At 47.8% G+C, this 72,089-nt stretch overlaps 1 protein-coding gene across 1 annotated transcript; it reads right to left on the bottom strand.

Annotated features, from left to right (window-relative positions):
- Positions 1-23,652: 23,652 nt before the first annotated feature.
- Positions 23,653-71,612, bottom strand: TESK2 (testis associated actin remodelling kinase 2). The gene is made up of 11 exons (XM_075320497.1): positions 71,478-71,612; positions 63,873-64,171; positions 52,272-52,393; positions 47,567-47,615; positions 39,676-39,822; positions 33,451-33,533; positions 30,374-30,458; positions 29,006-29,089; positions 27,698-27,784; positions 27,461-27,602; positions 23,653-25,974 (listed from the first exon to the last, which is right to left on the bottom strand). Exons 2-11 carry the CDS (start codon positions 64,083-64,085, stop codon positions 25,046-25,048), a joined length of 1,941 nt encoding a protein of 646 aa, XP_075176612.1. The 5' UTR covers positions 64,086-64,171; positions 71,478-71,612; the 3' UTR covers positions 23,653-25,045.
- Positions 71,613-72,089: the final 477 nt, after the last annotated feature.

Raw genomic sequence — 72,089 nt, 5'->3', positions numbered from 1 at the left:
TTCAATAGCTATGTGTAAGAATGAAATGTGAAAAATGGAACCTGCATTACTGCCATGAATATATGAATAAAGAGTTTTTCATGTCAGTATTCACACAGCAGTTTCTGCTATTACATGTATTCCCCTTGCATAGTCACTGGTGTGCATACCTTATCTCCATATAGTGATGTTTTTTTAGGTTTTTTGCACCCAGTTCAGACATAGAATGTTTTTCCTTATTTGTTAGTTGTTTTTCGTTTGAGAACCCACCCCACTCACACCTATTGCCAATCCACATAATACGTATATATAGCCTGGGTCTCAGCTTCCCATACACGGTAAGTTTTTTAACTGCATGAGAGGACACACACAAGCTAGGGACCCCAACGTAGAGAAATACTTTGGCGTAGTGTTGGGGCTCTTCTGCATTGATCAATTCAGTAGCTAAATTTCTCTTTATTCATATATTCATGGCAGTAATGCAGGTTCCATTTTTCACATTTCATTCTTACACATAGCTATTGAATTTTTCATGTCAGTATTCACACAGCAGTTTCTGCTATTACATGTATTCCCCTTGCATAGTCACTGGTGTGCATACCTTATCTCCATATATTATCTGGAGACAGACTGTTTGGTGAGCAATTGGCGGAAATCATTAAACAGTCCAAAGGTAAGGACTCTTCCTTACCCCAGCCCAGATCAAGCAAACCTCAACAGAGGAAGTGGCAGTCTAAGTTTCGGTCCTTTCGAGGCTCGGGCAAGCCCCAATTCTCCTCGTCCAAAGGGACTCAGAAGGAGCAAAGGAGCTCAGATTCCTGGCGGGCTCACTCACGCCCCAAGAAAGCAACCGGAGGTGCCGCTTCCAAGGCGGCTGCCTCATGACTTTCGGCCGCCTCCCTCCGCATCCTCGGTCGGTGGCAGGCTCTCCCGCTTTTGCGACATTTGGCTGCCACAGGTCAAAGACCGGTGGGTAACAGACATTTTGTCTCACGGGTACAGGATAGAGTTCAGTTCTCGTCCTCCGCCTCGGTTCTTCAGAACTTCCCCACATCCCGACCGAGCAGATGCCCTTCTGCAGGCGGTGCATTCTCTAAGAGCAGAAGGAGTGGTGGTCCCTGTTCCTCTTCGGGAACAAGGACAAGGTTTTTACTCCAATCTTTTTGTGGTGCCAAAAAAGGACGGCTCATTCCGTCCTGTTCTGGACCTAAAACTGCTCAACAAGCATGTGAACGCCAGGAAGTTCCGGATGGAATCCCTCCGCTCAGTCATTGCCTCAATGTCTCAAGGAGATTTCCTAGCATCAATAGACATCAAGGATGCTTATCTCCACGTGCCGATTGCTACGGAGCACCAACGCTTTCTACGCTTCGTGATAGGAGACGAACACTTTCAGTTCGTAGCCCTGCCATTTGGTCTGGCGACAGCCCCACGGGTGTTCACCAAGGTCATGGCGGCAGTGGTAGCAGTCTTGCACTCTCAGGGACACTCTGTGATCCCTTACTTGGACGATCTACTTGTCAAGGCACCCTCTCAAGAGGCATGCCAACTCAGCCTGAATGTTGCACTGGAGACTCTCCAGACGTTCGGGTGGATCATCAACTTCTCAAAGTCAAATCTGTCTCCGACCCAATCACTAACGTATCTTGGCATGGAGTTTCATACTCTCTCAGCGATAGTGAAGCTTCCGCTGGACAAGCAGCGGTCATTACAGACAGGGGTGCAGTCTCTCCTTCAGGGTCAGTCGCACCCCTTAAGGCGCCTCATGCACTTCCTAGGGAAGATGGTGGCAGCAATGGAGGCAGTCCCGTTCGCGCAGTTTCATCTGCGCCCACTTCAATGGGACATTCTCCGCCAGTGGGACGGCAAGACAACTTCCCTGGCCAGGAAAGTTTCCCTTTCTCAGACGGCCAAGGACTCTCTGCAATGGTGGCTTCTTCCCACCTCGTTATCACAGGGAAGATCCTTCCTACCCCCATCCTGGGCAGTGGTCACGACAGACGCGAGTCTGTCAGGGTGGGGAGCAGTTTTTCTCCACCACAGGGCTCAGGGTACGTGGACTCAGCAGGAGTCCACCCTTCAGATCAATGTTCTGGAAATCAGGGCAGTATATCTGGCCCTACTAGCCTTCCGGCAGTGGCTGGAAGGGAAGCAGATCCGAATTCAGTCGGACAACTCCACAGCGGTGGCATACATCAACCACCAAGGAGGGACACGCAGTCGGCAAGCCTTCCAGGAAGTCCGGCGGATTCTGATGTGGGTGGAAGCCACGGCGTCCACCATATCCGCAGTTCACATCCCCGGCGTAGAAAACTGGGAAGCAGACTTCCTCAGTCGCCAGGGCATGGATGCAGGGGAATGGTCCCTTCACCCGGACGTGTTTCAGGAAATCTGTCGCCGCTGGGGAAGGCCGGACGTCGACCTAATGGCGTCCCGGCACAACAACAAGGTCCCAACCTTTATGGCACGGTCTCGCGATCACAGAGCTCTGGCGGCAGACGCCTTAGTGCAAGATTGGTCGCAGTTCCGGCTCCCTTATGTGTTTCCACCTCTGGCACTCTTGCCCAGAGTGCTCCGCAAGATCAGATCCGACTGCAGCCGCGTCATACTCGTCGCCCCAGACTGGCCAAGGAGGGCGTGGTATCCGGATCTGTGGCATCGCACGGTCGGCCAACCGTGGACACTACCAAACCGACCAGACTTACTGTCCCAAGGGCCGTTTTTCCATCGGAATTCTGCGGCCCTGAACCTGACTGTGTGGCCATTGAGTCCTGGATCCTAGCGTCTTCAGGATTATCCCAAGAGGTCGTTGCCACCATGAGACAGGCTAGGAAGCCCACGTCCGCTAAGATCTACCACAGAACGTGGAGGATATTCTTATCCTGGTGCTCTGCTCAGGGAGTGTCTCCCTGGCCATTTGCATTGCCTACCTTTCTTTCTTTCCTGCAATCTGGGTTAGAAAAAGGTTTGTCGCTCGGCTCCCTTAAAGGGCAAGTCTCGGCGCTATCCGTCTTTTTTCAGAAGCGGCTAGCACGACTTTCTAAGATACGCACGTTCCTGCAGGGGGTTTGTCATATCGTACCCCCGTACAAGCGGCCGTTAGATCCATGGGATCTGAACAGGGTACTAGTTGCCCTACAGAAGCCGCCATTCGAGCCTCTGAGGGAGGTTTCACTTTCTCGACTATCACAGAAAGTGGCTTTTCTGGTAGCGATCACATCTCTTCGGAGAGTGTCTGAGCTAGCAGCGCTGTCATCCAAGGTTCCCTTCCTGGTCTTCCACCAGGACAAGGTAGTGCTGCGTCCCATTCAGGAGTTTCTCCCGAAGGTGGTATCCTCTTTTCTTTGTCGCTCCATTGGGAGACCCAGACAATTGGTGTATAGATATTGCCTCTGGAGGCCACACAAAGTATTACACTTAAAAGTGTAAGGCCCCTCCCCTTCTGGCTATACACCCCCAGTGGGATCACTGGCTCACCAGTTTTGTGCTTTGTGCGAAGGAGGCAACACATCCACGCATAGCTCCACTTTTTAGTCAGCAGCAGCTGCTGACTATGTCGGATGGAAGAAAAGAGGACACATATAGTGTCCCCAGCATGCTCCCTTCTCACCCCACTGTATGTCGGAGGTGTTTGTAAGGTTGAGGTACCCATTGCGGGTACGGCGGCAGGAGCCCACATGCTGATTCCTTCCCCATCCCTTTTTACAGGGCTCTGGGTGAAGTGGGATTTACCGGTCTCCAGGCACTGAGACCGTGCTCCATCTACAGCCCCTGGAGAAGATGCTGGATGGAGCGGAGTACATCAGGGACATGGCCCTGCTTCCTCAAGGTACTCTGTGTCCCCGTGCATTTGGCGCTCACACCGCAGCATGCTGGGTGTTGTAGTGCGCCGGGGGACATCAGCGCTGCGGCGCCTGTGCCATGGCCTCATTCAGCTTTGCTGAAGCAGGCTCACTTATGGGAATTGGTCGCGCCGGCCGCTGGGACTGCGGCGCGGCTGGCACTTGTAGTGCGCCGGGGACTTCAGCGCGGCCTGCGCTTTTACGGCGGCCGCGCTGATAACTAGAGTCCCCGGCTTTTGCGGCCTGCTTCCGTTCGTTCCCGCCCCCAGACCTGCCAGTCAGGAGAGGGGCGGGACGCTGGCCACTTCCAGGAGTCGGTCGCGCCGGCCGCTGACAGCGGCGCGGCTGGCACTTGTGGTGCGCCGGGGACTTCAGCGCGGCCCGCGCTTTTACGGCGGCCGCGCTGATAACTAGAGTCCCCGGCTTTTGCGGCCTGCTTCCGTTCGTTCCCGCCCCCAGACCTGCCAGTCAGGAGAGGGGCGGGACGCTGGCCACTTCTATGAATCGGTCGCGCCTGCCGCTGGAACTGCGGCGCGGCTGGCACTTGTGGTGCGCCGGGGACTTCAGCGCGGCCCGCGCTTTTACGGCGGCCGCGCTGTTAACTCGAGTCCCCGGCTTCTGGGCCTAGTCTCCCTTCGTTACCGCCCACAGCCCTGACAGTCAGGGTAGGGGCGTGACGCTGCATAGCACAGCAGAGCTGAGAGCTGGAGTATGTTTTGCATACTCCACCCCTCTCACTGTGTGCACTGTGAATCCGGATTCCCGCACTTTCTCAGGCACGCCCACGGCTTCCTTCTCTACAAGGACACCGGCAGCCATTAGTGTCAGTTTCTGTACGATACAGAGACAAGTGTGGAAGACCCTGGCATTCTGATAGTCACACAATCGCTGTAACAGGCGTTAAGCAGCACCTGTGGTGCTAACCCCACTAGTGCAGAAGTGCACTTATAGATATGCTTGTACTATATACATTGCACTGTTTGGTCGCACGTTGTATATACCCTCCTGGATTATGCGGAGGAGTTATCAGCATATTCTCTGTGTAAAACAAAGGTGCAGAACCACATGTTTTTCTATACAGCTGGTACAGCATGTACGGCTATACGGCCGGCAGGTTACATAGACTCCCATTGTATGCACTAATGGGCAGGGGATGAGGACGGTGTCTGCAGTATTTACTGACAGTTTTTCTGAGACTATGGCTATGATACTAGAAGCCTAGCAGTCCGGACATGTCTCTCACAATATGGGCACTGTTGAATCACTGATCCATGGCCCCCCTCAGTGTGAATAACTAACAGCTCCGGGAATGTCACACGCATCCCAGAGTCACGGCTCTGCACGGACGTCAGTCCCAGACAGCCTAAGTGGGCTCGCTATGAGCGGCCTCGGTTTCATCAGGGTCCTAACAGAAGGACTCGCTGTGTAATGAGGCGGAAGTAGCGGCTCAGGATTCTGATCCTGAGACCGCTCTCAATCTGGATACACCTGATTGTGACGCCATAGTAAATAATCTTATAGCGTCCATCTATAGAATGTGGGTTATTTCTCACAGCTCCTCCAGTGGAGGAGTCAGCTTCACAACGGCTTAGGATATCCCTGTCCCCTGACTTGGTCAAGGACTGGACCCAATGTCCCGAGCGGCATCCTCCAATCTCCAGGCTTGTAGCTAGATCCATAGTTGCAGTGGGAGATGGAACTGCAAACTCAAAGATGCCACTGACAGACAGATGGATCTCTGGTCGAAAGCCATCTATGAGGCTGTCGGCGCACCGTTGGCTCCGGCATTCTCTCCCTTGGGGCACTCCAAGCTATTTCAGCTTGTCTTACACAGATTGACACGGTTACACGTACATCTGTGCCGCAGGTGGCATCCTTAACCTCTCAAATGTCTGCATTTGTTTCTTACGCGATTCAGGTTGTCCTGGACTCTGCGAACCGTGCGGCGGTAGCCTCCGCTACTCCGTGTTTTTAAGCAGAGCCTGGTCTGCTCGTTAAGTGAATGGAAGGCAGATTCTGCTTCCAAAAAAGGTTGCCTAACCAGTTGCCTTTTTCTGCTGACCGACTGTTTGGTGAGCGTTGGATGTAACCATCAAACAGTCCAGGGGTAAGGATTCATCCTTTCCTCAGCCCGGACACAACAAACCCCAACAGAGCAAGAGGCAGTCGGGGTTTTCGGCCTTTTCGAGGCTCGGGCAGGTCCCATTTTTCCTCGTCCAATGGGGACTCAAAAGGATCAGAGGAGCTAAGATTCTTAGCGGGCTCAGTCTCGCCCAAAAAAGCGACAGTCTGAAAACCCGCTTCCAAGGCGGCTTCCTCATGACTTGCGGCCTCGGTCGGTAGCAGGCTCTCCCGCCTTGGCGATATTTAGCTGCCATAGGTCAATGACCATTGAGTGTGAGACATTCTGTCTCACGGGTACAGGATAGAGCTCACTTCTCGTCCTCCAACTCGATTCTTCAGAATTTCTCCACCTCCCGGCCGGGCCGCTGCTCTTCTGCAAACAGGGTGCACTCTATAGGCAGAAAGAGTGATGACCCCCGTTCCTCTTCAGGAACAAGGTCACGGTTTTTACCCCAAATTCTTTGCGGTACCTATAACAACGGGCCGTTCCGTCCCGTTCTGGATCTAAAAATGCTCAGCAAGCTCGTGGACACCAGGCGGTTCCGGATGGAATCCCTCCGCCATGTCATCGCCTCAAGGTCCCAAGGATATTTCCTAGCATCATTAGGCATCAAGGATGCTTATCTACACGTGCCGATTGATCCAGAGCACTAGCGTTTCTACGCTTCGTTATAGGAGACGAACACCCTCTGTTCGTAGCTCTACCTTCCGGCTAGCGACAGTCCAACTGGTCTTCGCCAAGGTCAGGGCAGCAGTAGTCACAGTCCTGCACTCTCAGGGTCACTCTGTGGTCCCGTATTTAGACGATCTACTTGTCAAGGCACTCTCTTAGGAAACATGCCAACACTGCCCGAACGTTGCGCTGGAGACTCTCTAGAGTTTTGGGTGGATCATCAACTTTTTAAAGTCAGATCCGACCCCGACCCTATCGATAACATATCTAGGCATAGAGTTTCTTACTCTCTCAGCGATAGTGAAGCTGCCGCTAGACAAACAGCATTCACTACGGGCTGCAAGCTCTTCTTTAAGAACCAGTCGCACACATTGAGACGCCTCATGCACTTCCTACGTAAGATGGTAGCAATGGAGGCAGTTCCTTTCGCGCAGTTTTACTGCGTCCACTACAATGGGACATTCTCCGCCAATGGGACGAGGAGTCGACGTCCCTCAACAGAGTCGTCGTTCTTTCTCAGGCGGCCAAGGAATCTCTACGGTGGTGGCTTCTTCTCACCTCTTGGTCAAAAAGAAGGTCCTTCCTATCCCCGTCCTGGGCGATAGTTACGACAGACGCGAGTCTATCAGGGTGGGGAGCAGTTTTTCTCCACTACAGCGCTCAGGGTACGTGGACTCAGCAAGAGTCCACTCTTCAGATCAATGTTCTTGAACACAGAGCAGTGTATCTTGCCCTACAATCCTTCCAACAGCGGCTGGAAAGCAAGCATATCCGACTTCAGTCGGACAGTTCCACAGCGGTGGCATACATCAACCACCAAGGAAGAACGCGCAACCGGCAAGCCTTCCAGGAAGTCCGGCAGGTTCTGATGTGGGTGGAAGACACGGCATCCACCATATCCACAATTCACATCCCAAGTGTGGAAACTAGGAAGCTGACTTCCTAAGTCGCTGAGGTGTGGTCGAAAGAGTATGGTCTCCTCACCCGGACGGGTTTCAGGAGATCTGGCGCCGCTGACAGAGGCCGGACGTCGATCTAATGGCGTCACGGCACAACAACAATGTGCCAGCTTCATGGCACGGTTTCACAATCATCGAGCTCTGGCGGCAAGCGCCTTAGTTCAGCATTGGTCGCAGTTCCAGCTACCTTAGGTGCCACCTCTGGCATTGTTGCCCAGAGTACTGCGCTAGATCAAGACCGACTGCGGCCGCGCCATCCTCGTCGCTACAAATTGGCCGAGGATGTTGTGGTACTCGGTTCTGTGGTGCCTCACGGTAGGCTAACCGGGGGCACTACCAGACCAATCAGACTGGCTGTCTCAAGGGCCATTCTTCCATTTGAATTCTACGGCCCTCAACCGGATGGTGTGGCATTGAGTCCTGGAACCTAGTGTCGTCAGGATTACCTCAGGACGTGGTTGCCACCATGAGACAGGCTAGCATACCAACGTCCGCCAAGATTGACCACAGGACGTGGAAGATGTTCTTATCTCGGTGCTCGGCGCAGGGTGTTTCTCCCTGGCCGGTTGCATCGTCTATGTTTCCTTCCTTCCTGCAATCTAGGTAGGAAAATGGGTTGTCGCTCAGTTCCCTTTAGGGACAAGTCTCAGCGCTATCTGTATTTTTTCAGAAACGACGACTTCCTCAGGTACGCACGTTCCTACGGGGAGTTTGTCTTCTCAGCACTCCGTACAAGCGGCCGTTAGAGCCCTGAGATCTGAACAAGGTTCTAATTGCTCTCCAGATGCCGCCTTTCGAGCCTTTGAAGGATGTCTCCCTTCCCGTTTTTCACGGGAAGTGGCCTTCTAGTAACGGTCTCGTCTCTTAGGAGAGTTTCCGAGCTAGCAACGCTCTCATACAAACTCCCTTCCTGGTCCTTCACCAGGACAGGGTAGTTCTGCGTCCGGTTCCGGAATTTCTCCCTAAGGTGGTATCCCATTTTCATATCAATCAGGATATCACCTCACCTTCTTGGTGTCCTCGTCCAGTCCATCAATTTCAGAAAGATTTGCATCTGTTGGTTCTGGTGAGAGCACTCAGGTTCTACTTCCCGCATGGCGCTCCTGCGCCACCCGGATGCACTCTTTGTCCTTGTCGCTGGTCGGCGTAAACAGTCACAAGCTTCCAGATCCACCCTTGCTCGGGGGCTCGAGGAACCAATTCTTGAAACCTACAGTTCTACTGGGCTTCTGGTTCTCTCAAGGCCGAAGGCCCATTCTACCAGAGCCGTGGGTGCATCCTGGGCATTACGGCACCAGGCTACGGCTCAGCAGGTGTGTCAGGCACCCACCTGGTCGAGTCTACTTACTTTTACCAAGCATTATCAGATGCATACCTACGCTTCGGCAGACGCCAGCCTAGGTAGATAAGTCATTCAGGCGGCGGTTGGCCACCTGTAGGAGAGAGCCGTTTGACGGCCCTATCATGAGGTATTCTTTTACCCACCCAGGGATTGCTTTTGGACATCCCAATTGTCTGGGTCTCCCAATGGAGCGACAAAGAAGAAGGGAATTTTGTTTACTTACCGTAAATTCCTTTTCTTCTAGCTCCAATTGGGAGACCCAGCACCCGCCCTGTTTTCTCGGGGTTTTTCTGTCTTTTCGGGTACACATGTTGTTCATGTGGTATGGTTCAGTTCTCCGATGTTTCCTCGGATTGAATTGGTCTTTAAACCAGTTATTGGCTTTCCTCCTTCTTGCTTTGGCACTAAAACTGGTGAGCCAGTGATCCCACTGGGGGTGTATAGCCAGAAGGGGAGGGGCCTTACACTTTTAAGTGTAATACTTTGTGTGGCCTCCAGAGGCAATATCTATACACCAATTGTCTGGGTCTCCCAATTGGAGCTAGAAGAAAAGGAATTTACGGTAAGTAAACAAAATTCCCTTCTTCATCTTAATCAGGATATCTCTTTGCCTTCGTTTTGTCCTCATGCAGTTCATCGGTATGAGAAGGATTTACATTTGTTAGATCTGGTGAGAGCACTCAGAATCTACATTTCCCGCACGGCGCCCCTGCGCCGTTCGGATGCACTCTTTGTCCTTGTCGCTGGTAAGCGCAAAGGGTCGCAGGCTTCTAAAGCCACCCTGGCTCGATGGATCAAAGAACCAATTCTTGAAGCCTACCGTTCTGCTGGGCTTCCGGTTCCATCAGGGCTGAAGGCCCATTCTACCAGAGCCGTGGGTGCGTCCTGGGCATTGCGACACCAGGCTACGGCTCAACAGGTGTGCCAGGCAGCTACCTGGTCAAGTCTGCACACTTTCACCAAACATTATCAGGTGCATACCTATGCTTCGGCGGACGCCAGCCTAGGTAGAAGAGTCCTGCAGGCGGCAGTTGCCTCCCCATAGGGGAGGGCTGTCTAGCAGCTCTAACATGAGGTATTCTTTACCCACCCAGGGACAGCTTTTGGACGTCCCAATCGTCTGGGTCTCCCAATGGAGCGCCGAAGAAGGGAATTTTGTTACTTACCGTAAATTCCTTTTCTTCTAGCTCCTATTGGGAGACCCAGCACCCGCCCTGTTGTCCTTCGGGATTTTTGGTTGTTTTTCGGGTACACATGTTGTTCATGTTGAACGGTTTTCAGTTCTCCGACGTTACTTCGGAGTGAATTTGTTTAAACCAATTATTGGCTTTCCTCCTTCTTGCTTTTGCACTAAAACTGGTGAGCCAGTGATCCCACTGGGGGTGTATAGCCAGAAGGGGAGGGGCCTTACACTTTTTAGTGTAATTGCTTTGTGTGGCCTCCGGAGGCAGTGCTATACACCCAATCGTCTGGGTCTCCCAATAGGAGCTAGAAGAAAAGGAATTTACGGTAAGTAACAAAATTCCCTTCTTTCCGGCGGGTTCTCTAGCTTTTGCCTGAGAACCGCGCCGATGGTGCCTGCTTGTCGGCCTCGCCGCTTAAATTTAGGCCCTGGCTTCGCCGGAGGCCTAGTTTCATTTTCCTGCCCTCGCATGTCACTCATGCAGAGGGACAGGTTCGGCTCCTCCCGGCGGCCGATCTACACAGGGGAGGGACACTCCCCACTGCTGGGGCGTCCCTCCTTCCCTGCAGGTCTCTATAGCCCTCCAGTTCCCGCTCTTTTATAGGAACGCCCCATTTCTCAGGCAGAGTTCACTCTGCTCTGGGACATCCTGCATTCTGCATCTCTGCTGAGGTGCTGCGACTGGGGGACCGGGCTTCGGGATCTGGAGGGCACACAACACCGCGCTCAGCGGTCTGGTAAGCCACAGCCGGTCTCCGGTTGTGGACCTGTGTATATTCTCCCTGGGGTTCATTCTCTGCAAAGCCCCCACTCCAGCAGCATGTCTCACACAAGGAGCAAGGCTCCAAAGCTTTATTCTGCATGCACTGCATGTAAGCTCCTGCTGCCTGAGCCGAGCATTTATCCACATTGTGATGGTTGCTCTAACTTGGCGGTGCCACAGCCTGGAGTTTCACCCCCAGTGGTCTCTCAGGCTGCTGCTGCACCTGTGATTGAACCCCCGGCCTGGGTAGAGTCCTTTTCTAGGTCCATATCCCAGTCATTTGCTGAGTCCATGGGGCTTTTGTCCAGGACTTTGATGAATATGCATCAGCCCCCCTCTCAGGGTGCCTCTAATACTCTTGACAGAGGACTCCTATCCTCTGACCTCCGTCCATCGGAGCTCACGGAGGATTCATCATCTGATCCCAGACCCCGTCCTTCTAAGAGAAGGCGCAGGGTTTCCTCCCCCTCCCCATCCCACGGCTCTGTCTCAAGAGCTGACTCTCAAGATGAGGAGGATGCCCTCACTGGGGGCTCGGAGGCTATGTATCCCATCGATTTCTCCGAGGGTGACTCAGATCTTAGTGATTTGATTGCTTCTATTAATTCTGTGCTGGATCTCAATCCGCCAGTGTCAGAGGAGCAACTCTCTTTGGCAGAAAAGCATCAGTTTACCTCGCCTAAGAGAGTGAAGAGTGTGTTCTTTAACCACTCCCGTTTTCAGACCGCTGTGACCACACCCAGGGCCTGTCCTGACAAACGCTTTCCAAAGCGTGGTTCTGATGACCGGTTTCCATTTCCACCTGAGGTGGTCAAGGAGTGGTCTCACTCCCCAAAGGTAGACCCCCCGGTGTCTAGACTCTCAGCCCGGACCGTTGTGTCGGTGGCTGACGGCACCTCACTTAAGGATTCCACTGACCGTCAGATTGACCTTCTGGCCAAATCTGTGTATGAAGCTGCGGGGGCCGCGGTTTCCACGACTTTTGCAGCAGTGTGGGCTCTCAAAGCCATCTCTGCTTCTCTGGAGGAGATGCATTCCCTCACCAAGGAATCTATGCCTGAGATGGTTACCTTAACTGCTCAGGCTTCAGCTTTTTCATCTTATGCCATGTCTACCATGCTAGAGGCTGCTCACCGCACTGCGGTGGCTTCAGCTAATTCTCTTGTTATCCGCAGGATTTTGTGGCTTCGAGAGTGGAAGGCAGACGCTTCTTCCAAGGAGTTTCTTGCTGGGCTCCCTGTTGCTGGTTCACGGCTGTTTGGTGAACAGCTGGATGAAATCACTAAAGAAGCTACTGGCGGGAAGAGTACTTCCATGCCACAAACCAAGACCAGGAAACCCGCCCAGGGTAGGAATCAATCGAGGTTTCGTTCCTTTCGTTCCTCCAACTGGTCATCCTCTAAGCCCTCAGCCTCGTCCACTAACTCAGCTAAGGATCAGAAATCCAACTGGCGCCCAAAAGCGCGTCCGCAGAAGACCGCAGGAGGTTCTGCCACTAAGGCAGCTTCCTCATGACTCTCGGCCCGCTCCAGCCACGTCCTTAGTCGGTGGCAGGCTCTCCCACTTTGGCGACGCTTGGTTAAAGCAAATCTCCGATCAGTGGGTGAGAGACATCATATCTCACGGCTACAGGATAGAATTCTCTTCCAGCCCTCCAAACAGATTTTTTTCTCAACTCCCCCCTGCTTCAAGGCCGCCGCCTTCTCACAACAAGCATGTCCGGGTGCGGCATTTTCGCATGGAGTCTCTGCGATCAGTCATTGCCTCTATGACCCAAGGGGAGTTCCTGGCGTCCATCGACATCAGAGATGCCTATCTACATGTGCCAATCGCAGTGTCACATCAGCGTTGGTTACGTTTTGCGATAGGAGAGGATCATTTCCAATTCGTGGCTCTCCCCTTCGGGTTAGCCACGGCCCCTCGGGTATTCACCAAGGTCATGGCGGCAGTGATTGCGTTCCTGCACCTCCAGGGGTTAGCAGTGCTTCCTTATCTGGACGACCTTCTGGTCAAGGGTACATCCAGCGCAGACTGTCAGCGGAGTGTCTCGCTCACTCTCGCCACCCTAGCCCAATTCGGGTGGCTTGTCAATCTTCCCAAATCCACTCTGACTCCGACCCAGAGTCTCACGTACCTAGGGATGCAGTTCGAGACTTTGCCGGCACTTGTGAAGTTGCCCTTAATCAAACAGCAGTCACTCCAGCTAGCGGTGTGCTCTCTCCTGAGGCCCCGCCGTTATACTCTCAGGCGTCTGATGCAGGTGCTGGGTCAAATGGTGGCCTCCGTGGAGGCGGTTCCCTTTGCCCAGTTCCATCTGCGTCCTCTGCAGCTGGACATTCTCCGCTGTTGGGACAAGCGGACTTCCTCCTTACAGAGGTTGGTGGCTCTGTCGCCACGGACCAGGAGCTCTCTTCAGTGGTGGCTTCGGCCTCTCTCCCTGTCCCAAGGGCGCTCCTTCCTGACTCCGTCCTGGGTGATTCTCACCACGGATGCCAGCCTATCCGGCTGGGGAGCGGTATGTCTCCACCACAGAGCACAGGGCACTTGGACTCCGTCCGAGTCAGCCCTTTCAATCAATGTGCTGGAAACCAGAGCTGTGCTTCTAGCTCTCCTAGCCTTTCACCACCTGTTGGCGGGCAGGCACATTCGAGTCCAGTCAGACAACGCGACAGCGGTTGCCTACATCAATCACCAAGGCGGGACACGCAGCCGCCTGGCAATGTTGGAGGTCCAACGCATTCTTCAATGGGCGGAGGACTCCCAAGTCCACCATATCAGCAGTCCACATCCCTGGCGTAGAAAACTGGGAAGCAGATTATCTCAGCCGTCAATCCGTGGACGGTGGCGAGTGGTCCCTGCACCCGGCAGTGTTTCAGTCAATCTGCCGCAAGTTGGGCACTCCGGACGTGTACCTAATGGCATCCCGTCACAACAACAAGGTTCCGGTTTACATGGCTCGCTCCCACGATCCTCAGGCCTTCGCCGCGGACGCTCTGGTTCAAGACTGGTCCCAGTTTCGTCTGTCCTACGTGTTTCCCGCTCTAGCGCTCTTGCCCAGAGTCCTGCGCAAGATCAGAATGGAGGGCCGTCGGGTCATCCTCATTGCTCCGGACTGGCCCAGGCGAGCTTGGTATCCGGACCTGCTCCAACTGTCCGTGGAGATGCCGTGGCATCTTCCGGACCGTCCAGACCTGCTCTCGCAAGGTCCGTTTTTCCGCCCGAATTCTGCGGCACTCAAATTGACGGCGTGGCTCTTGAGTCCTGGATTTTGACGGCTTCTGGTATTCCTCCTGAAGTCATCTCCACTATGACTCGGGCCCGTAAGTCTTCCTCCGTCAAGATCTATCACAGGAGTTGGAAAATTTTCCTGTCCTGGTGTCGCTCTTCCGGCCATTCTCCTTGGCCATTCTCCTTGCCGACCCTTCTGTCTTTTCTACAGTCCGGTCTGCAGCTAGGACTGTCCCTCAACTCTCTCAAGGCACAAGTCTCAGCTCTGTCAGTTCTGTTCCAGCGGCGTCTCGCTCAGCTGGCTCAGGTCCGCACCTTCATGCAAGGCGCGTCTCACATCATTCTGCCTTACCGGCGGCCTCTGGATCCCTGGGACCTTAACTTGGTCCTCACGGTATTGCAGAAACCCCCTTTCGAGACCCTTAGGGAGGTTTCTTTGTATCGTCTTTCTCAAAAGGTGGCCTTTCTAGTTGCCATAACTTCTCTCAGGAGAGCCTCTGATTTGGCTGCGCTCTCCTCGGAGTCACCTTTTTTGGTTTTTCACCAAGACAAGGTGGTTCTCCGTCCGACCCCGGACTTTCTTCCTAAGGTGGTCTCTCCCTTCCACCTTAACCAGGACATTTCCTTACCTTCCTTCTGTCCGGCCCCTGTTCATCGCTTTGAAAGAAAGCGCTGCATACTCTAGATCTGGTGCGTGCTCTCCGGATCTATGTGTCTCGCACCGCTGCGCTTAGGCGGTGCACCTCTCTTTTTGTGCTAACCACAGGGCGGCGCAAGGGTCTCTCTGCTTCTAAGCCGACCTTGGCCTGTTGGATTAGATCGACCATTTCGGACGCCTACCAGAGTACTCAGGTGCCTCCCCCGCCGGGGATCAAAGCACACTCGACCAGAGCTGTCGGTGCCTCTTGGGCTTTCAGGCACCAGGCTACGGCTCAGCAGGTCTGTCAGGCTGCCACTTGGACTAGCCTGCATACCTTTTCAAAGCACTACCAAGTGCATGCTCATGCTTCGGCAGATGCGAGCTTGGGCAGACGCATCCTGCAGGCGGCTGTCGCCCACTTGTGAAATTAGGCTCCGCCTACTTCTTAGTTTTTTCTGTTTATTCCCACCCAGGGACAGCTTTGGAACGTCCCATGGTCTGGGTCTCCCAAAGGAACGTTAATGAAAAAGAGAATTTTGTTACTTACCGTAAATTCTTTTTCTTATAGTTCCGTATTGGGAGACCCAGCACCCTCCCTGTTGCCTGTTGGCAATTTTCTTGTTCCGTGTGTTATCACCGGCTGTTGTCGTGGACAGAGTCTCCGGTTGTTCCAGTTCTTACTCGGTTCTACTTGTGGGTGGCTATTCTCCTTCAGCTTTTGCACTAAACTGGCTAGGACTGGCTACCAGGGGGTGTATAAGCTCAGAGGGAGGAGCTACACTTTTAAGTGTAGTACTTTGTGTGTCCTCCAGAGGCAGAAGCTATACACCCCATGGTCTGGGTCTCCCATGTCGGAACTATAAGAAAAAGAATTTACGGTAAGTAACAAAATTCTCTTTTTTCACTAGCAGGATCTGTGCTGAGGTCATACCCATGTGACCAGAAGGGGCGGGGCCTCAGCCAACAGAAAAATGTTGCTCCCTGGTAGCTTTGCTGGCTGAGGTCCCGCCCCTTCTGGTCACATGGGTATGACCTCAGCACAGGTCCTGCTAGTGAAAAGATAAATGGATTGTATAATACTTATCCCCTCCCTGTTAGAATTAGTAAATTGATTGTATAATACTTATACATTTTCACTAGCAGGACCTGTGTGAGGTCATATCCATGTGACCAGAAGGGGCAGGGCCTCAGCCAACAAAGCTGATACCAGTGCGTAACATTCTCTTGGCTGAGGCCCCGCCCCTTCTGGTTACATGGGTATGACATCAGCACAGGTCCTGCTAGTGAAAAGGTAAATTGATTGTATAATGCTTATGCTAATTCTAACAGGGGGAGGGGATAACTATGAATACGCCCCCCCCCCCCGATATTATCTGCTCCTCAGCTGCTGCCACTCAAGAAGCTGCTGATTTTATAAACTTTACTTTCTTGGATTTCAAAACCTAAACATCCGAGCTGACCACTAAAGGTCTGTATAGACTCAGCCTGATGGTGCCACTATAGCACTGTATGTATAGACTCAGCCTGATAGTGCCAGTATAGCACTGTATGTATAGAATCAGCCTGATAGTGCCAGTATAGCACTGTATGTATAGAATCAGCCTGATAGTGCCAGTATAGCACTGTATGTATAGAATCAGCCTGATAGCGCCAGTATAGCACTGTATGTATAGACTCAGCCTGATAGTGCCAGTATAGCACTGTATGTATAGAATCAGCCTGATAGCGCCAGTATAGCACTGTATGTATAGAATCAGCCTGATAGCGCCTCATAGCACTGTATGTATAGAATCAGCCTGATAGCGCCAGTATAGTACTGTATGTATAGAATCAGCCTGATAGTGCCAGTATAGCACTGTATGTATAGACTCAGCCTGATAGTGCCAGTATAGCACTGTATGTATAGAATCAGCCTGATAGTGCCAGTATAGCACTGTATGTATAGAATCAGCCTGATAGCGCCAGTATAGCACTGTATGTATAGAATCAGCCTGATAGCGCCAGTATAGCACTGTATGTATAGAATCAGCCTGATAGCGCCAGTATAGCACTGTATGTATAGAATCAGCCTGATAGCGCCAGTATAGCACTGTATGTATAGAATCAGCCTGATAGCGCCAGTATAGCACTGTATGTATAGAATCAGCCTGATAGCGCCAGTATAGCACTGTATGTATAGACTCAGCCTGATAGTGCCAGTATAGCACTGTATGTATAGAATCAGCCTGATAGCGCCAGTATAGCACTGTATGTATAGAATCAGCCTGATAGCGCCTCATAGCACTGTATGTATAGAATCAGCCTGATAGCGCCAGTATAGTACTGTATGTATAGAATCAGCCTGATAGTGCCAGTATAGCACTGTATGTATAGAATCAGCCTGATAGCGCCAGTATAGCACTGTATGTATAGAATCAGCCTGATAGCGCCAGTATAGCATTGGCTGCAGGTTATATAGGAAAATCCTGGTGATTGGTTCCCTTTAAATTTTTAACTTAACCCCTTCCCGACAGGGTGATTTTTAGTTTTTTTGCACTTTTATTTTTTCTTCCCTTTATTCCAAGAGTCCTAATGTCTCTATCCTTTATGAGCTCCTCTCAGCTCAAAATGAGCGAAAACAAATTGCAACTTTTTTTTTCCTTTTATGAAATTCCATTGTAAAAATAATTTTTAGCTAAGAACCTGCTTTTAAACAGTCCCTAAAGTAGAGGGCACAATCTATTTAAAGCTACAGTGCACTTCCTAGCACTGAATGAGGCGGCACAGACTCGCACACGGCTGCTACAGACGGTTTAATCTGAAAGTTTGAGAAAATTACATCTACAAAAAAATAAAATGTAAATGGATTAACGTCATTTCCTCTTTGGTTCCTGATTACAGACTTCATATATACAGAGATCACCGACAGGCAGAACCACAGCCTATAATACACAGGGAGGAAGCCTCGCCGGCGGCAGGGCACAGGCGCGGACCTAAGACTTTCATAAAACACCTTCATAAATAGGAATAGAAACCGGAGCAGGGAAAATGATTGCATAGAAATGTATCGACAGCAAAATATCATCAGAAGTGCAAAAACAATAAAAAAACAAACAAACAAAAAAAGGATTCAAGTGTCTATAAAATCATCTTGTGCGAGAGTCTCCTCCGCCGCGGACGTCCCCACCAGACGTCCGGCCATATAGCTTATGCCGAAAGTCAACTGCCGCATCGGCGGCCATAGACAAGAGTCAGTCTAAAGCAGTGAGATCCGGAGGCTGCAGGGCATGCTGGGAGTTGTAGTTTTGCAGCAGCTGCAAGTCATAGTGTTTAATGAGGCGAAAAACATTCTATGATTCAAAGGAGGAAATGTACAAAAAGCTCTTTACAATTCATCATTCAAGTTTATTTTTTTTTTTTTACCACTTTTTCAATCAGTTTGTGCCGCGTCCGATGAGAGAATACAAGGAGGCCATCAGATGAACCATTTATGATGTAGCTTCAGCAAATAATCAGCTACAGATCAGACAACTGGGGGAAAGATGAGGACACTATAGAGAGGATGAATCTCCATATACAGCAGAGGTACTGTGTACATACAGGATAAGTAATGTATTATACTCCAGAGCTACACTCACTATTCTGCTGGTCGAGTCACTGTGTACATACATACATAACATTACTGATCCTGAGTTACATCCTGTATTATACTCCAGAGCTACACTCACTATTCTGCTGGTCGAGTCACTGTGTACATACATACATAACATTACTGATCCTGAGTTACCGCCTGTATTATACGCCAGAGCTGCGCTCACTCTTCTGCTGGTGGAGTCACTGAGTACATACATTACTTATTCTGTACTGATCCTGAGTTACCTCCTGTATTATACTCCAGAGCTGCACTCAATATTCTGCTGGTACAGTCACTGTGTACATACATTATGTATTCTGTACTGCATACTGTATTATACTGCAGAGCTGCACGCAATTTGCTGCTGATGAGGTCACTACATAATGAGTGCAGCTCTAAATATAATATTTACATACTGACCATGAAAAATACTGAGTGCAGCTCTGGAGTATAATACAGTATATATCTCAGGATCAGAACAAGATAAGTAATTATGTACACAGTGACTGCACCAGCAGAATAGTGAGTGCAGCTCTGGAGCATAATACAGGAGGTAACTCAGGATCAGTACAGGATAAGTAATGTAATGTATGTACACAGTGACTGCACCAGCAGAATAGTGAGCGCAGCTCTGGAGTATAATACAGGAGGTAACTCAGGATCAGTAATGTAATGTATGTACACAGTGACTGCACCAGCAGAATAGTGAGTGCAGCTCTGGAGTATAATACAGGAGGTAACTCAGAAGTCAGGTATTGCATGTAAAACGTAGGAGAAACGAAAAAGTCCAGCATGACATCCAAACTATAAAACTTGTTCTTCTTTATTAATACATGTTAAAAAGGTTAAAATCCTGTCGCGCTGGACTTTTTCATTTTTCCTAGTGTTATGGCCAAGATTTTTTCCGTGCACCATTTGACCAGACTTCCATGTAACTGGTGAGCTGGAATTGAGAGTTCACTCTCCTTTGTTTTGTGATTGCCTGTAAACATGTATCCTGCTGTTTTAGGAGATTCGCGATGGCATGGAAGGAGGAGTAAAAAAAAAAAAAAAAACACATAAAAGATTCATGTGATTAAAAAGAATACACCACCAGCTTTTTTACAATACAAACTGTGTACATTAAACGGACCTGATGATGCTGGTGAACTTGTTTTGAAAATTCCTATCAGAACAGCGGAATAGTTTTTGACCATTTCCTTGCACAATATTAAATGAGCATTTTATGACACCAGCTTTAGCCAAATCATTCAAATGCTTATGTTTAGTTCAGGATTAGAAAACTTCTGATGTGGGTTTTTGTAGAGCGTACATCGGTCTCATTAGGTTCAATACGTTTAGTAATACATGAAGTTTATATTAAGCAATCTGGTGACGGATCGTTCTTTTTAAAAAAAAACAAACAAACAAAAAAAACGTCAGCACAGAATGGCGAAGTACAGACGCTCGGTGCACCAGGGCGGGGCCAATCATTTAAGTGCACCTCCCCACCTGCTTGTTTTCCCTCTATCTCCGCCCTTCTTTGACTCTCTAAAGCCTGATCTGTCAATCAAAGAGTCAAAGAGAGACTGATATAGAGGGAACACAAGCAGGTGGGAAGATGCGGGTAAATGTTTGGCTGCACCCTGATGCACCGAGCACCTGTACGTGTGATTGATCAGTCATTCTGTGCAGACAGAGGCCCTTTAAGGTGCACGATGCGTTCTGCTGTGACAAATACTCTGCAGCGATTTGTCACTCCATGTGTATTTCAAAACGCAGCCAAAATGCTGCATTTTGGATGTATTTTGAATGCAGAATTCCTGCGTTCTGGATGCGTGCTCTACCATAGACAGTGGGAAAAGCATCCAAAACACACAAAAGAAGTGACATGTTGCTTTTTGAACGCAGCGATTTTGTAAAAGCTTTGGCATCCAAAACGCAACGTGCGCATTGAATTTGCTAAATTCTCATAGACTTTGCTGGGGACGCAGAATGCATGTGTTTACGCTGCAGTATAAAACGCATGAAAAAACGCAACGTGCGCTGCGCACATAGCCTAAGTTTCTTTTTCTGTAATCAGGATTTGGAGATAGAAAAAAAAGGTTCTTAGGTCAGTAACAGTTCAGGTCCACACGTGCGTCTGTCACGCTCCATAGGCTGACCTGTTTGCGTGGTCTGACCGTGGCTCTCTCGACCTGAGCTTGCAGCCATATCATAGATGGGTTCAGTCACCCACGGTCAGACAGGATGAATTACACTAGTGTGAACTCTGCCTTAACAGGAAGCCTCAGATCTCAGGTGTGGAACATATTCGCCCCAATTCATTAAGCAGTTTGCCCCTAGAACTATGGTGTAAAACTCCTTAAAATATTTCCGAGGGTGCACAACAAATTTAGAACTTAGGCTACAAAAGTTGGTGTAAATTAGGACAGAAATGGCGCCCGGCCGTTGATTCATTAAGAGGTGGACGACTCTCAATGACTTCTGCGCGTTTCTCCAGCGCTCCGGGGTAGAATACGCCCCAGTCTTATTGAATCCGGGACAATTTCTATTGACATTGCGGTAACACTTTTCTCACTTCATATAATCCGCCGCTCGTGACGTCATTTCCCCCTTAATTGTTTACATCTTACTTTAAACTTAAAAAAAAAATGCTGTCTGACGTCACGTCCCGGGCAGATGATTGGTGCAATTGGGTCAGGTGCTAGAACGAGGGACAAACTTCCTCCAATAAATATGTGACATTTCCCTCGGAGGAGCAGAGTTCAGCACGGGGAGAGCCGAGCTGCCAGGTTGGGATTTTGCATTGTGTGTTTTGGGGGAAGACTTAAGACAATAGCTCTGAATTCCAGATGTTCTATAACAATAACAAAGTGTCGGACATTTCTGGTAGACTTTGCAGTCCGATGTTATTATAGATCAAACTCATTGCTGTGTGACTGAGTTATCACCCGGGGGCGCTGTTGAGCTTTCTTGTACTATTGGTGAGGGACTGGTACAGCCTGCAACAAAAATTGCCCCTACTCCCTACAATAACAGAATGATCATTATACCCAACACAAACTAACAGAAAAGGTGTTGTGAGCTCAGTTCACCACTAGGGGGCAGCCGTGTGCATCCCATGTCCTTAAAGGGAACCTGTCACCACTTTTTTTGCCCTATAAGCTGCGGCCACCACCACTGGGCTCTTATATACAGCATTCTAACATGCTGTATATAAGGGCGTTGGCCGGGGGTGTAACATAAAGAACACTTTATAATACTTACCTAACGGTCGCTTGGTTGGCCGGATGGGCGTGTCCGGTGCCAGCGCCGCCTCTTTCGGCCATCTTCGTCCTGCTTTTCTAGCCGCGGTGCATAACGGGTCCGATGTCATACACAGTCGCCGGCATTCAGGTCCTGAGCAGGGCAGATCGAAGTATTGTAGTGCGCCTGCGCAGGACCGGCGAGTGTGTATGACGTAGCCGCGTCATGCACCGCTGCTAGAGAAGGAGATCAAAGATGGCCAAAAGATGCGGCGCCAGGAACCGGACAACAGAGACGCCCATTAGGCCCACAGTGCGACCGTTAGGTGAGTATTATAAAGTGTTTTTTATGTTATACCCCCGGCCTGGGCTCTTCTATACAGCGTGTCAGAATCCTGTATATAAGAGCCCGGTGGTGGTGGCAGCAGATTATAGGCCAAAAACGTGGTGACAGGTTCCCTTTAAAGAGAAGGTGTCAGCAGGATTCAGCACTATAAAGTAAACACATGGCCATGATGGCGCTGTGATGCTGATTAAATGGAAACCTGCAGTGAACAAATCCGATCTTTGGTTGCTGAATAATCTTCCTCTAATATTTTCATCATGAGGTCCTCCGTGCATCGGGGCAGGACTTGGAGGGGTCGTGTCGTCGTCTTCTTCTTCCTCGCCCCCCTTTCTTTTACAGGTCACTGATTATTTAAAGGTTCTGCTTCCTTTTGGAAATTCCACACCGCCGCCATGATTGCGGTGGGCAGCGCATGCACAGTGTGATTCTGTGGGCGGTCTGCAGGTCTTCAATAAAATGGCGCCAGATGCAGAGCATGTGCAGACTGAGATTTCACCTCAATGACCTCCTTGTTAAGCCAAAATCTCTATTTGCACATGCGCCATCGCTGGTGCCATTTTAATGAAGACTGTACGCCGCGTGATTCTACAGATAGTAAAATGGTGCCGGCGCATGTGCAGCTCAAAATCTCAGCTTAATGATGGAGGTCTTTGAGCTGAAATCTCGATCTGCGCCATTTTATTGAAGACCTGCAGAATCACACTGTGCACACGCCGCCCACCGCAATCATAGCGGCTGCAAAGGAACGGAATTTTAAATAGGAAGAAGATCACTGAATAATCAGTGAACCATAGAAGAAACAGAGGAGGCAGGTAGAGGGGCAGCGAAGAAGACCACCCTACCCCAGACGTCCCACCCCGATACACCCAAGACGTCACCATGAAAACTTATTCAGCAATGAAAGATCAGATTCCTTCACTGCAGATAGCCACTTAATCATCATCACAGCGCCATTATGGCCAATTTAGGCTAAATCCTGCCGACAACTTCTCTTTAATTCTAAATCACCCCAATATTTAGCGCTACAATTAATGGAGGTCACAGGGGTGACGCTGGCATCAGTCAGGGTTATTAATACAGTCTAATCCGCGGGAGGTAGATGAAGCAGCCCCCACCACCTGAAAAACAACACTGGGTATAAACACTAAGTAAGTTTAGAAAAGGGGAAATAAAAAAAAAAAGTATCAATAATCCGAATTCTTGGTTTCCGGCATTGTACATTTAAAGGGAACCTGTCACCACTTTTTTGCCCTATAAGCTGCGGCCACCACCACCAGGCTCTTATATTTATACTGTATATATGTTATAATATAACATAAAAAAACCACTTTATAATACTTACCTAACGGTCGCGCGGTGGGCCTAATGGGCGTCTCCATTGTCCGGTTCCCGGCGCCGCATTTTTTGGCCACTTTTTATCTCCTTTTCTAGCCGCGGTGCATGACGGGTCCGACGTCATCCATACTCGCCAGCATTCAGGTCCTGAGCAGGGCAGATCAAAGTATTGTAGTGCGCCTGCACAGGACCGGCGAGTGTGTATGACGTCGGACGCTTCATGCACCCCAGCTTCAGAAAGGGGACGAAGATGGCCGAAAGAGGCGGCGCCGGCACCGGGCAACGGAGATGCCCATAAGGCCCACCGCGCGACTGTTCGGTAAGTATTATAAAGTGATTTTTCTTATACCCCCGGCCTGGGCTCTTATATACAGCATGTCAGAATCCTGTATATAAGAGCCCGGTGGTGGTGGCCGCAGCTTATAGGGCAAAAAAGTGGTGACAGGTTCCCTTTAAAGGCCGCAGTTACATTTTGTTTCATAAATGCAGTATTTCGCTTGCACTTGACCCAACAGTGCACATGGATAATGGGTGTTTTTTTCCCGCTTCCCTTTCCTGGAAATAATAAAAATTGTTCAACTCATATTTGAGTATAAATAAAAAAAAAAAAAAAAAAGAAGATGTTAAAAACGCAACAACTCCTCGAATGAGACCCTACAATCACGCTCACAATGGCTGGAGGCAACACACAGGCGACCATCACATCTGGGGCTGGGACAAAAAAACAAACAACCAGGAACCTGATCTGGAGCTAAAAGATACATTAAAACTTGCATATGGCCCCCGGGGGCGCACACGGCAGCCGCAGGGCGGGGGAGGGGGTCATGTGAACCTGGATATATAGAGCAAACTAGTAGCGCCTGATGATCTGATGCCGCACAAGGTATAAAAGCTAGTGGCACTGAGGGGGTTAAGGCATCACCGATTGACACAAATCTCCCAAATGTGCTATCACCTATAGTAACGAGTTGTTGTCAGAGTATGACTGGTGAAGGGGTTAATACAAGGTTACTCCAGGTCACGTGCTACTAAAACAAGGTGAAATCGCCTGTGGAACGCTCCGGAACACGAACGCTTGTCTGCATTGTCAATTTTCTTTATTTTTTCATTGATGCGAGTTACAGCACTTCCCTCCCCAAGATGACACTTTCCTATGTGATTTATCAGGGCACAGGTAGCCTGTGCTGCACTTCCCTCCCCAAGATGACACTTTCCTATGTGATTTATCAGGGCACAGGTAGCCGGTGCTGCACTTCCCTCTCCCAGATGACACTTTCTTATGTGATTTATCAGGGCACAGGTAGCCGGTGCTGCACTTCCCTCTCCCAGATGACACTTTCCTATGTGATTTATCAGGGCACAGGTAGCCGGTGCTGCACTTCCCTCTCCCAGATGACACTTTCCTATGTGATTTATCAGGGCACAGGTAGCCGGTGCTGCACTTCCCTCCCCCAGATGACACTTTCCTATGTGATTTATCAGGGCACAGGTAGCCGGTGCTGCACTTCCCTCCTCCCCCAGATGACACTTTTCTATGTGATTTATCAGGGCACAGGTAGCCGATGCTGCTCTTCCCTCCCCCAGATGACACTTTTCTATGTGATTTATCAGGGCAGGTAGCCGGCGCTGCGCTTACAGGTTGATCCATGGTCACCGGTGAACAGCCCAGCAAGGTCTGATCGCTCACGGAAGAAGCAGTGGGGTAATCCAGCTGGTTAAGACTCTTCCGGGGGGAGCAGAGAATCCGCCGCTCCCATCCTAGGATCTGAGGTCATGTAAACCCTACACATATCACATTTTCACGACTCCCTGGCGGATCCGGCAGCCGGACACAGAGTCACACAGGCAGTCCCTGCTCTCCGTATTGTCCACTGGCAGTAAGGACAGCCCTCCAAAATGCGCCGGGGGAATGCAGTTCAGCTGGTTGTCGTTCATTTCGTCCTCTATTTCCATGGCTTCGGAGCTGGAGTTGAAGCCCAGGGAGAGCTCGTCTTCTGGGGGGCCGTGGGTGGGGGGCTGGGGACACTGAGCGGGTTTCCTATTGCTGACCTGCAGCCGGTTACAGTACTCATCCCGGCTCTCCCGGCTTCCTTCCATCTCTCCAATCCCGTCGGTACAGTCCATGTCCTCGGCCTGTGCGCCGTCAGGGAACACGGACCGGAGTTTATAGGGTGGGATTTCGGATACGCCGTATTTGACATTACATAGGAGCTTCGCCCTTACCTCATTGCTGAGCTGCGCGGGGTCACACCTGCCCACAGTGGAGGAGAGGGCCGGCGAAGGGGAGCAGTCTTTTTTCACAAGCTCAGGAGAGACGGGCAGAGACCTGCAGCGCCTCTTGGGTATGTAGCAATAGTCCACAGTGTCCTGGCTGTACGGCTGCCGCACCAGCCCCGGTGTCTGACTACCATCCATTTTGGGGGAGTGCAGGTCGAAGACGTGGGAGATTACGGACTTGCTGGGCATGTCGAAGAATTTAATTTTCCCTCCCTTTAAGTCCTCCCTGGCGTTGAAGGGGTTAACCTTGCGCAGCAGCCCCTTGCTGGGGGTATAAAAAGGGTCCTGAACATTTATCTTGCGTTGCGGTTTCCGGGCAAAAACATCGGACTGACTCCGGGAGAGCGTGATGTTCCGTCGGGGACGTGGGGACTTCTGTGGGATTTTGTCGTCTTGTGGGATTGTGATGAGACGCTTCACCCCTTGACTTTTCTCACTGGAAGCTGCGGAGCGAAGGAAACACAAAAAGTTCTCAACTGCAATGCTACACTTCCAATCAGCAATTACACGCCAAAGGAAATAGATTCACGTATGACGCACTCAAGCCGTGGTGGGGAGGCGAGAGGGAGGGCGCGACGGCCGGCGGAGGGAGAGAGGGAGGGCGCGACGGCCGGCGGAGGGAGAGCGCGACGGCCGGCGGAGGGAGAGAGCGAGGGCGCGACGGCCGGCGGAGGGAGAGAGCGAGGGCGCGACGGCCGGCGGAGGGAGAGAGCGAGGGAGCGACGGCCGGCGGAGGGAGAGAGGGAGGGAGCGACGGCCAGCGGAGGGAGAGAGGGAGGGAGCGACGGCCGGCGGAGGGAGAGAGGGAGGGAGCGACGGCCGGCGGAGGGAGAGAGGGAGGGAGCGACGGCCGGCGGAGGGAGAGAGGGAGGGAGCGACGGCCGGCGGAGGGAGAGAGGGAGGGAGCGACGGCCGGCGGAGGGAGAGAGGGAGGGAGCGACGGCCGGCGGAGGGAGAGAGGGAGGGAGCGACGGCCGGCGGAGGGAGAGAGGGAGGGAGCGACGGCCGGCGGAGGGAGAGAGGGAGGGAGCGACGGCCGGCGGAGGAAGAGAGGGAGGGAGCGACGGCCGGCGGAGGAAGAGAGGGAGGGAGCGACGGCTGGCGGAGGGAGCGACGGCCGGCGGAGGGAGAGAGGGAGGGTGCGAGGGCCGGCGGAGGGAGAGAGGGAGGGAGCGAGGGACGACGGAGGGAGGGAGGGAGCGACGGCCGGCGGAGGGAGGGAGGGTGCGACGGCCGGCGGAGGGAGGGAGGGTGCGACGGCCGGCGGAGGGAGGGAGGGTGCGACGGCCGGCGGAGGGAGGGAGGGTGCGACGGCCGGCGGAGGGAGGGAGGGTGCGACGGCCGGCGGAGGGAGGGAGGGTGCGACGGCCGGCGGAGGGAGGAAGGGTGCGACGGCCGGCGGAGGGAGGAAGGGTGCGACGGCCAGCGGAGGGAGGGAGGGTGCGACGGCCGGCGGAGGGAGGGAGGGTGCGACGGCCGGCGGAGGGAGGAAGGGTGTGACGGCCGGCGGAGGGAGGGAGGGTGCGACGGCCGGCGGAGGGAGGGAGGGTGCGACGGCCGGCGGAGGGAGGGAGGGTGCGACGGCCGGTGGTGGTGGTGAGGTGGGGGGGGGGGGTTGAAAAGCAATGGCATCAAGCTGCTTTCTCTAAGCTCTGTGGTATTCTCACAGATTTGGCGTTTCTTGACCACTTGGCAGATCTCTGCTTGCTGTCAGCCTGCGGTTCAGTAGAGGTGCAGCACTGTATCAATGTATCAGACCTGGAGAGGGATTTCTACAACAGGACTGGCTGGATGTAACAAGCATGTCTTCATTCATAGACAGCAAGCAGAGATCATAAAAACGAGGAGGCATTGACAAAGTAGTAGAACTTCTCATTATACAAAAACTGAATGCTGAGGACGATGGCGGCGTAGACACAAGAATCTTACGCTTAGTGAGGGGCTTGGTCTCGTTGATCTCGGGCTTGCTGGACAGTCGCTCGTTCTCAGCCTCTTCTTTTTTTAAACGATGTGTTATTTCCTCCAACTGCTTCACGATGTCCGTGAAGGAAGGACGGAGCTTCGGATCCATCTGCCAAGAAGTCAAAAACAAAAGCTCAGGCATTCTGGCAGGACATTGTGCTGGCGCTGCTCAGTGGTGGTCCGGCTGTGATCGGGGGCACTCACGTTGCAGCAGTTGAAGGTCAGCTGGAGGAAGTCCTGGGGGCAGTCACCCACCATGTGCTGGAAACCATCATAGTCCAGACCAAAGTTCTAAACAGGAGAAAGAAACAGGAGGAGTTCACCTGGCGTCATGTGATCTCACAGTGATAAGCAACACCGGCCCACCAGGACCCAACCAGTCAGGTCTAATAACAAAAGCTCTTTGCTCCAAATCCGGGTCTATAGGGACTATAGGCATGTTACCAGATATTGCACTATCCCCTAATATTTGTCTATTACATTGATCCAGGTGCATGCAGGAATTATTTGGGCAATAGCGGCGGTTTCTGGTCGCTCGCATGCGGTGGACGGCAGAAATCAGAACAGAAATTCTACCTTAAATAAGTGGGGTGAAGGGAGGACGATGTCGCAATATTAATTCCTTGTGGCCACTGTTACTATTTTAGGTGAAAACAACTTATCACATCCCAGATGCAGTTGTTCCACTTGCGGCCTGCAGGTGGCGCTCTTGTATAAACCATTGCTCTGACACTTGCTGTATTTTTGTTATCCGCCGCGGTGCAGGTATTTATTGGCTTTTCTTCAGTCTTTGCACTGGTGATAATTTCTGAACGTCCCTATTGATTGGTATTTTGTTACCATGGATATAATGATAACGATTAGGAACAGTCAGCACATTTATTGGATGGCTATAAAAATAAATTAGTCACGCTGTGAACCGGGCTGGAGCAGAGTGACCCTTCTATTTGCGAGGACGCTGCCTTTTAGAATTTGGGGGCGTCTGCTACTGATACACTGGGGGGCTATGGATCTAAACTAAAATTTACAGATTTGTTCTCAGCACAAACCATTAACATCCGGTGTAATGAGACGACACAACTGTAAGGCCTTTCACATTGTGATCCTCTCCCCGTTCAGTGGTCTCGTCTGGGCTTCGGTCTGAAACCCCCACAAAATAGGTTTTTGACATATGCGCGGATGGGACCACTGACTATAATGGTGCATATGGAGTCACTGTGTGCTCTGCTGTGCATCATTTTCGGGAGTATACGCTTACTGGAGGCAGACACCTAAATGCAGTCTGCTATGTCCGGGTGTCGCCTCCAGTAAGTGTATACTCCCAAAAATGGTGCACAACAGCACTCGGTGACTCCATCTGCTCCATTATAGTCAATGGCCCCGATGGTGCATACGTCTAAAATCCATTTTGCAGGGGCTTTGGACAGAAGCCCCGACGGGACCAATGAACGGGGAGAGGATCGTAGTGTGATAGCAGCCTAACTGATCCAGAGTGTCAAAGGGCATAGTTACCTCTGTGCGGGGCAGGTAATCAGGGTCCGCCTGTATCCGGGCGATGATCTCACACAAGATGATGCCGTAGGAGAAGACGTCAGCCTGGCAGAAAAAAAAAAAAAAGACATTCATTTACAGTGTAACTCAACATATCATAAAGACCAATCATTTTATTGATGGGTGGGGGTCTGGATGCTGAGACCCCCAACAATCACTAAGGAATGACTGAAGACACCAAAAAAAATCTAAGCATTATCAAAGACTGGAGTTTACTTCTCTTCCTTTAATCTTAGAGAACGGGAGGGGGGGGGGGGGGGTCTCCAGCACCGGGACCCCCCGTAGATCGACACATGTATACGGTTAAAGTGCCAACAGTCATAATAAAACAAAACACCCCCCTTAATAATGGCAACAAGACGTGACTTCTACTGAAAGCTGGAAAGAGAATTACCATGGTGTATGGTTTGTTACAATGTGTCAGTATCTACTGTAACATGACATGACCGGGGAGGCTGTATTCACACATGATGCTTTTCGGTGCAGATTTTTGAAAACCCCCGGAATCCATTACAAAGCATGCACAGAAGATCTGCATTTCCATTTGATTTTTTGGTCACAGTTTAGGACAAGCTGTGGATCCCACGCTGCATCCATTATGCAGCAGCTGCTCGTTTTCATTCACTTGCAGCAAGCAGAGAACACAGTTTATCACACATTTGCTGGATTGGGAATCATTTCATGTATTCTAATGCTATTCTCTGTGTTATATGGTCACCATCTGTAACCCTGACATGCCCAGCGGTGCCGCCTCTTGTAATCACTGGTATTGCTCTGGGATCAGATTGTGTAGGGGGGATCTCGGACCCGATACGGGGCGCACAGCGGGCGATATTTGCTCAGTGGAGTCGCTCCTCTTTGTACAAATATCAGGAGATAAGAGTCTGGTTAATCTTCTACCGCAGCGTCTGGCGCAGGGTGCGGGATTATTCTACCCCGGAGGAATTCCACGTATGTCTCTGACAGCTCAGCGGAATATTGACACTTCAGATCAATGCCGGTTACTATGGCGACTGCTGTGTACGTTTCCACTGGTCGCACCTTCCACCTGTAGGTGAGAGGTAGGTAACCGCCTCGTCCCGATGACCAGAAAACTAGGCGGGCGCGGGTGACCCCAAAACGTGTCCTCGCCCATCAGCTTACAACTACATGTCATACTACAGCTACTCAGCTCACAGAGGATGGTCTTCACTGATACATTGTTACAAACCCTCAGCTGTGAGAAATTCCTTACACTGACAGAACACAGACATTATGTTATTTTATAGCAGTTATACACGGATCAATGGACATGAAGATCTCCGGCCCCCGGGACACTGCCACGCTCACCTTTTCATTGTACGGTTCATCACGCAGAACCTCCGGAGCCATCCAATATGGAGACCCCACAACCGCCAGCTTCTCACTACCCCCGCTACAAGGAAACAGAGATAAGGGGGACGACAGTGAACAATTCATCTATTCCTTGTATTTAAAAGAATGAGAAGGTCAAAATCCCCAAAACTGAGCGTGAGACTGGCACTATGCGGGCAGAAGTGACATGCAAGATGGACAATACTGCGGATAGATTGTTGCTTATTATTGGAAACCGTCAGCAAGTTTGTGCTCAGCTTATAGTATAGGTGGGCATATAACTTTGTCAGAGTTCTCCAAAAACTGTGAAAAAGCAGAAAATACTGTGAGAGGTCAGCTATAAAAGGTGCAGAATACTGAGTGCAGCTCTGAAGAACAATACAGGATGTAACTCAGGATGAGTACAAAATAAGTAATGTAATGTATGTACACATTAACTGCACCAATAGCAGAATAGTGAGTGCAGCTCTGGAGTATAATACAGGATGCAACTCAGGATCAGTACAGGATAAGTAATGTAATGTATGTACACAGTGACTGTACCAGCAGAATAGTGAGTGCAGCTCTGGAGTATAATATTGGATAAGTAATGTAATTATGTACCCAGTGACTGCACCAATAGCAGAATAGTGAGTGCAGCTCTGGAGTATAATACAAGATGTAACTCAGGATCAGTTCAGGATAAGTAATGTAATGTATGTACACAGTGACTGCACCAGCAGAATAGTGAGCGCAGCTCTGGAGTATAATACAGGAGGTAACTCAGGATCAGTAATGTAATGTATGTACACAGTGACTGCACCAGCAGAATAGTAAGTGCAGCTCTGGAGGATAATACAGGATGTAACTCAGGATCGGCATAAGATCAGTAATGTATGTACAGAGACATACATTGGGCAACCAGTCTGTTCAGTGAGCCCGGACCTCACGACTCTTGTGGACTAACGTCTACTGTAAACTCCGGATATCCCCAGTTGTGTTGCTCAATCCCCCACAGCTTCCTCCCAACCACAATCTGTCAATTAAAACGTATAATGCTGCATTAAAAGGGACATTACCCCTAAAGTCTAGCTATCCCCCATTTACTTTACAAGTGAATAATCTATTGTTCCCAGTTATCTGCCATTTCATTGTTCATTTTCACTCTCGTTTCGCCGTTCTATGCTGGTCGGTTTCCTGACATTGCAGCAGGTCAGGGATTGGATCCCTGTGTGGGGGGCTATCGCTATACTGAGGATCACTGGGGTCTCCTGTCAGGTCTCGTTACACTGCAGCCCACTCCTCCTGCTTTATGGTTTTATTGCTCTTACGCGGCTGGAATAAATGTTATTGATCCTCCGGCTCTCAGGAAACATTGTGCAGGTACGACCCTCCCCAGGCCGCCACATCTGGACCTGATGTGGTCATATATCCTGACTGGCTGCTCTTTGTGCCAAGTCATTGGTAATGTGTTTACTGAGGTGCAACCCTAATACCTCACTATCCGCGGCCCCGACATTCAATAAGGAAAGGATATAAAGCTTGGAAAAAGTTTTAACTTTCCCACTAAAGGTGACGCACGGAGCATATCACTGACATACAATGTGTCCACCCATATCCTGTCCACCGCCATTAACTTGAGAACGGCGGCAGCTATAGGCATAGAAGTGGTGTGTAGGCGTTGATTTGTATTGTATTGATGATGCCCTACAACTTTGTAATTCACTTTTTTTCTCTATCTCGTTCCGTTTTCGAGATAAAAATGCTAACTCCGTTGTTTTCCACCAGGTGGCGCTATAGGTGATTTCATTGTGTAGCGCATGGCTACTTTACTATACCTAGACACCACTTCTATGCCTATAGCTGCCGCCGTTCTCAAGTTAATGGCGGTGGACAGGATATGGGTGAACACACTGTATATAGGTGCGGTGTATACAGGATATGGGTGGACACACTGTATATAGGTGCGGTGTATACAGGATATGGGTGGACACATTGTATATAGGTGCGGTGTATACAGGATATGGGTGGACACACTGTATATAGGTGCGGTGTATACAGGATATGGGTGGACACACTGTATATAGGTGCGTTGTATACAGGATATGGGTGGACACATTGTATATAGGTGCGGTGTATACAGGATATGGGTGGACACACTGTATATAGGTGCGGTGTATACAGGATATGGGTGGACACTGTATATAGGTGCGGTGTATACAGGATATGGGTGGACACATTGTATATAGGTGCGGTGTATACAGGATATGGGTGGACACACTGTATATAGGTGCGGTGTATACAGGATATGGGTGGACACATTGTATATAGGTGCGGTGTATACAGGATATGGGTGGACACATTGTATATAGGTGCGGTGTATACAGGATATGGGTGGACACACTGTATATAGGTGCGGTGTATACAGGATATGGGTGGACACACTGTATAGAGGTGCGGTGTATACAGGATATGGGTGGACACACTGTATACCACTGCAATATCCAAGGCTCTGTAGAAGTGGAAGCATTAACGCTGTTTTTTGAGGAGTCTGAATGAGACTGCAGCATAAAAAAAACCCTGTGAGGTCCAATGATGCTGGAAACTACCTAGGAAATTGTGCTGCTTCATTCTGCACTGATTGATGTAGTAATCCGCCATACACACAGCGCTAAACGCTGATAATCCGCCAGTACACGACAATCAGCAGAGATTACAGCTCTAATCCTAAAAGAACAATGAATGATGGGAATCTGGCTCTGGTTTTTGTATCATATTTAGACATCCAGAGCTGCATTCATAATTCTGCTAGGTTATCAGCATAACCGGTAGTAAATAGAAGCCAGCAGACCTGTGACTGTCTCTGTATGTGACCGGAGCGTGGCGTCGATGAGGTTATGTAATGCAAGCGGCTGAACGTTATATGGAGATTTATAGTAAGTGGCTCAAGTGTAGAGCCCAGAAGTCATGTGAGCGGAGCAGCGCTCGGCTGGGTTAATCCTTCCTACATTCAGGACCTTGTTATTACAGTAATTGCCAGGTTAGGTAGGTTCATCCGGGCACGGCGCATTTACCTGTAATCTGGAATTTTTTCCGCCAGCCCAAAATCGGCCACCACGGCCGAGTAGCCGCCCTCGTCACTCTTGATGAGACAGTTCTGTAAGAGAAGATGGAGGGGGGTCATTAAACACAAGCCTGGCCACTATGGGGTTAACGAGGCTGGAGCCGCCTGCGGCTTAACATTAAACTAATGCAATGAGCACAATCCCTGAAAAGAAGCTGAGGCTGCAAAACCCACAGATCTGGCCCGGACGCGGAAGACGGAGCTGCCACTGAGGTTTTACACCACTGACCTCCACTACCCCGGGGGTCTCCTTAATGGACAGACATTGTGCTATATCTGGAACACACAGACAGCTTACTACCAAGGGAAGCGTGCATGCAAAGCACGTAATCCGGGGTCCTCTGGGGGGACCGATGAGCAGGACCGCAGTCCTAGATTGCACTTCTGATATACTGCTGGTTACAATGTGTGAGTGCCAACACCATTAGGGGGAGCTATACAGTGTGTCCACCCGTCTCCTGTATACAGTGTGTCCACCCATCTCCTGTATACAGTGTGTCCACCCATCTCCTGTATACAGTGTGTCCACCCATCTCCTGTACACAGCGTGTCCACCCATCTCCTGTATACAGCGTGTCCACCCATCTCCTGTATACAGCGTGTCCACCCATCTCCTGTATACAGCGTGTCCACCCATCTCCTGTATACAGCGTGTCCACCCGTCTCCTGTATACAGCGTGTCCACCCGTCTCCTGTATACAGCGTATCCACCCGTCTCCTGTATACAGCGTATCCACCCGTCTCCTGTATACAGCGTATCCACCCGTCTCCTGTATACAGCGTATCCACCCGTCTCCTGTATACAGCGTATCCACCAATCTCCTGTATACAGCGTGTCCACCCGTCTCCTGTATACAGCGTGTCCACCCATCTCCTGGATACAGCGTGTCCACCCATCTCCTGGATACAGCGTGTCCACCCATCTCCTGGATACAGCGTGTCCACCCGTCTCCTGTATACAGCGTGTCCACCCGTCTCCTGGATACAGCGTGTCCACCCGTCTCCTGGATACAGCGTGTCCACCCGTCTCCTGGATACAGCGTGTCCACCCGTCTCCTGGATACAGCGTGTCCACCCGTCTCCTGTATACAGCGTGTCCACCCGTCTCCTGTATACAGCGTGTCCACCCGTCTCCTGTATACAGCGTGTCCACCCGTCTCCTGTATACAGCGTGTCCACCCATCTCCTGAATACAGTGTGTCCACCCATCTCCTGAATACAGTGTGTCCACCCATCTCCTGAATACAGTGTGTCCACCCATCTCCTGTATACAGTGTGTCCACCCATCTCCTGTATACACCGCACCTATATACAGTGTGTCCACCCATATCCTGTATACACCGCACCTATATACAGTGTGTCCACCCATATCCTGTCCACCGCCATTAACTTGAGAACGGCGGCAGCTATAGACATAGAAGTGGTGTCTAGGTATAGTAAAGTAGCCATGCGCTACGCAATGAAACCACCTATAGCGCCACCTGGTGGAAAACAACAGAATTGGCATTTTTATCTCGAAAACGGAACGAGATAGAGAAAGAAAGTGAATTACAAAGTTGTAGGGCATCATCAATTCAATATGAATCGACACCTTGCATACAGAAATGCTATGATTAGAAGGTGTAAAACTCACAAGGCTGCGGACGTGAAGCGATACCTCATGGAGACCTTCCTACAAGTCATTGGGTATGGTGGCTGTGTGGAGTGGCCTCCGCTCACCTGACCTGACCCCATTGGACTTCTTTCTGTGAGGTCACATCAAACAGCAGGTGTATGCGACCCCTCCACCAACATTGCAGGACCTACGACCACGTATCACAGATGTGTGCAAACGTGTCACCCACCATATTGCACAACGTGCAGCAAGATACAGTATGCTGTGCAGAGGCCAGATGTGCATTGCAGCTGACGGGGGACACCAATGAGCGCCATATGCGTGACCAGTATTCAATGTTTTGGGGTCATGTGTTTCATATCACAGCATTTCTGTATGCAAGGTGTCGATTCGTATTGAATTGATGATGCCATACAACTTTGTAATGCACTTTTTTCTCTATCTGGTTCAGTTTTCCAGATAAAAATGCCAATTCCATTGTTTTCCACCAGGTGGCGCTATAGGTGGTTTCATTGCGTAGCGCATGGATACTTTACTATACCTAGACACCACTTCTATGTCTATAGCTGCCACCGTTCTCAAGTTAATGGCGGTGGACAGGATATGGATGGACACACTGTATAACTTTGTATACAGTGGGTTCCCCCTAGTGGTGGCTGAAGTAAGAACAATTTTAGCATGTATGGCTTTGTTCTCACTGTGGATCTGTTGCCAAGATGAGACTTGCAAACAGCGCTGTGCTACGTGCCGCCAGGCAGTAGGGACCAGCGATACCCGCCATATGATGAGCCCAAGCCATACCCGTATGGCCGTATTGACGGAAGGAAGGGGATTTGGAGCTCTGTATCTAAAATATAGATCCATCTGCAGATTCCTTATAAGTCATCCACATAGGCAGCACTACACAGAAGCCTCCTGTTCATCCTGAGCCTCCTGATTCATCCAAAAGGAATTAAAATTGCAGTGAAGTCTGACAATTAGAGCGAGCAGTAGGAGAAATGGGAAAATACAGTGTATGTCCATGGCATGAGGAAAGCAGTGAGGACGTCTGCGAGCGCTGTAATGAAGGCTATGCACGGTGATCTCGCATCATCCGGTCTAACCACTGGAGTCTTCCTGGGGTCTACCGACCCCACAGATACTGCTGCAGGTTTGACAACTCAACCCACTGGGAGGCGCTATTTATCCACTTCGCAAAGAAAGATGGCCGCCAACCAGTCATAGATAAAATAATAAACGTAAAACATAAACCGGGATTAATGTGCGCTCTGTGCGGCGCGGAAGTGTGAGGTTCTGCTTAGTGCAGAAACACAGAGGCCCTTATGTAGGACACGGCCAGAAAACATCTGCCGTCCACCGCCAGACAGAGCACAAATCTGCCAAAGTGTGGAACATCTGCTATTAAACTGCTGAGTGCACTGAACGGGAGCGGGGAGCACCGAAATACCACACAACAGTGAGGACAGGAGCGCGACCCATGGGACAGCCACAGTCTACGCATATTACAGTACCTATACTGCACTGATCACGAGTGCAGCTCTGGAGCACAATACAGGGTGAGTAATGTATATACACAGTGAATGTACCAGCAGAATAATGAGTGCAGCTCTGGAGCACAATACAGGGTGAGTAATGTATATACACAGTGACTGCACCAGCAGAATGAGTGCAGCTCTGGAGTATAATACAGGATAAATAATGTAATGTATGTACAGAGTGACTGCCCCAGCAGAATAGTGAGTGCAGCTCTGGGGTATAATGCAGGAGGTAACTCAGGATCAGTAATGTAATGTATGTACAGAGTGACTTCCCCAGCAGAATAGTGAGTGCAGCTCTGGAGTATAATGCAGGAGGTAACTCAGGATCAGTAATGCAATGTATGTACACAATGACTGCACCAGCAGAATAATAAGTGCAGCTCTGGAGTATAATGCAGGAGGTAACTTAGGATCAGTAATCTAATGTATGTACACAGTGACTGCACCAGCAGAATAGTGAGTGCAGCTCTGGAGCATAATACAGGAGGTAACTCAGGATCAGTACAGGATAAGTAATGTAATGCATGTAGACAGTGACTGCACCAGCAGAATAGTGAGTGCAGCTCTGGAGCATAATGCGGTCTAACTCAGGATCAGTACAATATAGTGATTTAAGAGATTAAAATGAAAGTAAACCGTGCAGTAAATGGAACAGATCTGAGTGTAAACTTCACTGGTGTGGATTGGATAGAAATGTATATAGATAGATATAGTTCTCACCTTCTGCTTTTCTGCAGAAAATGTAGCGGAAGGATAATACTGTAACATTATCACATTATCTCTAGAATAAGGGGGAACGTGACATATGAAGAATTAGTGGTCAGGGATGAGGAAGTGTTTGCATCTCAGGAATAAACAGTAGAAAAAAGAAGGAACTGAGGCCAAATATCTGCAGAGACCCGTGACTTCAAGTGTCCTACTCCATCAAGACTCTAAATATGCCGGACATGTCCTGTACCTGGCGGCTCCTGGCATGATAGCATTTCAGTATAACATATCGCGCTGACAGATGCCGGATGACTTAGAAGGTGGACACCAGAGCGACATATCTGGAGAGCGGTGAGGTCAGTCCTGTATGACATCTGGATGCAGACATTGCCGGGAAGCCTGTGTGCACATACATAGAGGCTTCCATAGGTTCAGAATATCCAATAGCTCTGCATCTGGGACAGTGCGAAATTATTGGTCGTCCCCTATATTCAGCATCCATATGTCCGCCAGCTCGTCTCTTATGGTCGGGGTGCGCCGAGATCACAGAGCGACGTCTCTTTCACAATCCCGCTTTTCAGCGTGCAATCTGGAGTCAATTTCCAGCTACAATCACATCTGCGGTGTCTCCCGAGAGATCTCCCCAATTGTGAAACCATTTAGTTTCATGGTCGACAATAAAAAACCGAACCGGACACTTCGCCATCAGCAGCGCTGTGAGTGCGGAAATTTGCGATACCTTCAGTATTACAACCCTTTTGTTAAATGGGACATGTACTAAAATCTGTTACTTTTTCTGAAAGAAATCTTGCAAAAAGTCAATTAATTCAAACTCCTGTGTTTTTCGCCAACATCCGTATGACAATAATGTCTATATCCTACTTATGTCTATGTACTTGTGGAAGTTTTCATAAGATAAGATTTCACATGGATGCTGAGCTTTGCGTGTATTGGAATACAAAAAAAAACAAACAAACAAAAAAAAAAAAAAAACAAACAAAAGGCAAATTGGACATAATATCACACAAAGCTCCAAAAATGGGAAGGACAAAATTGTGGGCACCTTTCCAAAATTACGGGTAACAACTTTTGTTTCAAGCATGTGATGCTCATTCAAGTAACATATGTGAGCAATATGAAAATCACACCTGAAGCCAGATAAAAAGGGGAGAAGTTGAGTCATATTTGCACTGTGTGTCTGTGTGTGGCACACTAATCATGGAGAACAGGGAGAGGAGAAGAGAACTGTCTGAGGACCTGAGAACCAAAATTGTTGGAAAATAATCTTAAGGTTACAAGTCCATCTGCAGAGATCTTGATATTTCTTTTTACATGGTGTCCAAAATAAAATCGAGAGGTTTACAACCTATGGCACTGTAGCTAATCTCGCTGGATGGGGACTGCAGTGAAAAGTTGATGAATGGTTGCAACGCAGAATAGTCTGGATAATGGATAAGACGCCCCAATCAAGTTCTAAAGAAATTTAAGCTGCCCTGCAAGCTCAGGAGGCATCAGTGTCAGCAAGAACTATCTGTCCACATGTGAATTAAATGAAACGCTATGGAGAAGACCCAGGAGGACCCCACTGCTGACAGACATAAAAAGCTAGTCTGCAGGTTGCCAAAATGTACATGAATGATAAAAATCCTTCCGAGAAAGCGTCTTGTGGAGAGATGTGACCAAGATAGAGCTTTTTGGTAAAGCACATTATTCTACTGTTCATTGAAAACAGAATGAGGTGAATAAAGAAAAGAACACAGTACCTACAGTCAAATATGGTGGAGGTGCAAAGATGTTCTGTGGTTGTTTTGCTGCCTTTGGCACTGGGGGCCTTGACTGTGTGCAAGACATCATGAAATCTAAAGATTACCAAAAGGATTTTGTGTCACAATGTGGTTCCCAGTGTCAGAAACCCAGGTGTGCGTCCTAGGTCATGGGTTTGCCTGCAAGTTACCCCAAACATACTTCAAGAATCCACCAGAAATGGATAGAAACAAAGCTCTGGAGAGTTCTGAAGTGGCAGCAATGAGTCCGGATCTAAATCCCCTTTAACACCTGTGGAGAGATCTTAAAATTGCCGTTGGGAGGAGACGCCTTCAAATAGGAGAGACCTGGAGCAATTTATACAGAAGAAGAGTCCAAAATTCCAGGTGAGAGGAGTAAGAAGCTTGTGGATGGTTATAGGAAGCGAATGATTGCAATTATTTAACCAAAAGGTGTGCAACCAAATATTAAGTTGAGGGGGACAACAATTTTATCCAGCCCATTTTTTGCAGATGATCTGACCCCAGGATAAGAATGGCCTCCAACCTACCTTGGATGTGAGGTCTCGATGGAAGATTCCCTTGGAGTGCAGATAAGCCAGACCGAGGGCGACATCCAGCGCCAGCTTCACCCGTACCATCCATGACAAGTGCTGGTTGCTGTCCAGAAGCTGCTCCAGATTCCCGCTGTTAATATACTGCAAAACAAGGAGAGAAGCATGTATTATATCACAAAGGAACATGCGTGAGATCAGATCACCTAATCCAGCCTCAGGCCAATCCTTACAAGACTCTGAAGGTGGTTATTTTGGAGTCAGGTCCCACTGATGGATAAGAGTTGCACCCTGCCCAGGGTGTCACCATGTCTGCAACAAGCAATGGTGTGAACGTAGCCCAATAGGCTGTGTGCACATGTTGCAGATTTGTCATGTTTGTGATACATTTTTCAGTGCAGATTTGTCACACGCCAGCAAACGGAAAGAGAATCCTGACGTCTCCTGCACACGTTGCGTATTTTCTCTTTGCGGTTTTGGTGCATATTTCAGCGTATGTTCTGCAGATTTCACCAATATTAATTTATGGAAAAAATCTGCATCAAAAAAGCTCAGTAAACACACAAACGCAGCATAAATGCATGGGGTTTTTTTACACCTTTTTTCCTACCAAGAGACTCAGAAATGGTCCAGACATTTCTGCACCAAATTCTTTATGTGCCACATACACACGAGTACATAAATGACGGAGGAGAGGGAGGGAAATCCGAGAAACACACAGTGATGAACATACAATTCCCTTCTATCAGCTGTACTCTGTTCCGGTTGCTTTGCCCGGTGTCCCCCCCAATCTGCATGGAGTCTGCCTGTTACCTCCATGTAATTCACACTTGTGCAGGAGGCTTTGGTGACAATTGCTGCAGCGGGGCAGGCGGCGGCGATCAGGAGGTGCAGGGCCAGACGCTCAGCTGAGAAAACACACAGTGCACTGCCAAAGAAAACCCCGGACTCCACATAAAAGAGGGAGCAAAACCAGGACTTTTAATATTTCACGCACAGTAACGTCTGGAGCAACTAATGAGCTGCGCCCGTACTCGTGTTATTGGTGACCCTACAGGAGGTAGCAGCAAAAAAGCTAGGAACAATGTGCAATTTATATCAGGGGTGACATCACTGCTGCACAGATATAAGCTATATTATACAGGAAGTGACATCACCGCTCTCCAGATATTAGTTATATTATACAGGAAGTGACATCACTGCTGCACAGAAATCAGTTATATTATACAGGAAGTGACATCACCGTTCTCCAGATATCAGTTATATTATACAGGAAGTGACATCACCGCTCTCCAGATATCAGTTATATTATACAGGAAGTGACATCACCGCTCTGCAGATATCATTTATATTATACAGGAAGTGACATCACCGCTCTCCAGATATCAGTTATATTATACAGCAGTGACATCACCGCTCTGCAGATATCATTTATATTATACAGGAAGTGACATCACCGCTCTCCAGATATCAGTTATATTATACAGGAAGTGACATCAACGCTCTCCAGATATCAGTTATATTAGACAGCAGTGACATCACCACTCTGCAGATATCATTTATATTATACAGGAAGTGACATCACGGCTCTCCAGATATCATTTATATTATACAGGAAGTGACATCACGGCTCTCCAGATATCAGTTATATTATACAGCAGTGACATCACCACTCTGCAGATATTATTTATATTATACAGGAAGAGACATCATGGCTCTCCAGATATCAGTTATATCATGCAGGAAGTGACATCACGGCTCTCCAGATATCAGTTATATTATACAGGAAGTGACATCACCACTCCTCAGATATCATTTATATTATACAGGAGGTGACATCAACGCTCTCCAGATATCAGTTATATTATACAGGAAGTGACATCACGGCTCTCCAGATATCAGTTATATTATACAGGAAGTGACATCACGGCTCTCCAGATATCAGTTATATTATACAGGAAGTGACATCACGGCTCTCCAGATATCAGTTATATTATACAGGAAGTGACATCACGGCTCTCCAGATATCAGTTATATTATACAGGAAGTGACATCACCACTCCTCAGATATCAGTTATATTATACAGGAGGCGACATCACCGCTCTCCAGATATCAGTTATATTATACAGGAAGTGACATCACGGCTCTCCAGATATTATTTATATTATACAGGAGTTGACATCACCGCTCTCCAGATATCAGTTATATTATACAGGAAGTGACATCACCACTCTGCAGATATCAGTTATATTATACAGGAAGCGACATCACCGCTCTCCAGATATCAGTTATATTATACAGGAAGTGACATCACTGCTCTCCAGATATCAGTTATATTATACAGGAAGTGACATCACTGCTCTCCAGATATTAGTTATATTATACAGGAAGTGACATCACCACTCTGCAGATATCATTTATATTATACAGGAAGTGACATCACGGCTCTCCAGATATCAGTTATATTATGCAGGAAGTGACATCCCCGCCCTCCAGATATCAGTTATACAGGAGGTGACATCACCACTGTCCAGATATCAGTACAGACCAATTAATCCCCTTGATGGCTACGCTATTCCCGAATAGCAGTGCTGTTTTCGGCATTATAATGCTCTCTATCCACTGAAAAAATTGGATCTGCTTATAATGTCCTTGTGTGAAATTCCACAAGACATCTTCAGAAGTCTTGTCGAGGCCGTACCTTGATGAGGTTGAGCTCTTTTTTTGCAGGATAAGAAGGACAATGGCTGTTTGGTGCAGTATTCTACAGGAGGGGAATTACCTCTATGCGCATTATCGGCACAGGGTTACATAGGTGCAGCTCACTAACGCAGCCCGCCATCATGGTGGGGTCCATTTACCATACACACGATAGGGAGCCCTGAGACCGAGCATTGCAACGCCGGCCAGGTACTAGGAAATCTCCCGGGATACATTAATGCCGATGTGGCTTCACAATTGCAGGAAGCTGTTGTGGCCGATGAACGATCTCACCGTGCCCCATCGCACGCCGCATCCTGACATAAAACACGAATATCATCTCCAGACTTCCCGAATCACAACAATGGAATTTTTATGAGATCAGAGCTGTTTGATTTGGCACAAAAACCTGCGCCCTGTGTATATAGAAGAATCTACACCGAAGGTGAACAATGCCGGATTGTACAGGACGCACCAGCCGCAGGTTCACCGCGACGTCTGTTCTCATAGGCAGCGACTGACGGCGCATGGGAGATGGCGAAGACGCCGATAAGCAAAAAACTGAGACCCTGGAGGATGGATACTCCAGCCAAACAGTATGCCTTTACAAGACGTCCACCTATATACCCTCTGCAGGTTATATACATATATAATCTTGGCATGTGGCCTGCTGAGCATGCACTTCTATTAGAGTTTCACCATTAAAGCGCACCAACCACCAGGATTTCCTATATAAGCTAAAGTCAGTGCTATACTGGCACTATCAGGCCGATTCTATACATACAGTGCTATACTGGCACTATCAGGCTGGTTCTATACATACAGTGCTATACTGGAGCTATCAGGCTGATTCTATACATACAGTGCTATCCTGGCACTATCAGGCTGGTTCTATACATACAGTGCTATACTGGCACTATCAGGCTGATTCTATACATACAGTGCTATACTGGCACTATCAGGCTGATTCTATACATACAGTGCTATACTGGCACTATCAGGCTGAGTCTATACATACAGTGCTATACTGGCGCTATCAGGCTGATTCTATACATACAGTGCTATACTGGCACTATCAGGCTGATTCTATACATACAGTGCTATACTGGCACCATCAGGCTGATTCTATACATACAGTGCTATACTGGCGCTATCAGGCTGGTTCTATACATACAGTGCTATACTGGCACTATCAGGCTGATTCTATACATACAGTGCTATACTGGCGCTATCAGGCTGGTTCTATACATACAGTGCTATACTGGCGCTATCAGGCTGGTTCTATACATACAGTGCTATACTGGCACTATCAGGCTGATTCTATACATACAGTGCTATACTGGCGCTATCAGGCTGATTCTATACATACAGTGCTATACTGGCGCTATCAGGCTGGTTCTATACATACAGTGCTATACTGGCACTATCAGGCTGAGTCTATACATACAGTGCTATACTGGCGCTATCAGGCTGATTCTATACATACCTTTAGTTGTGAGATCGGATGTATACTTTATGAAATACAGGCAAGTAAAGTTTGTGAAATGCACTGTTATTTGATTGATAGCAGCTACAGAATATCTAGTAGCTGGGTCTGGTTTTGCTAGTTATTTCCACCCCTGTCTACCATGCCTGTCCTTCCTCCCCCTGTAATAACAGAGACAGGGGTAGGAAGGACAGGCAGCAGACGGGGCGGGAATAACTAGCAAAACCCAACCCACCTATTAGATATTCTGTAGCTGCTATCAATCAAGTAACAGTGCATTTCACAAACTTTATTTGCCTGTATTTTAGAAAGTATACATCCGATCTCACAACTACAGGTATGTATGGAATCAGCATGATAGTGCCAGTATAGCACTGGCTTTAGTTTATATAGGAAAATCCTGATGGTTGGTTCTCTTTAATGTCCAGATAGTAGAAATCTATGGCATACACCTTCCAGTATTCCAAAGTGCTTTAGTCCCTTGTTATGTGCAGGCAAAAGTAGCGGGGGATAGAGCAGAGTGCAGGCCCCCTATGGACAACGACCGTTTCGCACCTCCTTGTGCTTCAACGGGTCCCGTTGGGACCCGTTGAAGCACAAGGAGGTGCAAAGCGGCCGTTGTCCATGGGAACCTGCACTTGGCTCTATCCCCCGCTACTTTTGCCTGCACATAACGTTGGAATAAAGCACTTTGGAATACTGGATGGTGTATGCCATAGATTTCTACTATCTGGACATCTGTTTAGATTTTCTCTTTCCTTGTCTACGTGCACCCATGACTACTGTTTCCATAAAGAGGACTGAAGCTGACCTAAAAATCCGGTTATAAAGTATTACACGGTTTGGTGCAGAAACCGCTCCTGTATAGTTTATTTGGTTCTTTTTAATAAAATGGCCAAGCCTGACGAGTCGAGCGACTTATAACACGCGATGTATCTGACGTTATCATCCACGCTAATGTTCTGCAACAAGTGAATACAAAGACTCCGGATTGTAGAAATCTCGCTGCGGACGGATATTATTTCATGATAATAGAGCACAGGACGCTCCATGGGCTCCTTTGTTCATGAGAGGAGTCTTGTCTTACAAATTAATACTTCACGGAGCAGTCACCTGACCCCAACAAAATGAAGAGGAAGCCTAACAATCGCCCTGAGAATCAATCATCCGCTAGAGGAATGTTACTGGTGCGGAGATAATAACAACCTGGACTGCCACATCACCTTCCATCCAGACAGGTCAAATCATTCACTGCAACTTAAAATAATAAATACTTGATGACGAATTCCCTTTATCTGATAGCAGCATGATGTAGGTGCAGAGACCCTGATTCCAGCAATGTGTCATTTGCTAGGCTGCTTCCTGAAGTTTTGATAAAATCCCTGTTTTATCTGCTGCAGTTCTCCGAATACTGAGCTCTGTATATCCCCGCTCACACCACTGATTGGCTGCTTTCTAGGTTACACTGTGCATAGGCAGAAAGCTGCCAATCAGTGGTGGGGGCGGAGTTATAAAAAGCTCAAGAATAGGGAGGACTACCTGGTAGCAGGTTTAGTAGTCCTCTCCTGCTGATAAAACTGTGATTTTGCCAAAACTGCAGTGAGCAGCTCAGTAAGTGACACATCACTGGTATCAGGGTCTCCTTATGCTGCTCTCAGATTAGGTGGTAAAGAGCTGGTCACTGATTTTCTTTAAAAACATCGCAGACACAGGAGGAGTGTTTTACATCAAAATTAAGGAGCCTCCTTCAAATATGGCGATATCCTGGAGCGTCATCGCCCAACGCCCCTTTAATCCTGCATTTTTTTAACCAGATATCTTTACATAAAGGAGATACGATATTGATGAATCGAAGAAATTAATGGGATGACCCCGATAGCTGCAACTGTAAAACGTGTCAGCAGCTCTCCTAGCTGCCCTGGTTTACTTCACTGGTTATTAGTTGGATTCACACATGTGTATGTAGTGTCAGTAACAGAGTAATCAGATTGTCAGCTCCGCAGGTCACTGCTGGTGATTGCAGGGACGCAGTAGACACGGCTTCTGGTCGGACGGGACTGACTGACTTGTATTGTGCAATATTATTACTGCAGATCCCCCACTCATTGCATCAATAACTGTTCGGATATAACGCAAGACTGATCCTGGCTGTCAGCCAAGACCGCAGAGCACAACAAGAGTAACGGCAGGGACGGGACCGCAAGCGTCTGCGGGGGGCCGAGTGCGGGATAAATCATACACTGATTCACAACAAAGGTGCGGGGTCTCAAAGAGGGGGGGGAACAAGCAGAGCAGCAAGATGACATATTAATGGCACCGTAACACAAGACCACGAGACGCTGCCACTCGGGGCTGGATGGGACCACAAGACCCTGCCACACAGGACAAGGGGGTAGACAGGAAAAACAGCAGCTGAATTCCAAGTATCGGGGTGCACAGGACCGTGAGATGCGGCCACTCGGGACTAGACAGGACCGTGAGATGCGGCCACTCGGGACTAGACAGGACCACGAGATGCGGCCACTCGGGACTAGACAGGACCACGAGATGCGGCCACTCGGGACTAGATAGGACCACGAGATGCGGCCACTCGGGACTAGACAGGACCACGAGATGCGGCCACTCGGGACTAGACAGGACCACGAGATGCGGCCACTCGGGACTAGACAGGACCACGAGATGCGGCCACTCGGGACTAGACAGGACCACGAGATGCGGCCACTCGGGACTAGACAGGATCATGAGATGCGGCCACTCGGGACTAGACAGGACCACGAGATTCGGCCACTCGGGACTAGACAGGACCACGAGATGCGGCCACTCGGGACTAGACAGGACCACGAGATGCGGCCACTCGGGACTAGACAGGACCACGAGATGCGGCCACTCGGGACTAGACAGGACCACGAGATGCGGCCACTCGGGACTAGACAGGACCACGAGATGCGGCCACTCGGGACTAGACAGGACCACGAGATGCGGCCACTCGGGACTAGACAGGACCACGAGATGCGGCCACTCGGGACTAGACAGGACCACGAGATGCGGCCACTCGGGACTAGACAGGACCACGAGATGCGGCCACTCGGGACTAGACAGGACCACGAGATGCGGCCACTCGGGACTAGACAGGACCACGAGATGCGGCCACTCGGGACTAGACAGGACCATGAGGTGCGGCCACTCGGGACTAGACAGGACCATGAGATGCTGCCACGCAGGACAAGGGATTAGACAGGACAAACAGCAGCTGAAAGCCCAAGCATCAGGGTGCACAGGACCATGAGATGCTGCCACGTGGGGCTAGATAGGACCACGAGACCCTGCCACGAAGGACAAGGGGGTAGACAGGACCACGAGAGCCTAACATGCAGGACAAGGGGGTAGACAGGACAAAGACAAGCTGAAACCCCAAGCATTGGAGTGCACAGGATAAGGAGATGCTGCCACTTAGGTGCGAACAGGACAAGATCAAGCTGAAGTTTGGGTAGAGGGACAGGACAATGACCGACACTTCACTGGACAAATAATGCACTGACACATTGTGTCAGACTATAATACAGTATTCATTAATACAGCTCTGAAAGGGTTAATAGCAGAAGTGTTATATAACGTACCCAACGGATATTTCACAAGGGACCGCAGCATTGGGAATGATTGACATTACTGCAACAACAGTGCGAGCTGCCCCCGGGTCTTACCTCCGTCAGCGCGTGTAACTGCCCTTGGTGGACGCAGACCCCCATAAACCTGCAGGAGATAATAAAGAGGAGCATTAGAGCAGCAGTGACTGCGACCGCAGGCGGGTATACAGATGATTGCACGTGGTCCTCTCTCACAGAGGAGACCGCAACAAAAAAATACAACCCCAAAATCTCCAGCTTAAAAGGGCAGGTCTCCAATCTGAGTATAATAAAGCCCCATCATCCTCCAGTAACAACGTCTGCAACTTCATACTAGACTTTGGGCTTCATTAACACTTTTGCACATTCCCCTTCCACAGCCTTTATGTTGCACCGACCATTGCTGGCTGCAGAATCAGCCGATTGGAGGTCGTTTAATATCCTGACCAGACGAACCGACCGCGTATCCAATGTGAACAGGACAATCGGTAATAGATCGTTCTGTATGCATACACAGTCAAGAGTCAACTTAAAAATCATTTCATCCGACGAACAAGTGTTTTCTTTATCCTTAAGGGTGATCGGTAACCTGTTTACACTGGGTGATTATTGGGAAGCACCTGTTCATGATAATCCGCCGGTATGTATGCACCCGAGCCAATCTGGACTGATGCATCTGACCTGTATTTGTCTCTTTTTGCTGCAATTGAATGCAAATATTTTGACATTCACAGGCTGGACCGTACAAGGTATCCAGAGTAGATATAATCTGATGTAAACTGAACAGCAAAACCAATCTCCTTTCTGCTATCAGCAAACGGAGACATTTATGTTCACATGCTGTGCAATATACCTGATAGTATGTTGTCTTGGATGGGATTGTGCGCCCTGATACATTGTAACAAACCCTCACATACTATTCATGCATCAATTTTTAAATGATCAGTGTCCATTTTTTGCAAAAGAGACTGTCTCGGTTATTAGAGCAGCAGCTATAGGGAGAAAATGAATCTATATATTCTCCCTGCAGCTGCTTGCTTCCAGTCATTGTGGCAGTGCAGGGAGAGATTACGGTATGAGTGTGCTGTAATCGCTCCCCAGCACTATTATTGACAGCTCTCTGTGAATGCACACACTACACAGAAGGCTGTCAATCAATGATCAATGTGGCAGTGACTGATTACCGAACACTCACAGACTAGCTTGCGAGAGATTCGCACGAGTCTCGCATCGCATCACCCTGCACTGCCACAATGACTGTAAGGCTGGAGTCACACTTGCAAGAGACTCGCGCAAGTCTCACATCGCATCACCCGGCACGGCTGCATGCTCTCCTGACATGAGCGGGTCGGCTGCATGTATTTCTATGCAGCTGAGATGTTCCTGTCAAGAGAGCGTGCGGCCGTGCTGGGTGATGTGATGCGAGACTCGTGCAAGTCTCTCCCAAGTGTGACTCCGGCCTAAGAGAGCGGCTGCAGGTAGAATAAAACTATTTCACTCTGTAGCTGCTGCTCCAATAAGCAGTCTACTCAGGATTTAAACATTTGCTTGTAGATTAACCCTGTATCTGCAAATAAATGAGGTTTCCCTTTAAAACTGATGAAGAAATTAAACATTAGAAAATTGCTGAACTTTTCAATTTATATTTTTCATATTTTGATAACACCGGCCCTTTAAATATAGTATTAACCAGTCAAAGTCACACAAAAGAAGAATGAGGTTTTAAAAAACGAAGGGTTAAGAAACGATATAAGTGGGGTGATTAATAGGGAGGAATCCATCACCTGTATGATCAGTATTTCAGGGAAATCAAACCTTTATCTGCAAACGCACTAAACGGTAACCGGATTCTCCGCGCTGCGCCGCTGGAGCGCTGCCAATCATTAAAAGGGCTGACATTCTAATGTTACGCTCCGCAGAGCGCTCCGTGTCAGACGGTCGGGTCAGACCTTGATTAGGCTAATATCATGACCGGTGACTGAATGTGACCCCCCCCAGATATTGGGGGATATATCTGCACCCACAGATCTAATGAAACGTTACAAAGTCTCACCATCACTGCAGAGCCATACAAGCAAATAGGCAAATCTGCCACCGTGTGCAAAAACTGTCTGACAACCCAATGAAAGCTATAATAGCAGCCACATTGGTTGTCACCGAGCATTGCCATCTCTCCTATACCCCAGGCACACGATCCTATGTTTCCAGAATCACGTTATGGGCTGCTGATGGGAATGCATCTTAAAGTGACAGGCTGTAAATCTGCAGAACTGCTTTCTGCACTGGTCAATACTCATAAATCTGATGTCAAATCCAATATTACAGTCAATAAAGCCGGCTGATCGGCTGGAGAATAATTACCTGACATATCCAGTAATGGCTAGCCAATGTCACCAGCCAATCTGCCGGCCGTGAAACACGCAAAATTACCGGTTTTCACAGCGAGGATCCATTTATAGTTTTAGGTTACTTGGAGGGAACATTGAAAAAAAAACGTGCAAAAGTATCGAACTTTAATGAATTATTTTTTGCATAAAACAACCCCTGGAGCAGGAGCCGCGGTGCGATCTCTGGGGTATGAGCTCACCCGCCAAACATGTTACTTGCTAAAAATACCTCGTAAAAAGCCGCGCGGCGTAACTGCAACTCAAGCTGGAGAGAGACTCATCAAATATGAGGAGATCTCGCAGCATAAATAGAAATGGCTGAAAGCTGCCAAAAACCCATCCAGCCGAGCCAAGGGGCAGGACGCCAACAACAACAACCCGGCCTGAGCTGAGAGACTTGCAGGGCCGTGAAGGGGTTAATAGAGGCTGCTCGGGCGGGCGCACGCCCAGATCCATACCTGTGGCCGCGGCTCGCCCCGTTACAGTTGCTAAATTGTTTTGCGCCTTTTGTTCGTTTGCACTGAGCCTGCATGAGATTGCCTTCTGTTTATTCTGTTACATCCGAAGGAGATCCAGTTACAGAAAGAGAAAGGTCCCAGGTGCCAGTACCAGCGCCCGGCGTCAAAGTGCCCCGACCTGTGCATCCCAAAAAGGCACAAAACCAGGCTGCTTACTCAGGCAGGTGGTCCACGAGGTCCTACAGGCCGGCGCGCACCCTACAGGCCGGCGCGCACCCTACAGGCCGGCGCGCACCCTACAGGCCGGCGCGCACCCTACAGGCCCGCACGCACCCTACAGGCCCACACGCACCCTACAGGCCCGCACGCATCCTACAGGCCGCCGCGCATCCTACAGGCCGCCGCGCATCCTACAGGCCCGCACGCATCCTACAGGCCCGCACGCATCCTACAGGCCCGCACGCATCCTACAGGCCCGCACGCATCCTACAGGCCCGCACGCATCCTACAGACCCGCACGCTTCCATTTACTGACCCGCACCCTCCTCTATGCTCGCTTACAATCGCTCTGCATAGAGAACAGCAATCTGTACTAGTACATCTCCAAAATGTCCACCAACAATCTAGACGATCGCCACTTGCAGACTAGTAGACTGGTTTTGGACCTCTCCATATACTAACCAGCAGTCTGGTCTAGACCCTCTCCATATATTAACTAGAAGTCTGGTCTAGAACCTCTCCGTATATTTCCCAGCAGCCTAGAAGCTATCCATACATTGACCAGCAACCAAGTTTAGAACATTTCCATATACTGGTGAGCAGTTTGGTCTAATATAACCTAACCACATATTGCTCAGTGTCTGGTCTAGCATCTCTATATACTTAGCAGTCCAGCCAAAAAGTTACATCTATCCATAATATTTTATATCCTGTATTTCCGCACAGCAGCTGCAGTGACACCTAGAACACCGGCTCTCAGGCTCCCGCTCACATCTAACTCTGGAACACGGGCTTCAATGCCGCGCAGTCCGCCATAGACTTGTAGATCCCAGTATATTGCCATCCAATAGATCCAGTGCTGATCACGGAATCTCATTACCACCTTTTAGCGGGGCCGGTTTGCTGTGCGGCATTGCGGAAGGTGTAGTATTTACTCCAAGCATGCTACATTAGATAAATTAATGCAAAAAAAAAAAATAGCCTCTGCACAGTGCATGAAGGAACGTCAGCCGAGCAGTTAGGATGGCTATGTGCCCACAGGACAACGTACCCGCGGATTACCACAGCTGCTCCCCGGAATCCGCAGCTATCCATTGCTGCGGTATTTCTGCAGAGTTGTTGCGGTAAACCTGCGGAAACGGTGTGGATTTCGGGCAGAATTCCTGCGGAATTCCCGCCCTGTATCTCCATAGTGGAGGGCTGGTATTTCCGCATGAATAATTGACATGCAGTTGCGGGGAATTTTCCGCAGCCGCACATACCGCAAAATTGATACAGCACTCCCCAAATCCCATAGGGTAAAATGGGGAGTGTCTGTACTTGCTAGAACCTGTGAATTTATCTAGAAAATCCAGATAAAATCAGTGGATTTTCCATGCCAAAATCCAGGGGTACAGAATCCTGTGGGCACATAGCCTTTAGGGTGCTTTACACGCTGCGACATCGCTAGCGATCTCGTTAGCGTTGTGACACGCCAGATCGCAGATGCGATCTGCCGAGATCGCACATAGGTCATTTTTATATCGCCGGTTACAGGTGCGATCTCGGCAGATCGCATCTGAGATCTGGCGTGTCACATCGCTAACGAGATCGCTAGCGATGTCGCAGCGTGTAAAGCACCCTTTAGGATCTGCTCACACAACAGAACCGTGGATGCAGCGTGATGATGGCTAGAGCATAAGACGTGAAACCAATCAATCAGCAGCGGCCCGGACTGACCTCAGTATATTGGGGTGTGACAGGCGGTTCATCAGCTGCACCTCCTTCAGCATGTTGGCTCGGTTACTGCTCAGCTTGTTCATCTTCAGCGCCATAACTTGGTCGGACGTCCGGTGACGAACCTGCAAAATAAAAAACCAAGGCAAATGAGAAGGGGACAGCTTATATCAACACATCCCGCACATAATAGTCCCTTATAGCAGTACCCAGGTCAGGGGTCACATTATATTTAATATATGGGGCATCAGTCCTCCTGCCTAGAAAGCTGAGCAGATTTCCTATGATTATTCTTGCAGAAACAAAATGATAGTCACTCAGCTTTTCTTGATTTCTGCATGGAAAATATGCAATAATGTGTGAGTAGGGGGAAATTATTTTTAGTATTCGGCTTCAAATTGGCCAATTTACGCGCTAAGTACCTTAATTTCATAAGTATATGTAGTTTCTATAGCAATAATACAGGTTATATTTCACATATTCAATGCTTGTGCACATCTTGCAGTACAGGGAAGTGTATAGAGACGTATATCCCTGCACGATACTTATGTGACCTTTCCTGTCACTTTAAGAGATTGGATTTGGCATTCTTGCACAGGAAAGTTACACGGATTACGAAACATTAATGCGTTTTGCTCCGAGTCCTCACGCTGTGATCTCAGGGACGTTCATGCCTTTTAAGGATTTTATCTGCCCCAAAATCCTTACGGAAACTAGAGGCGGAATCACTGCAAAAACCCAAGCTTCACCCCCATCGATGCAGAGGATTGACCAGACCTGTAACCAAAAAAGTGCACCGAGGAAGGCGAGGATTGTGCATGGCATACTCAATGACATCACCATCCATATGAAACCTATATCAAAATAGTTACATCATGCGATTAAATTGTAACGCTTCTTGTCTTCAGCATATAAAGTCTAAGGATATTGTGCTTGCACACTTCTTGCTTTTATGGCGCAAACAAAATGGATTGCACAAACATCCAGCCAGAGCTGCGCTCACAATTCTGCTACATCTCAGGCTACAGAACCTTTCACCCAACTGTTGTGAGGTTCAGGGTTGGGACATAACATGCTGCGATGCATTACAGGAGGTCTAAAGAAATGTGGATCCGGCTCAAGTAAATCAGTGATTAAATATAATATATAGAGAATAAGAAGCAATAAAATCGTGTGGACGGAGAACAGGAAACTAAAACAATCTACACCGATTTATCAACAGCATCCGTTTACCTCTGAGGGGCGCTGCTGTCACACCAAAATATGGCTGAACTCCGATTTACAGCCGCTGCCATTTTTTTTTAGAACTTCTAACTTTTGACCTCCGCCCCTTATATAAGTCCTTACATGCACGGAGAACATTACGTATGACACTTAGTTACTCCAATAGACAAAGCTCCACCCGAATCTCTGACATCACGGCCCAACACACTCCGAAATCAGATGATGGATGAGCCTGCGGGACAAGACACAACTGCGCAGATAGGAGGCCAGTCATGTACGTACAGGAGCCTCCTGTCATTATATATTAGACGTGATAATACTATCACATATGACATCATGGAAAATAGTCAAATGTATAAAAGTAATAAACACTGTTTATGTGTCGGCAGCGGCCCCTCATCTGCACAGGATACAGGCTCTACATTGTAGCAGCTCATGGAGCCCCTGGCTGATCTGTGTCAGGCTCCTTACACTCACAATATGCAGCTCCGTGAGCGTCGTGCGGCCACTTTACAACAAAAGTTCCAGTCAATAGGACTCTTCCCTCTGCACCATGTCGTGGTTTGATTCGGTTCCAATAGTATAGGGATTGCAAAGTGTTCAAAGTGTTGCATTGTGTTCAGCACGGGGCGGATAGTGATCAGGTTCTGGATAAAAGATGCTATAATGCAGTGGTCCCCCGTCCTGGATGATATAATGCAGGGGTCCCCCGTTCTGGATGATATAATGCAGAGATCCCTCATTATGGATGATATAATGCAGGGGTCCCCTGTTCTGGATGATATAATGCAGGGGTCGGGTCCCGTTCTGGATGATATAATACAGGGGTCCCCCGTCCTGCATGATCTAATGCAGGGGTCCCCTGTTCTGGACGATATAATGCAGGGGTCCCCCGTTCTGGATGATATAATGCAGGGGTCCCCCGTTCTGGAGGATATAATGCAGGGGTCCCCCGTTCTGGAGGATATAATGCAGTGGTCCCCCGTTCTGGAGGATATAATGCAGTGGTCCCCCGTTCTGGATGATATAATGCAGGGGTCCCCTGTTCCGGATGATGTAATGCAGGGGTCCCCCGTTCTGAATGATATAATGCAGAGATCCCTCGTTATGGATGATATACAGTTAGGTCCAGAAATATTTGGACAGTGACACAATTTTGGCGAGTTGGGCTCTGCATACCACCACATTGGATTTGAAATGAAACCTCTACAACAGAATTCAAGTGCAGATTGTAACGTTTAATTTGAAGGTTTGAGCAAAAATATCTGATAGAAATTGTAGGAATTGTCACATTTCTTTACAAACACTCCACATTTTAGGAGGTCAAAAGTAATTGGACAAATAAACCAAACCCAAAAAAAAATTTTTAGTTTCAATATTTTGTTGCGAATCCCTTGGAGGCAATCACTGCCTTAAGTCTGGAACCCATGGACATCATCAACCGCTGGGTTTCCTCCTTCTTAATGCTTTGCCAGGCCTTTACAGCCACAGCCTTCAGGTCTTGCTTGTTTGTGGGTCTTTCCGTCTTAAGTCTGGATTTGAGCAAGTGAAATGCATGCTCAATTAGGTTAAGATCTGGTGATTGACTTGGCCATTGCAGAATGTTCCACTTTTTTGCACTCATGAACTCCTGGGTAGCTTTGGCTGTATGCTTGGGGTCATTGTCCATCTGTACTATGAAGCGCCGTCCGATCAACTTTGCGGCATTTGGCTGAATCTGGGCTGAAAGTATATCCCGGTACACTTCAGAATTCATCCGGCTACTCTTGTCTGCTGTTATGTCATCAATAAACACAAGTGACCCAGTGCCATTGAAAGCCATGCATGCCCATGCCATCACGTTGCCTCCACCATGTTTTACAGAGGATGTGGTGTGCCTTGGATCATGTGCCGTTCCCTTTCTTCTCCAAACTTTTTTCTTCCCATCATTCTGGTACAGGTTGATCTTGGTCTCATCTGTCCATAGAATACTTTTCCAGAACTGAGCTGGCTTCATGAGGTGTTTTTCAGCAAATTCAACTCTGGCCTGTCTATTTTTGGAATTGATGAATGGTTTGCATCTAGATGTGAACCCTTTGTATTTACTTTCATGGAGTCTTCTCTTTACTGGTGACTTAGAGACAGATACACCTACTTCACTGAGAGTGTTCTGGACTTCAGTTGATGTTGTGAACGGGTTCTTCTTCACCAAAGAAAGTATGCGGCGATCATCCACCACTGCTGTCATCCGTGGACGCCCAGGCCTTTTTGAGTTCCCAAGCTCACCAGTAAATTCCTTTTTTCTCAGAATGTACCCGACTGTTGATTTTGCTACTCCAAGCATGTCTGCTATCTCTCTGATGGATTTTTTCTTTTTTTTCAGCCTCAGGATGTTCTGCTTCACCTCAATTGAGAGTTCCTTAGACCGCATGTTGTCTGGTCACAGCAACAGCTTCCAAATGCAAAACCACACACCTGTAATCAACCCCAGACCTTTTAACTACTTCATTGGTTACAGGTTAACGAGGGAGACGCCTTCAGAATTAATTGCAGCCCTTAGAGTCCCTTGTCCAATTACTTTTGGTCCCTTGAAAAAGAGGAGGCTATGCATTACAGAGCTATGATTCCTAAACCCTTTCTCTGATTTGGATGTGAAAACTCTCATATTGCAGCTGGGAGTGTGCACTTTCAGCCCATATTATATATATAATTGTATTTCTGAACATGTTTTTGTAAACAGCTAAAATAACAAAACTTGTGTCACTGTCCAAATATTTCTGGACCTAACTGTAATTCAGGGGTCCCCGTTATGGAGGATATAATGCAGGGGTCCCCGTTATGGAGGATATAATGCAGGGGTCCCCGTTATGGATAATGTAATGCAGGGGTCCCCCGTTATGGATGATATAATGCAGGGGTCGCCTGTTCCGGATAATATAATGCAGGGGTCGGGTCCCGTTCTGGATGATATAATGCAGTGGTCCCCCGTTCTGGATGATATAATGCAGTGGTCCCCCGTTCTGGATGATATAATGCAGGGGTCGGGTCCCGTTATGGATGATATAATGCAGTGGTCCCCCATTCTGGATGATATAATGCAGGGGTCCCCTGTTCCGGATGATGTAATGCAGGGGTCCACCGTTCCGGATGATGTAATGCAGGGGTCCACCGTTCCGGATGATGTAATGCAGGGGTCCACCGTTCCGGATGATGTAATGCAGGGGTCCACCGTTCCGGATGATGTAATGCAGGGGTCCACCGTTCCGGATGATGTAATGCAGGGGTCCACCGTTCCGGATGATGTAATGCAGGGGTCCACCGTTCCGGATGATGTAATGCAGGGGTCCACCGTTCCGGATGATGTAATGCAGGGGTCCACCGTTCCGGATGATGTAATGCAGGGGTCCACCGTTCCGGATGATGTAATGCAGGGGTCCACCGTTCTGGATGATATAATGCAGGGGTCCCCCGTTCTGGACGATATAATGCAGAGATCCCTCATTATGGATGATATAATGCAGGGGTCGGGTCCCGTTCTGGATGATATAATGCAGGGGTCCCCCGTTCTGGATGATATAATGCAGGGGTCCCCCGTTCTGGATGATATAATGCAGGGGTCCCCCGTTCTGGATGATATAATGCAGGGGTCCCCCGTTCTGGATGATATAATGCAGGGGTCCCCCGTTATGGATGATATAATGCAGGGGTCCCCTGTTCCGGATGATGTAATGCAGGGGTCCCCCGTTCTGAATGATATAATGCAGAGATCCCTCGTTATGGATGATATAATGCAGGGGTCCCCCATTCTGGATGATATAATGCAGTGGTCCCCCGTTCTGGATGATATAATGCAGGGGTCCCCTGTTCCGGATGATGTAATGCAGGGGTCCACCGTTCTGGATGATATAATGCAGGGGTCCCCCGTTCTGGATGATATAATGCAGAGATCCCTCATTATGGATGATATAATGCAGGGGTCGGGTCCCGTTCTGGATGATATAATGCAGTGGTCCCCCGTTATGGATGATATAACGCAGGGGTCCCCTGTTCCAGATAATATAATGCAGTGGTCCCCCGTTCTGGATGATATAATGCAGGGGTCCCCTGTTCCGGATGATGTAATGCAGGGGTCCACCGTTCTGAATGATATAATGCAGTGGTCCCTCGTTATGGATGATATAATGCAGGGGTCCCCTGTTTCGGATAATATAATGCAGGGGTCCCCTGTTTCGGATAATATAATGCAGGGGTCCAGTTCTGGATTTGGGATGTTAGAATACTGATCTCTGGAGGGCCGGGATAGCTCATCAATGCTTTTTATACTTTTACTTGACTACAGGACCCTTCATGTGACTTCTCCCATGATCCCAATTGTAAACAAACACAAACTTCACATCTAATCCTATTTCTCTAATGGAAAGTCCACCATCTGCCGGAGAACTGCTCAGACTGGAGAATAAAAAGTGTGTAATACTCTGCACCTCTCTCTACTACACAACCGATGCAAAAAAACAATACTGGAGAGTCATAAGCTGCGACACTAACCAGTCCCCTGCTGACGAGCCATACTTTCTGATATCCATGCCGTTCACTGGCAGCCATATTGTCCAAGACCCGCAACACACATCCGTTTTTTTTTTTTGTACGTGTGCGGTACGTATTTGCACGTACCGGAGACACGGAGACCCATGTTATTCAATGGTAGATGGCACACACACGTAAAATCACACGGAACGTGTGTCCGTGTGGTAAGTACGTGTGTGCGCTTTTCTACACGGACGACATGTCCGTTTTTGGCCGGCAGCACGCAGGCACGGATCCGCTTTAGTCTATGGGTCCGTGCCTGCATGGACCGCACACAGAGTATGTCCGTGTTCAGCACGTATCGTCCGTGTCCGTTTTACATCACAAAATCTGAAACACTTGTGTCCAATCTATCAGGTCAATAGAAAGCAAACAACAGCACCAGGATCTCATGATGAATGATTAAAATCGTTAATTGAGTAAGAATGCGGGCCTTTAAAAACGGACAGCACACGGACAGCACACGTACGTATTTTATGTCAATACGGACATTCCACACGCACACACGGCTCGCATACGCCATCACACGGATGCCATACGTACCGGAGAAACGCCCCTAAAAAACGGAACACGGACCCGAAAAACGGACCGTAAGACACGTACGTTTTTTTTGTGGAAGTGTGTTTTAGGCCTAACATGTAGCCCCCGACCAAGGGTAGAGGTTTCCCATAGCAACCAATCAGCTTTTGGCTTTCATTCCTCCAGAACATGTTGGCAAAAGAAAGCAGGGTTCCGATTGGTTGCTATGAGAGAAACTGAAAGCAGTACTCTGATTGGTTGCTACAGACTCAAACTATGCCTGAATATGACAAACTTTATTGACAACTGAAAAAGAGAACCGCTCACACTCTGCCCTCCAAAACCCATTAGCAAGAAATTACTAAATGTGACTGTTAACTCCTAAATGTATGTGTTGATCATTCCGGTCACTCTGGGACTTGTGGTCCTCCGGCAGCTGTGGGTTCCCCTGCAGTTCACTGAGCATTTAATCTTGTCATGTAAAGTGGCTGAGCTCCTATCACACAGACATGGCGGAACCTGCCCTGACAGGAGAGGTAATTACACGGTGGCAGCCCGGCACGCAAATCACAGATGCTAGCGGCACGGTAACTAAAGACAGCCCGTAATAATCAACTCCGCTGCGGCTCAAAATAAAAGATCAAAGAGGAGACGAGCGGCTGAAAAACCCACATCCCACCGGACACAGACGGAGCGGAACAAATCCGAGCCCCCGGAGAAGACGTCTGTGCACCGGACATGACCCGGGCCTCCTTATGTCTGCTGCCCTTAGCAACCAATCACAGAGCAGCTTTCATTTCAGAAACAGCCGTGGAAAATTGAAAGCTGCGCTGTGATTGGTTGCCATTGGCATTGGTACTGTTAAATCCTTAAAGGGGTTCTCTGAAAAGCAGTCAAAAATGTGTACAGTCACATATTTTAGGCTGCACCCAGTCTTAGGATGGGTGCCTGAAGAAATACTGCTCGAGACACAGCAGAGATCCTGTCAGGCTGAGGGAGTGGCATTGTGATCACCAAATACTGATCTGGTCACTCGGGCTGACAGGTTTCCAGCTGGGTACCGCTCATGGGGGAGAAGTGGCGCCCAAAAAAACTGCTTTTCTGAGCTTCAATATTATTCTGCTTTATGGAGTTTACTATGCAGGTTAAAGTGTAACCGGCATTTTAATTTTTATTTCATAAATCAATAGTGCACAAGAAAATAAGCAACATTATAATATATCTTATCAGAGAAATCTATTTATCTGCCAGAATTGATCAGTCATTATCAAAAATCTCAATTCTGAGGTAAAATCTGTATTTGTGAAGACTTTCCCATTACTGAGATTGCAGTTGGTGCAGATGAGATTCTATGAAGGGGCGGAGCTCTGCCTCTAGCTCCTCCCTTCTCAATCTACATAGAATCTCATCAGCACCAACTGCCATCTCCTATCTCAGTAATGGGAACGTCGTCACTGAATGCAGAGTCAGTAGACCCCAAACTGCTATGGCATCCCTACAGCATAACGCAGCCACATATCTAGGGGGCTGAAGGGAGCCTGTGCACGTACAGCAACCAAGCCACCATCAGAGATTGACAGAGGCTTTTAAATAAATGGCAGCAACTGAAACTTTCTCCAGACATTGCAGGCAGATGCCGACAGTATAACACAGCCGGCATTTACAGCACGTGTTGCAGGCACAGCTCCAGAGCCTGCTCCACACATCTGCAGTGGATGTCGGGCAGGGAACCTGTCCATATTGCAAAAAAAATAGCAACAATTAAAGGGAACCTGTCAGGTCCAATATGCACCCAGGACCACAAGCAGTTCTGGGAACATATTGCTAATCTCTACCTAACCCTCCCTGTATACACTAGCATAGATAAAGAGATCTTTAGAAAAAGTATTTCTAAAGATCTTTTATCATATGCTAATGAGCACGGGGACTAGTCCCCTGGGCGTTGCTTCCCTTGCTAGTTGCCCCCATTAGCATGTCAGTATGCCCCAGTGGACGTGCTAACATGCTAATGAACGCGCAGCGTCACAGGATGATATCACTCACCTCTCCGCTGCCATCGCTGCCAGACACTGGATTTTGGCTCAGTGCGTATGACCCCAGAGTTTCAGCCATGCACACAACTTCAATTTGAAGCCAGGACGCGTACACCCGGCTTCATGGTCCGCATGACCCAAACTCCAGGGTCATGCGAACCGAGCCGAAATCCAGCATCGGGCAGCGATGGCAGCGAGCGAGATCCTCTGATGCCTTGTATTCATTAGCATGATATCACACCCACAGGGGCATAGTGACTAGCAAGGGACGCAACGCCCAGGGGACTAGTCCCTGCGCTCATTAGCATACGATAAAAGATCTTTAGAAATACTTTTTATAAAGATCTCTTTAGCTATGCTACAGGGACGGTTAGGCAGGGATTAGCAATATACATCCAGAACTGCTCGTGGTGTTCTCACTGCATATTGCACCTGACAGGTTCCCTTTATAGCAAATTTTATTAAATTCAGAGCAACTAGTGCCATTTCCAACAACCTGTTGATAAATCTGTCATTCATCCAGCATTATCCTCAAATCATCCATAAAGCGTGGAGACAAGATTGTGGGGAAAGAAATGAGACATTGCAGGTGATTATATAAAAGGATCTGCCGTCAATCACCATGGCAACTGAGAATGCCCAACAACGGTTGGCTTTAAATATATAACAAAAAAAAAGATTAAATTAATCATATCTGTATATATATAGCTCAGCATCATCCTACACAGGTTGGCAGCGTATGCGCAATATGCTGCAGCAGGTGCCGAGCTCTGCTACATCTCTGCAAAGAGACAAGAATCCGGAGATACTGCAAAAGATGCTGGACATCAGAAGTTTTGCAATTTGATACAATCTACTGCTTTCTTTTATCAGCCATCTCAGCCTGGTGAAAGGTGACAAGTGCCCATCATTCTATTGCTCCCTGTTATCAGCCATTATAGGCTAAGGAGGGGGTTGACTGCTATGTTCTTTAATGGGATAAATCACAAAAGAAAATAACGATCACTATTTTAGATCACATCCATGCGTCCAAATATCTGAAGCTCCCCGCACCAGGACAGATAAAATCTGCAAAATAGTGACAAATACGAGCCCCCCTAACGCTAAGTCTCCTATCATTTCTATGGTGGTCAGTGACCCTTAAAGGAAAACAATTTCGATAAAATTCCTGACACCTGATAATCCGGTATACAGATCTATTTTTTTTTTTTAAAAGGGAACCTGTCATCAGAAATTTAGCTTGAAACCTAAAAGCTTCCCCCTCTGCAGCTCCTGGGCTGATTCTAGCAGGTTCCTGTACGTTTTGTGGCCACTTTTAAACCAAATAAAATACTTTATAAACTTGTACCTTTTGCTATGTAAATTTTGTAAATCGTCCATGGGGGCGGGCTCTCTCGTGACCGTTGCTGTTCCTCCAGCAGATTTACGCCGCCCCCCAACGCTGTATTTCATATCTTAGGACGCCGCACCTGGGCGCCCGTGGTCCCGCGCATGCGCTGTGCGACTGTAGCGGGACTGTGCACTGTGTGCACGTGTGACCGCTGATGACGTTTTGCGCAGGCTCGAGGTTATGGGCGGCGCTGTGAGTGTCATCAGCAAGTGCCGCCCATAACCTCGTGACCGCACTTTCCCCTCCAGCGTTCTGCGCAAGCGCTTGCTGGCCAGATGACCCGACGTCACCTCTTTCCCATCTTGCCCTGCTGTAGGGTAAGATGGGAAGGAGGTGACGTCGGGTCATTTGGATGGCGAGCGCTTGCGCAGAAAGCTGGAGGCAGTGGGGGAAAGCGCGTCCACGAGATTATGGGCGGGCACTTGCGATGCAATCACAGCGCCACCCATAATCTCGTGCTTGTGACACACGTCACCAGCGATCCTGGCGTGGGCGGCACCTCGGGCGCAGTGGGCGGCACCTCGGGCGCAGTGGGCGGCACCTCGGGCGCAGTGGGCGGCGTCCTGATGGATGAAATGGAGTGTGGGGGGACGGCGTCAATGTGCTGGAGGAACAGCAACGGTCAGCAGAGAGCCCGCCCCCATGGACGATTTACAAAATTTACATAGCAAAAGGTACAAGTTTATAAAGTATTTAATTTGGTTTAAAAGGGGCCACAAAAAGTACAGGAACCTGCTAGAATGCAGCCCAGGAGCTGCAGAGGGGGAAACTTTTAGGTTTCAAGCTAAATTTCTGATGACAGGTTCCCTTTAACAAGAGTCGGATTAGGGATTGCAGATTACCAGATGTTCACTTTATGCCATTATTATACCGCACCATACTATGTGTCGCGCACGCTGAAGGTCCCTTTAAGTGCACACAGTGATGCGGTAATTGTTTACATAGCCATTAATACAAACATCACACTGAACCGCAGAGAATCATTCCCAGGATCAGAACAACACTGCAAAAAAAAACAAAAAAAACCTGCTGCAAACAGAAAGAGAAACCGACAAGATCCAAAGCTTTCCCAGAAGTCACCGCCATCGTCTGCACGGCATCGTTGTACGGAGCGTAGGCCGTGGTCTTATGCTTTACTTATCTTGTAATAATCCCATTATATCACATTATGGGCACAAGCTGCTGCTCAGGCCATCCGCCATGCTTTATACTGCAGCTCTGCTCGCTCACACAAGCACTGCAGGAAGACAGTACATGGAGAGATAATAAAAGTACAATAAGGACAGAAGATTAGAAAACCACAAGCAACTGACAGTGAGAAAAAGAAAGGTGACTCCGCAAGGAGTGGAGCAATATAGACAAGCATCTGATAACACTGCAGAGATGAAACGCGCACGTATTATTGTCAGGAGGTGTTTCTGCCACTGGATATAAACAAGATTTTTTTCATGCAGAGATCTTAAAAGCACTGAAATAAAATATATTATTAGATAATTAAAGGGAATGTGTCACTAGGTTTTTGTTCACCCATCTGAGAGCACCATAATGTAGAGACAGAGACCCTGATTCCAGCGATGTGTCACTTACTGAGCTGTTATTTTGATAAAATCAATGTTTTCTCTACTGCAGATCTAGCAGTTATACAGAGCTCATGAATTTGCTGGACTACATGCAGCACTTCAGGTAGTCCTGTAATGATAAGCTACTGCTGATTAAACAGTGATTTTATCAACATTACACTAAGCAGCCCAGTAAGTGACACATCGCTGGAATCAGGGTCTCTGCCCCTACATTATGCTGCTCTCGGGTTAGGTGGCAAAAACCTGGTGACAAATTCCCTTTAAATAAACCGATTGCATACACATCAAATATTACCTTAAAGACCTCGGAGAAGAAGCCAGATCCGATCTTCTCGCAGGTGAAGTCGTCGAGTCGCGTCAGCCTGGAGAAGGCGCTGATGAGCGCGTTGTAGGAGGAGGAGTAGACTCTGCCCAGCTGACCCATCCCGCCTTCACCCAAGACAGGATCCTCGATACGGTCCAACCGAGGCGGGAATCCGGCGATCGAATTTCGTTTATTCCGATCCATTGTTCCCTGAGTTAAGACTGGATGTGAAGAGGAACGATCACATTTTAGGGCGTCCTGGAGTCGGGCTGGGCGGCGTTCATCAAGTGCTAAAAAAAACAACGCGGAATGACGTTAACCTGAGCCAACGGAAGAGCGTCAGAGGCGGCGAAAAAAAATGCGGCACAATGTGGATGCAAAAAATGAGCAAATGACATTACAAAGTAACAAACATTTATTATATTCTGCAATTTAATTTCCAACCATTTTCAATATCTCTGCTTGCTGTCAATAAATATGACCTTTTTTTATCTATTGGCTGACAATGTACACAGATCCGTCTCACAGCTGAGTGTTTGTTACAATGCTCCATCCTCAGTGAGCTGAACACATCAGTAGCACAGATCTTTCTCCCTTTCTGATCGTTTGTTACAGTGTATCAGTGCAGACAACCTTGACCAGCTGACAGCCCAGCATTGTCTGGATTGAACACAACGGTAACAAACCCTCAGCTGTTTTGGTTATGACCAGTTTTAATCTTATGGATGTAAACAAACAAATAATTCCATTCAATGAAAGCAAGCAGAAAACATAAACATAGTGATAAAATAAAAAGTCGAATAGAAAGTTTCAGAACTTTTATTTTAACTTTGTTCTTTATATATCCAGTGACTGCAGCTCTGGAGGAGACTATAAATCTTGACAATGATAAAAGAAAATTCCGGTCTTTAAAGGAAACGTAACCGGTAAAGCCATTTTCAGGAGCCGGCGGTGAGCGACGCCGTACGGACAGATGACTGGGAAGGGATCCTGGGATTTGACATAAAAAGCGTTTTCCCAGCTGCAAAACAGGAAAACAAATCAACTCCGAGCGACTTTATGAAACGCGTCTTGTACGAGCGGCGACCTCAGGGGACGAATGATTAGAGCCAACAGCCAGCGCGCTCCTCCACCGCGCCGTGACGATGGGCTCCAGCGCCCGCGCACTCATTAACCTTTAGGGGAATTGATTAAAACAGAAAAATAATTTGTACAGTGATCAGATATGGCAAGGGCTTCGATGAAGAGCTACTGGGCATGCTTAGACTTGTAGTCCTCCAGATGCAGGAGGGCAGCGTACCGCACTCTTTAAGGCTATGTGCGCACTAGACGTTTTTGCACTTATCCAAAACTGCTGTGTTTTTGGCCGCAAAAAAAAGCACCGCGTTTTACCGCATGTTTGTGCGTTTTTGGCTGCGTTTTTCCAATGCATTGCGTGGGTGAAAAACGCAATAAAACGCAGGAAAGAATTTACATGTCCATTTTTTTTTTTTAGCTCAAAAACGCAGCTAAAAAAAAAAAAAAAAGGTTGTGTGCGGACAACAACAATGAAAATTCATAGACTTTGCTGGGGAAGAAAAGTCACGCAGTTTTGAGTCCAAAAACGCACCCGAAAAACGTGCCAAAACGCCACGAAAACTTCAAGTGCGCACATAGCCTAACGGGAAATGCCACCAAATCTAGAACAACCCCATGTACTTAGTATAGGAGGGCGCTGCAAGATTCGCTGGTTCTGCTGAATCCACGGTTTGTTGATTAAAGGGGTGTTGTTCTGGGTACGGCAGACGCCGGTACAATAGGTCACATTACACGACAGTGCGATTATCAGTAAGAGGGATCATAGGGCACGAAGCATTTCATTTACAAGGTCCCCGCGGCATGCACCCAGCACGGGCACCATCCAAATGCAGGACGGTGTGTTAAAGGGACGGTGCCCAGCCTGACATCAATAAACCGTACCCTCTTAGTGACGGGAGCCAATTTTGACCTTAGTGACCAAACCCCAATTTATCAAATCTGACGTGTCACTTTTATGTGGCAATAACTCCGGAAAGTTTCTAGGAATTCGGAGATCTTTTTTTTTTTATGACCTGTTGTACTTTACGCTAGTTGTAAATTTTGGTTGATATATTTTGCAATGGTTTAATAAAAATATCCGGCATTCGCTGAAAATGCAGAAACATTTAGAATTTTCAGTTCGACTTTTTACCCCCTTAAATCAATAGGAATCAGCGTCAAGTGGAATGGAAGGGAAAGAAATCTAGAATTTTTCCCACCCAAACATTTCAATTTCACATAACTGGAAAAAATGGACCCTACGATTGGATATGACATTTCTCACAAACACAGCGATACCCCATAGGTGGTTGAAAACTGCTGTTTGGGTACGCGGCCAGGTTCGGGAAAAAAAAGGAGGGTTACTTGATTTCTGGAGCACAAGTTTGTCTGGAACAGATTTCGGAGCCACTGAGAAGTCACAAAAAAAAGAAAAGCCCACCCTGCCAGTGAAACTATTTTGGAAACAGGACCCCTCAAAAAATGAATCCAGGAATGTGGGGAACATTTTAACAAAAAGGTCTTTCCCAGAACTTTATAGGATTATTTGACTTTTAAAACAAATCTTTGTCTCTTTGTCTGGAGGGGTGGGGTGGGGGGGGCATGTCGCTTTTCCTGACCTTAACATGAAATCCCCCTATATTTCCATTGACAGACCACAGTGGGGGCTTGTATTTTTGCAGGACGAGTTGGTTTTTATTGGTAATATTTTGGGGGACTCTGAGTCCAATTAATCCCAAACCATCTGAACTGGGGCGAGTCCCCTCGAGTCTTGCACTGTGTAAGGCCAATGTGATCAGGAATGAGAGGGATGGAGGCAGCGTCAGGGGACACGACCTCGGCCCAATTCAGATGGTTTGGGAAGAGTTGGACTCTGCACCTTTGAAACCACATTCAACACTTGGCCGCTATTTCAGGTGTCAAAAAAAAAAAGGATGCCAGGTCATCAGGGTAACAAGAAGTAAATGGCACTTCCTCTGTGCTGATGATAATAGATGTAGGGGTGCGCTTCAGGTTCCAAGGCCTTTTGTCAATAGAAGAATACAAGGCACTCCCAAGATTGGCTGCAACGTGTGATTTATTTAATGTGCATAACAACAACAAAACGTTTTCGGTCCGTAGACCTTCCTCAGTAAGCACATTCGTGAAGAGGAGTTCAGCGTGGGTGATAAGCGCGGTGTATACCGTATATATCAGTATGTGCATGTATATATATATGTATGTATATGAGTGTGTACATATACGTTTGTGTATATATGTGTACTATGTGTGTATAGATATGTGTGTACTGTGTGTATATATGTGTAGATTTTTATGTGTGTATATTTGTGTGTAGTGTATACTGTGTGTTAGTGTGTGTGTCTATACTGTAATATATATATATATATATGTGTGTGTGTATGTATACTGTAATATATATATATATATATATATATATAAATAAAATGTGTGTACTGTGTGTATGTGTACTGTGTGTATACGTATTCTGGGTGTGTGTGTGTACATATGTCTACTGTGTGTGTATATGTATACTGTATGTATATATGTGTACTGTGTGTATGAGTATGTGTACTGTATGTATATATGTGTACTGTATGTGTGAGTATATCATGTGTACTGTGTGTATATATGTGTGTACTGTATGTATATATGTGTACTATATGTGTGTGAGTATGTGTACTGTGTATGTGTACTGAATATATGTGTACTGTGTATATATATGTGTACTATATGTGTGAGTAAATGTGTACTATATGTGTGAGTATATGTGTACTGTGTATGTGTACTGTGTATATGTGTGTACTGTATGTGTATATATATATATATGTGTACTGTGTGTATGTGTGTACTGCAGGTGTACTTTTTGTGTTTATATAGGTGTACTCTATGTGTGAGTATATGTGTACTGTGTGTGTATATGTGTATTGTATGTGTGTGTATATGTGTACTAAGTGCACTGTGTGTATGTGTACTGTGTGTATGTGTACTGTGTGTATGTGTACTGTGTGTATATGTGTACTGTGTGTATATGTGTACTGTGTGTATATGTGTACTGTGTGTGAGTATGTGTTCTGTGTGTATACTGAGTACATGTGTACTGTGTGTATATATGTGTACTGTATGTGTGAGTATATGAGTACTGAGTATGTGTACCGCATGTGTGTGTGTATATATGTGTACTGTGTGTGTATACTGAGTATATGTGTACTGTGTGTATATATGTGTACTGTGTGTATATATGTGTACTGTGTGTATATATGTGTACTGTGTGTATAAATGTGTACTGTGTGTATAAATGTGTACTGTGTGTATAAATGTGTACTGTGTGTATAAATGTGTACTGTATGTGTGAGTATATGAGTACTGTGTATGTGTACTGAGTATATGTGTAATAGGTGTACTGTATGTGTGTGTGTATATATATATGTGTACTGTGTGTATATATGTGTACTGTGTGTATAAATGTGTACTGGGTGTATAAATGTGTACTGTGTGTATAAATGTGTACTGTGTGTATAAATGTGTACTGTGTGTATAAATGTGTACTGTATGTGTAAATGTGTACTGTGTGTGAGTATATGAGTACTGTGTATGTGTACTGAGTATATGTGTAATAGGTGTACTGTATGTGTGTGTGTATATATGTGTACTGCGTGTAGTATATATGTGTACTGCGTGTAGTATATATATGTGTACTGCGTGTAGTATATATATGTGTACTGCGTGTAGTATATATGTGTATGGTGTGTATACTGAGTATATGTGTACTGTGTGTATATATGTGTACTGTATGTGTATATATGTGTACTGAGTATATGTGTACTGTGTGCATATAGGTGTACTGTGTGCATATAGGTGTACTGTGTGCATATAGGTGTACTGTGTGCATATAGGTGTACTGTGTGCATATAGGTGTACTGTGTGCATATAGGTGTACTGTGTGCATATAGGTGTACTGTGTGCATATAGGTGTACTGTGTGCATATAGGTGTACTGTGTGCATATAGGTGTACTGTGTGCATATAGGTGTACTGTGTGCATATAGGTGTACTGTGTGCATATAGGTGTACTGTGTGCATATAGGTGTACTGTGTGCATATAGGTGTACTGTGTGTATATAGGTGTACTGTGTGTATATAGGTGTACTGTGTGTATACTGAGTATATGTGTACTGTGTGTATATTGGTGTACTGTGTGTATACTGAGTATATGTGTACTGTGTGTATATAGGTGTACTGTATGTGTATATAGGTGTACTGTGTGTATATAGGTGTACTGTGTGTATATAGGTGTACTGTGTGTATATAGGTGTACTGTATGTGTGAGTATAGGTGTACTGTGTGTATATAGGTGTACTGTGTGTATATAGGTGTACTGTGTGTATATAGGTGTACTGTGTGTATATAGGTATACTGTATGTGTGTATATGTGTACTGTGTGTATCTCTCGCTGTATATATGTGTACTGAGTATATGTGTACTGTGTGTATATAGGTGTACTGTGTGTATATAGGTATACTGTATGTGTGCGTATAGGTGTACTGTGTGTATATAGGTATACTGTATGTGCGTATAGGTGTACTGTGTGTATATAGGTATACTGTATGTGCGTATAGGTGTACTGTGTGTATATAGGTATACTGTATGTGCATATAGGTGTACTGTGTGTATATGTGTACTGTGTGTATGTATACTGTATGTGTGCGAATAGGTGTACTGTATGTGTGCGTATAGGTGTACTGTGTGTATATAGGTATACTGTATGTGTGTATATGTGTACTGTGTGTATATAGGTGTACTGTATGTGTGTATATGTATACTGTGTGTGCGTATAGGTGTACTGTGTGTATATAGGTGTACTGTATGTGTGTATATGTGTACTGTGTGTATATAGGTGTACTGTATGTGTGTATATGTATACTGTGTGTGCATATAGGTGTACTGTGTGTATATAGGTGTACTGTATGTGTGTATATGTGTACTGTGTGTATATGTGTACTGTGTGTATATAGGTGTACTGTATGTGTGTGTATATGTGTACTGTGTGTGTGTATATAGGTGTACTGTGTATATAGGTGTACTGTATGTGTGTGTATATGTGTACTGTGTGTGTATATGTGTACTGTGTGTGTATATGTGTACTGTGTGTGTATATGTGTACTGTATGTGTGTATATGTATACTGTGTGTGCGTATAGGTGTACTGTGTGTCAGGGCTGTGGAGTCGGTAAGCCAAACCTTCGACTCCGACTCCGACTCCTCAAATTCTCTTGCACCGACTCCGACTCCGGCTCCGACTCCGGCTCCGGCTCCGACTCCTACATATATTGCTTATAGTTAGGTGAAAAATTTATTGTAGTACATGAATATGTGTATGTGAACATCAGACATTTAATAATTTTTATGATACAATAATCAAGATATTTGGATAGAACATAAAATATATTTATTGGAATACAACTTTAGAACACAAAAAACTGTAATAAATTGTAAATATGTAATACACTATGTAATATACAGTAGATTACATATATATCTTGTGTGTGTGTATATACACTGTGTATATATATATATAATATTACATATTTACAATTTATTAGTTTTTTGTGTTCTAAAGTTGTATTCCAATAAATATTTTATGTTCTATCCAAATATCTTGATTATTGTATCATAAAAACAATTAAATGTCTGATGTTCACATTATACTACAATAAATTTTTCACTTAAATATAAGCATTATACTAAATGTTATTATTTAGTAAAATATTCAGCACATTCTGCATTGCACTCCTGTCCCCAATTTATTATATATTTTAGGAGTCGGAGTCGGTGCATTTTATACCGACTCCGACTCCGACTCCACCAAAATGAGCTCCGACTCCGACTCCACGACTCCGACTCCGACTCCACAGCCCTGCTGTGTGTATATAGGTGTACTGTATGTGTGTATATGTGTACTGTGTGTATATGTGTACTGTGTGTATATAGGTGTACTGTATGTGTGTATATATGTGTACTGTGTGTGTATATAGGTGTACTGTATGTGTGTATATAGGTGTACTGTATGTGTGTCTGTGTACTGTGTGTGTATATAGGTGTACTGTGTGTGTATATAGGTGTACTGTGTGTATATGTGTACTGTGTGTGTATATAGGTATACTGTATGTGTGTCTGTGTACTGTGTGTGTATATAGGTGTACTGTGTGTGTATATAGGTGTACTGTGTGTGTGTCTGTGTACTGTGTGTGTATATAGGTGTACTGTATGTGTGTCTGTGTACTGTGTGTGTATATAGGTGTACTGTGTGTGTATATAGGTGTACTGTGTGTGTGTCTGTGTACTGTGTGTCTGTGTACTGTGTGTGTATATAGGTATACTGTATGTGTGTATATGTGTATATGTGTACTGTGTGTATCTCTCGCTGTATATGAGGCTGTGGCCCCCCGGAGCTGTATTTCGCAGCTGCACTAGGGGTCGCTATTGAGGGTGATAGGTTCGATACGTCCGCGGGTGCGGAGGCCGGTACATGGCACAGGACTCACCGTGCTCGGTCCCGGAGCGCACGGAGCCCTCAGCGCTCCTCTCCGGCCGCCATCTCCGCCAGTGTAGATCTCTCAGCGGAGACTCCGCCGCGAACCAGCGCAGCTCCAACGGGGGGCGGAACCCTTCCGTTTAGCCCGCCCACCTTTCCTTTACCATCCAATCTACGTTCGCCAGAGCGTGAGTGACATGAAACAATTTCATCCAATCACTAATCGTGATTTTCGCATACCCCGTCTCCCTCACTGAAGCTGTTTTTTCATTGGCTGACTATTTACTGAGTGACAGCCATATTGTCAAATAAAAAGCATGTACTGTTGGGGAGGGTCCGTTAATTGTCAACCAATAGGAGGCGAGAGGTCGCATGTCGCAGCTCAAAGTTGGTAAATAGTTTTGCGGACAGGATGTTTCTCTCTTGAGATTGGTCTATAACTTCAGGGGGCGTAGCCTACCAGGCAATAGTGAGCCACTAATTGAACGTTATAAATGATTGACAGCCTATCTGACAAATCGGAAGTGACCAGTGTAGTGGTGTTGACAGTCGTGCAGATGCTTCACTGCCACAGTTCTACCCGGGTTCTGTGCGGGACGAGCCGTGATTTATTCCATTGCCA

This window comes from Anomaloglossus baeobatrachus, chromosome 8 (assembly GCF_048569485.1).
Source record: "Anomaloglossus baeobatrachus isolate aAnoBae1 chromosome 8, aAnoBae1.hap1, whole genome shotgun sequence".
NCBI lineage: Eukaryota > Metazoa > Chordata > Amphibia > Anura > Aromobatidae > Anomaloglossus > Anomaloglossus baeobatrachus.
Note: the sequence above shows the minus strand (reverse complement) of the source record. Positions and strands in the feature narration are given on the sequence as shown.

Coding starts and splice junctions, on each gene's coding strand:
- TESK2 (XM_075320497.1), bottom strand. CDS start 64,085: ATGGATCGGAATAAACGAAATTCGATCGCCGGATTCCCGCCTCGGTTG. Junction 30,459..33,450: donor GAAAAAATTCCAGATTACAG/GTAAATGCGCCG, acceptor GTTTCCTTGTAG/CGGGGGTAGTGAGAAGCTGG. Junction 27,785..29,005: donor ATTACCTGCCCCGCACAGAG/GTAACTATGCCC, acceptor TCTCCTGTTTAG/AACTTTGGTCTGGACTATGA.